Genomic DNA, 71,657 nt, shown 5'->3' with positions numbered 1-71,657 from the left:
AAACCTTCTTTTCCAGGTCAGTGTACACAAATAAAAAATGTATAGATTTAAACAACTAACTCTAGAATTTACATGGATTCTCACCCAAAGAGATCTATGTATGGGAAATGAGGTCATTGCTCCTTGTCAAGTCCACAAAGTCCAAACTCCAATTCAGAAGAATTCTCATGAAACCAGGCCTGGTTCAGATAAATGCTCTTTTATTGTGTGGTACATGCAGCTTGAAACAAAACATTGGTAAAGCTAAAGGCTAGGTAAACTTCCCTCTATTTATCCCACCTCCCCTTGTTGCCCTGGCAGCTCAATTCCTCTTCACCTGGTGGTGACCTCTTTCCTTCCTCCCACTGATACATAGCTCCTTTCTGGCCATCAGGCCCCCACTGGCCTTGCCTGCAATCCAGTCTGGCCTCATTGCCCATATAAGGTTAAGCTCCTCACCATCTCCCAGTACTACTCCAATTACAACCACTAACTACTACCCCCCTCCCTAGTCACAATTGGCAGAAGCAAATCAATCAAACTCCCATTGACTGCTATGCTTTGTAAATTAACAGTTGTTGGTTGATGCAGGTTCTGACATGCTGCCCCCTCAAAAGGCCCCTCTTCACCTCGACAGTCGGGAAGCCTAGAAAATAATAAATTGAGGCTCTTTAATTACTAATATATACATTACATTGTTCCAAGAATTTTACTTAGGTTTGTTTGGATATTTTTTATAAAATTCTAAGAGCAAGTCAGGTGCCTTAACATGTTTCTTTGAGACCCATTCAGCAAAAGATTTAGGGAAATGTTTCCAATGCACCAAATACTGAACGTCCCCTCTATGTTTTCTAGAGTCCAATATCTCCCGGACCTCAAAGTGTCATTCCCCTTCAATCATAATAGGTTCTGGATTGGGCACTGCTGGTCTCCACTTATCAGATTCCTTGTAGGGTTTCAACAGTTCACTGTGGAAAACAGGATTAATCTTCCTGGGGGTTTTGGGGAGCTTCAAGCACACAGAAACAGGGTTAATTACTTTTTCCACTATGAAAGGTCCTACATACTTGTATCCAAGTTTTTTACATGCTCGAGATGATTTCAGATTCTTAGTAGATAACCACACTTTGTCCCCCTCTTTCCAAGGTTCATGTGGGGCTCTCTTTTTATCTGCCTGTTTTTTATAACTTTCTCTTGCTTTTGCAATGGCTTGTTCTGTGATTGGCCACAATTGTCTTATTCTGTCCCCCCATTCGTCCACTGATTTAACACCTGTCTGTACATGAGGCAGTTCAGGTATAGGTACAGAGTCTTGTCCTGATACAATTTGAAAGGGGACAGACCTGTACTATCGTGGACAGCATTATTGTAAGCCACTTCAGCATAAGGTAATAAGTCCACCCAATTGTCCTGTTGATAGTTTATAACGCATCTCAAATATTGTTCCAACCTGCATGCCTTCTCTCTGTCACTCCGTCCGTCTGAGGATGAAAAGAAGAGCTCATAGCTTGCTTGGATCCCCAAAGGGTTAAAAATGCCCTCCAGAATTTAGAGGCAAACTGGATCCCCCTGTCGCTGATCACTCTTTCAGGACAACCGTGTAATTTGTATATATGTTGAATAAACAATTCAGCCAGTTCAGGTGCTGAGGGGATGGCTTTACAAGGGATGAAGTGAGTTTGCTTAGAGAAGAGATCAGTAACAGTCCAAATTAGTCTTTTTTCTGCTCTCTGGCAGATCCACAATAAAGTCCATTGCAATCTCCTTCCAGGGTCTGGAAGGGCTTGCTACTGGCTGTAACCATCCTCGTGGCTTCCCTCCCTGCCTTTTTGCCATAGCACAGACAGGACAGGTATTTACATATTCCGCTACGTCTTTTCTTATGGAGGGCCACCAAAATTGCCTTCGTAGTAGATGTAACGTTTTGACAAAGCCAAAATGTCCTGCTGTTTTATCATCATGGCCTCTTTGCAGTACCTGCTTATGAGCCTCCTGGGGTACGTAGAGTCTATCTGCTTTCCACCATGCTCCCTCCTTCTGGGTTAGTACCTCCTTATTTTTCTGGAACCATTCATCCTTTTCCAGGAATCAATTTAAGTCTGTTAATAACTCTGACTCAAGGAGAGGCTTGGTGGCTTTACTTCGTGATCCGGTGACCGCAGCTGTGATTACTGGCTCCCTCTGGGTGGGGATTACAGCTGATACCACCTTCTCCCACTGGCTATTGTGCTGAGGCAGTCTAGAAAGAGCATCTGCCAAAAAATTCCTTCCCCCTGGGATGTACTTTAAAGTGAAATTAAATCGGCTGAAGAATTGCGCCCATCTTATTTGTTTAGGAGACAATTTTCTGGGTGATTTTAAAGCCTCTAAGTTCTTATGGTCTGTCCAAACCTCAAAAGGCTTCTCTGCCCCTTCAAGCAAATGTCTTCAATTCACTAAAGCCCATTTCACAGCGAAAGCCTTCTTTTCCCACACTAGCCACCTTCTCCAGTTTCAGAGAACTTTCTGGATAAGTAAGCACAAGGTCTTAAAACTCCTTCCCCATCCTTTTGCAGGAGAACTGCCCCAATGGCCACATCTGAGGCATCTGCCTGAATTACAAAAGGCATTGCAGGATCCGGGTGCTTCAGAATGGGTTCAGCCGTGAATAACGCTTCGAGGCTTTCAAAAGCCTCCTGACATTCTATTGTCCACTTCAAAGAGGCACCTGGGGTTTTTTCTGCTACAGTGTTCTTGTCCTTAGTTTTTAATAAATCTGTTAAAGGTAGGACCACTTGTGCAAAATTAGGAATAAATTGTCTATAAAAGTTGGCAAAGCCAAGAAAACTTTGCAGTTGCCTCCTGGTTTTCGGGGCCTCCCAGGCTATGACATTCTGGACTTTACTGGGGTCTATTTCCCTCCCTTATTAGAGATTCTGTAGCCCAGATAGTCAATGCAATCTTTATGGAATTCACATTTGGACAGTTTTGCATACAGCTGTGCCTTTAGCAGTTTTTCCAACACTTTCCTGACTAATTCCACATATTCCTCCATTGTTTCGGTGTATATTAAAATATCATCCAAGTACACCAACACTCCTTGGTAGAGAAACTCGTGCAACACCTCATTAATCAGTTGCATAAATATCCTGGGTGTGCCTTTTAATCCGAATGGGAGAACTCGATACATGTAGCGGCCAAGCGGGCATCGGAGTGCTGTTTTGCATTCCTGCCCCGCTTTTATGCGCACACGAAAATATGCATCTCTCAAATCAAGTTTGGTAAAATTCTTTCTTTTTGCCAAATGAACTAACAAATCTTTCATTAATGACAGTGGGTACTTGTTCTCTGTACATATTGCATCTAACCCCCTATAGTCTGTGCATAACCGTAAAGTTCTGTCTTTTTTTCCTCTGAACAATACTGGCGCCGCTAAGAGGGATTTAGCGGGCACTCTGAAGCCCGGCTCAAGTTTTTGTCAATGAATTCCCGCAACGCCCCCATTTCCTTTTGAGTCATTTGTTAGGATTTTCTCATGGGAAGAAATGCAACTCGCTATCTCCAAACATTGTTTAGACTACAAAAGCAGGCCATCTGCATTTATTTTTGTTAGTTTGTACGTATACTGCTATTTACTGCCACCTCTTGACGTTTGTATGTTAGTTACTCAAGAGGAGGTTTTTTCTCAACAAACACCAGATATGATTTATACTTTCTGGCTGGATTTCTTTGGAGAACAAGATAAGGACATTGCATCCTTTAAATCTCTCTAACGCTGGTGTGTATTTTTGGCAAGAACTGTAGTTATAGCTGCACTCTGCATAACATCACTGAGTACATTTTTGGGGTTGGGTACTTCACTCCTGGGACCAGCTCAATCTCGCAGTCAGTGGGGCAGTGTGGCAGCAATTGGTCAGATTCAGCCTTGCTAAAAACTTTTGCCAAGTCTCTATACTGCTTTGGGATTTCATCAGCCCCTCCCGCGTGGGGTTTCCTCCCTTGCGCTGTTCATTCAGGGCTGCTAACCCCAATTCCCCTCGTTGGTTGGGCTCCATCTTTTCAACCTCATTCCCGGCATCCAGAAAGGTTAGAGTCTTTGCCCGCCAGTTGATGCATGGGTTCCACAACTCCAGCCAGGACATTCCCAAAATGAGGGGGTAATTAGCCAGCAGCACCACCAGGCATTTTAAAGTCTCCCAGTGCATCCCGACCTTTAGGTAAAAAGCCTCTGTATAGTAGCGGACCGCGCTTTTTATATGCTTTAAACTTGGTTTCTTTCCAAACCATAGTTCAAAAGGTATTTCACCTGTCACTTGGCTAGGAATTCTGTTATGTAAATAAGCTGCTGTAATTACTGCTTCGGCCCATAAAGAGTCAGGTAGTCCAGCTTGCATCAACATAGATCTAGACATCTCTTGCAACGTTCGATTCAGTTTCTCAGAACTTCCATTCTGTGGTGGAGAATAAGGTCTGGTTCCTTTATGTTCTGTGCCCTCCTGTTCCACAAACCTCTTAAAATCCGCATGACAATATTCTCCACCTCCATCAGTACGTAGCGTTAAGGCTACCTTCCCAAATCGATTCTTCATTGCGGCTACGTAGTCCTTAAACCTTTCAAGGGTCTCATCCTGGTTTTTAAGTACAGTGGTACCTCTACTTACAAACGCCCCTACTTACGAATTTTTCGAGATACAACCAGCTCCGGCCCCAAAAATTTACCTTGACTTGCGAACTCACCTTGACTTACGAACCGGATCCATGGCCATTTTCCACCTGTTCCACGTGGTCGGCGGCCATTTTTCCGCCCGTTCCACGTGGTCCGTGGCCATTTTTCCAACCTGCCGCATGGTCCGCAGCCATTTTCCGCCTCTGACACGTGGTCCACGGCAATTTTTCCGCCTGACACGTGGTCCGCGGCCATTTTTCCGCCCTGCCACATGGTCCGTGGCTGTTTTTCCACCCCTGCTGCGTGGTCCGCGGATCCCAGAATGGATTAACGGTAATTACATTGAACCTTATGGGAAAATTTGCCTCGTGTTGCGACCAATTTGAGTTGCAACCAGAGTCACGGAACGGATTAAATTCATAACTCGAGGTTCCACTGTATTATACATAACTATATTTGCTCTTAAATTCAGTAAAGGTAAGAAAATATCTGTTCTTACCTGCAGATAATGGCATAGGATCCACTAGATCTGAATGAACCTCTTCCAAAAAATCCTTATCTTGTACATTGGATTGTCCTGAATAACTAGGAGCCATTCCCCTTGCTTTTATACAGATTTTGCACCTTTCTTTGGCTTTCTCACATTTAACAGGATTAATTCCACTTCAAGTCAATCATTTTTCAATACTTTGCATGTTCCTATGAGCAAACTTCACAGGCCATGAATAAAGACAAGTTTTATGATCACAAATGTCTTGCCTAGTTTGACACATAGGCCTCCTCTAATTTGTTATATTATCATTAACATCAATGATAGAATGAAATCCATCTTTTTCATCAACTTTAAGCACCAGACCAATTCTGTCATTAATAATTTTTCCTTATTAGATTTAAGTATTACAGTGTAACCATTCTTCACGACCCTTTTAGTACCAAGCAAGTTATTTGAGGCTTCAGGAACAAAAGCAACATTTGTTAATGTCCGGTTCACTACCTCACCTGTAGAAGGAAAAACTCGTAAAGGTACAGTTCCAATTCCAAAAACATTTAGCCTTTGTTGATTTTCCGTATCAAGTTCACTGAAATTTTCTCTAAACCGACAAATATGGAAAAAACTACTACTATCAGGGAAAAAATGCTTTCTATCATTTACACCTTGATAATCAGATATTTGAAATGATTATCATTGCAAGCATTCATACCATTATTAAACCTTTGATTATATCTCTTATTTGGTCTACCATTTAATGGTTTCAAGTCTCTGTGGCTATTAAAATGTCCTTGTTTACTGAAAGACATTCTTTCTGTAGGAACATTTACTCCTCTGGACTTTTGACCTTCTACCCCTTTAAATCTACAATACTTAGCAATATGCCCAATCCTTGAGCACACATAACATCTCCTTTCCTTAAGATCAGGTCTTGTTCTTAATACTGACCTTTCCCCAGGTGTGGTATCCATTACCCTTTTAAGGCCAGAGTCTCTCAAATAAGCAATTGTATAATCTAAATCCACTTTTGCAATAGACTCAAGCATAGTCTTTTGGTTTGCAAAGGATTGGGGTAGACTAAGTAACATACAGGTGTGAAACTCAGAGTCAGATATCTCTGCTCCTGCAGACTGAAGCTCTGAAATAAGCTTTAACCTTTCCTCTCAGTGCTTATCAATACTAGTTCCTTCTTTCAGCCTCATACTATGCAATCTTTCTTTCATAAATATCACATTCTTATTTGATCTAATTGAAGGCCATTATTTTAGTACACAATTTTATATTCTATATATATTTTATAGAGATATATATATGTTTCACATAATGTATAACCATACCTGTAAGAGTGCACTCTATTTTAAAGGGTTAACTTACTTTATAAAGAGCACACCATTCCCCCACCTCATCTCCCTTAGAAGCAATTAGCCAGATGCCTGTTGTTGTTGTTGTTTAGTCGTTAAGTCGTGTCCGACTCTTCGTGACCCCATGAACCATATTGTGCCAGGCCTTCCTGTCCTTCACTGCCTCCCTGAGTTTGCTCAGTTTCATGCTCATTGCTTCAGTGATGCTATCTAACCATCTCATCCTCTGCCGTCCTCTTCTCCTTTTGCCTTCAATCTTTCCCAGCATCAGGGTCTTCTCCAAAGAGATCTCTCTTCGCACAGATGCCTGTAGCCATAAATTAATCCCGTACCAGGCTGGTGTTAGGCTGGTGTCCAGAGAAAGAAGTTTTGAATTCCAAAGAAGAGATAAGAAGAAGAAAAAAGTTAAACTTAGATTCACCTTTTTAGGGACCACCTTAACCCCTCCTTAGACCATCCCAAAAATTCCTTGTATGGATATAGGGGAATGTACCATCTGAATACATTTGTGAATGCCCATAAAACTCTGATGTTTGCTTTGTGAGGTGTGATTCCTTCAACATTCCTTTCTAACGGGTGTTGATTGGAGTCACCCAGCTGTGTCTTGATCAAAATACATCTGCTATTTTTAAGAAGTCTCATCTCAAGTTTTTGTTTGAAACTTGGGAAATAAAAGGTGCCATACATAATAAACAATTTTCCCTTAAGAGCATTATATAAACCTTTAGCTGTTCTTTATTTTCTGTGGACTTTCATGGTCTTCTATACAGGCATAAAATATCATTCAGACTTTTGCTTCTTTCATTTTATACTCCTTTTGCTCTCATTGGCTTTCAGGCATATCTTCAGCTATGATGTCCAAACAGTCCTGTACTTGAGGGGAAACTCTTAACCTTGCAGCCCACATTTGAAAGTTATTCCTATTCAACTTTGGAATTACAAATAGGCTGTTGTTATTACTTACCCCTGTTGGAAACCTTGAGTAGATGCAATACCTCCATCTCTTTACAGACATTTTAAAGCCACTCTATGCAAACTCCTCTGCTAAATTCTCCTTTAGTTTAAAAGATTTACTATCAATATTTCACTTACATAAATCACCTTATCTCTTCAAAAATTTCTTACCATTAAAAAGAAAGAAAAAAGAAAAAGCCCTCTTTGCTTTGCTGTCTGGATCAAAAGGAAAAACACTAAACTTAATAATCACTTTTAACGTCTTCTCTTAAAAAGGTTGATCAGCTTCTCAAGCCCAACCATCCTCTGCTACCCATTTGTTGGGAAATGAGATTAGGAGGAGACAAGGAATATAAAGGTCAACCTTTATCTCTATTAAATTATACAAAAGAGAAACCTTGAGCACAAAATAGATCTTCAACAATACAAAAGTGACAACAAAGAATATAAATAACATAATACAAATCTACCAAGACAGCAGGGAAGAAGCAGTGAGCCTAAAAAGGTAAAAGCAGTGAAGGGCATTATTTTGATACACAATTTTATATTTTTTATATATATATAAAACCAGTGCTCTTTACAAAACAAAAGCAAGTTAACCCTTTAGAAATAAAATAGAGTGTAACAGTGCACTCTATTTTATTTCTAAAGGGTTAACTTGCTTTTGTTTTGTAAAGAGCACTGGTTTCTTCCCCCCCCCCCATCTCTTTGTTGAATGCCCGATTGTCTTCGAATAAGCAATTAGCCGAGTACAAGCTCAATGTTGTACCAAGCTTTTTGCAACAGTTGTGAGGTCCTGCATTCTAGAGAAAGATAAGAAGAATCTGGTATGCCATTTCCTTGGTAACCAGAAGAAAAAGTTACAGTTAAGTTTACCTTCCTAAGAACCACCTTTCACTTGCTCAGACCATCCCAAAAATCCCTTGTATGGGTATGAGGGGATGTACTATCTGATTACAGATTTAAATGTCTATAAAGCCTCTGATGTTTGTTTTGTGAGGGGTGATTTCATCAACATCTCTTGTTAATGTGTTGATTGGGGTCACCCAGCTGTGTCTTGATCAAAATACATCTGCTATTCATCAGAAGTCTCATCTCAAGTCTTCTTATTGGCTTTTTATTGAAACTTGGGAAATAAAAGTGCCATACAGCAGAAAAGCAGAAGAACAAGTAAGAAGAAGAACTTCTCTTATGCAGAGTTTGCCACCTGATTCAATTATGTTCACAGCCAAAAACAATCTCTTGTTAACTCCATAATTAATACTGCTAAAGCTGTAGATCTTGCAAATATCCAACAGAACGTACCTTAAGAGGATCTCCTGGTTCACTCACCCTCCTAAGACATGTTGAACTGCAGAGGATCCAGCCCTATTTCAGCCTGATCAGCGCGTGGTGAGAATACAGGCACAATCTTGGGCACCTCCTTCCTTGCAGGGCTTTTCTTCTTTCCTGCTGGAGATTTGCAATGCAAACTCTCCCTCTCCCCTCCCACCCAACTTGGAGGGCATGGTGTTGCCCTCTCTTTGCAGAGGGAGCCCCTTGGCGGATGCTGTGTGCAACACGGGACCTCATGCAAAGAGGGGAGAAAGGGGGTCAGGAGGAAGGGGGCTGTGCTGTCCCCCTGATCAGGAAGCCTTCTCCATCCAGCTGCTTTGGACAACTGTAGAACATCTCCAAGCTTCCATTTTTAAGAAGGGTTCTGGAGAAAGTTGCATCCTCATTTAGAGGGAGCAGATGGAGCAAAGGAGCACACAGGAAATGGAATTCAGCACTTTTCTTACTTAAGAGAGAAAAAATAATCCTGTCTTACTTCTGTATCCTGTAAAAGAGGTCACTGGGAAACTCTGACAGACTTTCAAGATTCTGTTCTTGAGCCCAACAACATCACATAGCTCCTGTAGGTTTTGTGGTGTCCACTTCCTGACCTGGCTTGCCTGAAAGGGCTGACGCTCAGATTCTGGCCAGGATACAGGATAGGAATTGCATTGGTTGCACTTATGGATGACTTATGGAGAGGCTAGGATTGGGGGAGTGCAGTCCTACTGGGTCTCTCAGTGGCCTTCAGTACCGCTGACTGTGGCCTTCTTCTGCAACGTGTCTGAGGGAATGCCCAGCTTTGCAATGGTTCTCCTCCTTCCTGAAGTCCTGATGGTGGAAGTCTTCCCTCTCCTTAAATCAAGTGCCTGTGTGTTTATTCCCGGCTCAGAGGCGAACCTCATAAGCTTTCTTTCTAACAATTTGGCGAGGCAGCCAGGAGCCCGAGACTAACCGGGTCAGCGGACCGAGCCAGGGCAACTTCACCCGGCTGACACCAGACCATTAGCCGGTAGGGTGCTGCCCTGGACTCTGCCCACTTAGACTTTGGTAGTAAAAGGAGCTTTGGTTTTAAGCCAAACAGTTGCTTGAACCTGAGACTTCATCGTTGGTAGTTGCCCTTTTTTGTGTCTTGTGCCCAGTGAATGTGTGAGTGTGAGATCCCCTCTTTATGTTTTAATCTATGCTGTTGACCAGGGCTGTGGGTCTAAAAATTCAGCTCCAGCCACCCCCAGAGTCCTTCTTGGACAAGGACTGGGAGGTCCTAGAAAGCAAGGGGGCTGACAAGACTCATGTGCCTCAACAGGTACCGCAAGGTGTGCGCTGGACTCTATCTGGGCAAATACCGGCCTGCTTGCCTTGTTCTTCTCTTAGTCCAGAACCAGGGAGTGAGGAGGAGGGCCAGGAGTTCACTGGGAAGTCTCCGGGTGTAAAGGATACGCCTAACACCTTGGGGGTCACGCATGTCATCGGTTAGGGAAGATGGGGAATGAGCAGCCCAAGGTCTCCCATCTCCCCCCGGAAGGGATGCCCCTCGCCTGGGACGGGGGTTATTATTTATTTATTTATTTATTTATTTATTTATTACATTCGATTTATTGTCCGCCCATCTCCCCCCATTGGGGAACTCTGGGCGGCTCACAAAGTACATATCATACAATTACAATTATACAATTAATTACGTTATGTGACCGGCAGGGGTCGCTAGGGGGTCATCTGGGCTTTTTCCTCCTCTGTAGATCTTCCTCGCCGCTCATGCCAGCTGCATTCGGAGTTCGGCCAGCACCGGTATTTTGCTCCCCTGTGCAGCACTGCCAGTTCCTCCCATCTAAACGGGAGTACCCATTTATCTACTCACAGATGAAATAGCTTTCGAATAGCTCACCCTGTCCCGCAGAGCTGGGTTCAAACCGCTGGAGAGCCAATCATTTCTGACCGGCAACTCCCGCATCATTAAGCCCTTATGCCACCGCGCCCTGTTATTACCCGTACAGCCGGGGACGAGGAAGAATTGTGCCGGAGGTTTGTGTCTGGGATGGGCTCGGGTGACCGACACAGCTGGTAGACCAATTTGGCCTGCAATGGGGACCTTCGACTGCGCCATTTTAAAATCTCTGCGATCGAAACTAAGAGCTTCCCATCTGCCCTGTTGGTTCTGCTAGGCAGGACTTCCTAATCCCGAGTGTAACTTTTAATGCCTCCACTAATTGGGTAAGTTCTTGTGTGTGCCTCCTGCTCATTTCTACTCCCAACTTTTTATATGTGTGTGTGTGTGTGTGTGTGTGTGTGTGTGTGTTCCCCTTTCCCTCAGCTCTCTGTAAGTAGGGAAATGGGATTTCTTTTCAAGGGATGTCCTTAGACCTTGGGACCTTCCACCCCAACCCTGGATTTCCCTAAGTCTCAGCCCACATAGCGGTTAGAATGATTTCTTCCCAGTTCGTTTCTGAGCCGGGATCAAAGAGACAACAGGCAGTTGCACGAAATTCAGCTTTTTATTCTTCACCCAAAAGCCAGAGCAGTGACGGCAGGCTGATAGGTGGGCGGCAGGCTGATAGGTGGGCGGCTGCGCCTGACCCCCCCCCCTTGGCACAATGGAGGCTTTTCCTTCAGCCCCTGCTTCAGAATTCCTCCCCGTCCTCAGCCCCCCGTGTCCCACCTCAGCACCATTCCATACTAGGAACTTCCTTCCTTCCTTCCTTCCTTCCTTCCTTCCTTCCTTCCTTCCTTCCTTCCTTCCTTCCTTCCTTCCTTCCTTCCTTCCCCTGCCCCTCAACCCTTAACGAAGCACCTTTCCCCCAGGAAAATGGTCCTTGGAATGGAGACCTTACCTTGTCTCTATGGGGACAGATTCGGATGTCTCAAAGTTAGTGAAAAAGGCCTCCAAGCTTTCAGAATTAAGGGAGGAAACAGGATTCAGAAATCCTTAATGAAAGCCCAAATGCCTCAACACTAAATATAAGTTTATATACAGTATATGTATGTGTGTAAATACTAAATATGAAATATATGTGTATGCAATATATAAAAACTTCCATCATAGCTAATACTCTAGCTGAAAATGTAAGGCTGCTCTTCTCCTTAACTCTGCCTTTTTGATTTTTGTCTTCCTCTCTGCCCCTGGTTGCTCCACAAATTCCTACTGAACCAATGTAGGGAAAGAGAGGAGAGGAGGGGAGGGAAAAGTCACCACCAAGTATAGCAATGGGCAATAAAATCTGAATGATGACTGGAATTCTATACTTGGTGGTGTGCATTTCTGACATGCCACATTTTTAATCTTTTTCAAATTACTTTTGTAGAGACCTCTTGTACTTTGATTTCTGTGTATTTCTCTTTTGGAACAGACCTTTTCTCCTTTTCATTTCTCTTCTTGAGGCATGTGTGCTGGTGCACTGTTTCTAAAGTACATTATGTTGTAAGAGGGTGTGTGAGGGGTTAGTGTGTTGAGAACAGGGAAGATGAAGGTGGACGTCCGTTTACTGGCAACTCTGTCTGAGGGGCTGATATCAAGGTGGTGATAGCAGCAAAAGGGGAGTTAATTAATGAAATGGGAGTCAGACTGGGGTCATAAGCTATCAGGCTCGCACTCCCCACCAGAACATGTCAAGGATACACCATTAGACTCGCATTCCCTCACAGGACATGTCAAGGAGCTCTGGGATTAAGCATGCAGACTGCTTAAAGCAGGAAAAGGCAGAGATAAGCCCAGGCAAGACTGAACATAGCAAAGGCCCCAAGCCCCCCAGGCGTCCCAGATGCAGAAAACCACAGGTCATCATGGACACCGTCACATCTATGGGTTGAAAACGTGTAATGTTATTATGGGATGTTACTTATTAAGTGCGCATGCTCAACTGTGTAACCAATCTTCTAATCTCCGATATTGATCCTGTTTTTCAAAAGATATATTTTCCTTCCAGTCCATCAGACCTGAAGCTGGGGGGGGGGGGGGGAGCTTGCTTCCCCTCTAAGGTAAAAAAGGTGATTGCAGGAAATGGATGAAAGAAAAGTTTTTCTTTTTAGAATAAAGATCTGTGTTTCAAAGGTTTTCTTTTGCAAATTTATTTTCTTCCAGCAGCTACAGTTAGGAAATAGTGATCAGTTTTCTGAGGAAGACCTAGGCAACATCAGAGGAGCAACAGCTTAGAGAAGGGGGAGGGAGGTACATTTCTGCCCTATTTCTGAATTGCTGGGCTGCCCCAAGAACGCTTTGCATTTCCACTTTGATCAGCAATCTCCTTCTCTGGTTTGCAACAAGAATCCAGTACTGGCCCTCAAGGGGGTCTTCCTGTGTTTTCCCTTTAAACCAAAGGGGTGATGAGGAAACATTTACTAGGTTTCATCTTTGTCCCTCAATATGGATATTGTGGACAAAAGGGAAACAATGTTTAGGACAATATTTGGTAGAGCCTCCATGGACTGGTATGGTTTATCTGAAAACAAGAAAAATATTTTTTAACAAACTTTGGCTCTGCAGGCCATCCAGATACTCTATAAATTCTTGTGTCAATAGTTGGAGGTTGAGTCACGGCAACTGGACTTCTTTAGTTTTTGCTGAGAGAATAAGAAAAGAAGTCCAGTTGCCGGGACTCAACCTCCAGACAATTCCACCTGGATGCCTGAGAATCCTATGTCAATGTAGATTCCTTCTCTCCAGCTTCTCAACATCTCATTCTTGGAAATTATTAGGAATGAGAAGGTATTAAAGTCTTTAGCAGCTGAAGTATATAATGATCTTTTCATCGAAGTAGAAATGTGATAAGCAGGCCATGTTCTGCCTCAGGGCTGCTAGCATTCACCCACACCCGTTCACAGCAGGAGGGCCTGCAATCTGGGGGTGCATTTCTAGAGTTATGCTGACCTCCCATGATTTGTCCTCCCTGTGGCAGTAAGAGTCAGCCTAGCAGCTTCATCTTCCACTGCATGATCAGGGAAATAACCCTAACAAGGCTCAAGGATCCCTACGAAGGTGATCCACTGGATCTGGGACTTGGCCACTCTCTGGCCTGTGAGGCAAAGCCAATCTTTGGAGATCTCTTGGGATATTGGCACTGGGCTTTCACACGGAAGGCCTCCCAAAGCAGCCAGTCCACCTCCTCTCTGGCCACAAATGGTTGAAGGGGAGGAGACCACTATTGGACCAAGCCATCCTGAAGCTCCATCAACGCTTTGTTGACCCCCACCTAGTCTTGCCCAATACCAAAACCTCCCCCAGGAGAGAACCTTCACATGCTCAATGTGTGGACGTCAGACCCTGATGCTTCCGGCTGGTGGTTGCAATGAGGAAGGTGCAGGAGGACCCAGAGTGCCCAGCGGCATCAATGTCAATAAAAAATAAATAACTTGGTGCTACTGGGCATAGATGTAAGTGGGGCGGGGGGATGCAATAGACCCTGGGCACCAAGGAGTGCTTCTCTACCTAGGCCCAGGGAGACCTGAAGGGAGCCTCACAGCAGGAGAGAGAACAGTGCAACTGATCCTGCACAACATCCCCTCCCCTCCTGTGACAAAGGGAACCCCCTGCCCAGAGGGGAGGAAAGGAAAGTGGGAAAGACAAGTTTGGGCCACAGGAGCAAAAGTGTGGGTGAAGGGAGGCACCGGGCATTTGAAAGCAGGCAAAGTATTCTGCCCTGCAGGAAAAAATGCTTCACGTTTCCAAATAGAAGGAGACTCCCCTACAAGAGTGGCGAAGGATTGTTCTTTTCTTCAGTGGACTTCAGTAGGAACTCACGAGGAGGATTGAGGTCACCTCAGGAGGAGTCTTCCAAGCTCCTGACTTGGGGCGTGAATCTGCTTCAAGCAAAGGTGCCTGTGCTGGCTGAAAATGCCTGCCTCTTACCCTGACCGCTGCATTCACTGACATTTCAACTGCCAGACTGCCATCGCTGAACAGCAGTATAAATATTGGGTCTCCACGACTGGCAAGGGACATTCCCTGTCAATACAAAGCTACTGAATGACTAAGATTGGTGACTATTTTGAGTTTGCACGAGAGCGGATGCGAATTCAGCACTCTCTAATGATCAACCAAAACTCTAAATGTGCTTTTATTGTTGTCTAAAATACATACGATGGGCAGGTAAAGCCCCTCAAGTGAAACTCGGGGGATCCTGTGGAGGGCTGGGCGCGCAGACTGCAAGAGAGAGTTTGCAGGGGTGGACTGACCAATAGAAGAGAACATGTGTGGCTCAGGGTCGAATTGTGGAGTCCTTGGGGCGCTCTGAGCTTGGTTGTCTCCTTGCAAACGTTTCGTTACCTGGCTGGGTTACATCTTCAGTGCTAGCAAGAAACGTTTCCAAGAAAACAACCAAGCTCAGAGAGCCCCAAAGACACCACAGGGGTGGACCACCCTGCATTCAACTTTCCTTCTCCTTCCTGAAGGCATGTGCTGTTTTAATTTGGTTGATAATTCCAAATTGATACAGGGAAATATACAGGATTTAAAAACTTTGGTTGACAACATTGGCTACAGTCAGGGCTTCTCTGATTTCGCACGGCTTACCTCCTGGTTACCAAACGTTGCCTGGCTGAAGACAACATTCCTGGGAATTATGGGCTTGGTGGTAATAGGAATATTTGTTTGCCATTTTGTTCAGGGTTTACCCTCCTGCTTGGGGTGTTGTAGGGGATGCTCTTCTGTTCTCAGAGGAAGATCTACACCTTTCCCCAAGGCAGGGATCCCTAATCTTGATGCAGAATGGCCAAAAATACGAATCTGAGTCACAGGATGATGTAAAGCTACAAGGTTCCCTAACTGATTGTGCATAAAATATTCTGTTTTTGCACAAAAAGAAAAAGGAGGGATTGTGAGAAGGAAATCAAATCTCCCCCCGCCCCCCAGGTCAGCAGGAAGTCAAAGCTTCCTGATTGTCTCACCCCATCATCGTTTATCTGAACAGCAATCAAGGCATATGATCAAATTATAGTAAGAACAGGCTCACCTAAAAAGATTAAACATGTAGCAGGAAGAATTCAGAGTCCTCCACCCCAGCCCAGAATTAAATAACTAAAGACCTGGCTTGAAGGGCCAACATTCATTGAAGCCTTAATCAGATCATAAGATTTCTTCTCTGAAGGGATCTAGATGCCAATTAGACCATGCCAGGTAAGGGAACCACAGGAAACCCCAGCGCAGGAGGGCGCCTGACTTGAGAAGGCTCCCTTCTGAAGATCCTACCAATTTCACCTCTGTTGGAATCCGGGAATCACCTTTTCCAAGAATTCCTCGAGGGCCGGCATTCCTTCTCACCTTTCCAGGAACAAGAGGATCTTGTGATGGAATGGTTTGATGAAGGCCACGCTCAGAGAGATAAGCATTTCCTTAGCCCCCAGCAGGAGCGTGGGATGGTTAAGAAGATGAGACTGGCACCACCCTAAGAAATTCACGGTGTTTTGGCTTGCTGGCTTGGGAGGTTTAGATTCAGTCTGGAGAGATTCTGTCCTGGAGGTGGAAGCTAATAAGTGCAACTGTATCTGTACTGTCTCGTGGAGTTCTTTGGGCTGAACCTGACAGATCTGCCCTATAAAAGGAACTCCTGGAGAAACCGAGCATGGCTGCCCCACAGCTGATCCTCTTGTGTATCTGGCTCTCAGAAAATCAACTCTTCTCTCTCTGCCTGCTTGTTTATTCCTGGATAGGAGACAAACCATGCCTTCTGGCACTGGGTTAAACGTAAACTTAATAAAATATAAATTTCTCTTATTGGTGTGCAATAGCATTGGTCACCTAAAATAACAGTACGTTCAAAAATCCAGTTCATAATTAAAACGGCCCTTTTATTTTCAATGGTAAATTAATTTCTCTTGGGCTGCCGGTTGTGAGGGTCAGACTCAAAGAAATCTTCTTTTCCCAGGTGAGTGTACACAAATAGAAAATGTATAAACTAAATCTAGAATTTACATGGATTCTCACCGAAACAGATATGCTTATGTGAAATTAGGTCATTCCTCCTCCTGAGGCTCCTTCCATGCTCCACACATTTATATGATTTCTCCCCCATGTGGATCCCTTTATGGGAATTCAGATGACCTTTCTGAGTAAAACACTTTCCACACTCTGTGCAGTTATATGGTTCCTCCCCTGTGTGGAACCTTTTACGGGAAGTAAGATCTCTGCTAGTAGTAAAGCTCTTTCCACACTTCATGCATTTTTATGACTTTTCCCCTGTGTGGATCCTCTTATGGGAAGTAAGATTACTGTTTTGAGTAAAGCTCTTTGCACACTCCATGCATTTATATGATTTTTCCCGTGTGGGTCCTTTTATGAGAAATAAGAGAATAGTTTCTGGTGAAGCTCTTTCCACACTCCGTGCACTTATATGACTTCTCCCCTGTGTGGATCGGTCTATGGATAATAAGGTGACTGCTTCTTCTGAAGCTCTTTCCATACTCCAAGCATTCATGTGGTTTCTCCCCTGTATGGATCCTTTCATGGGAAGTACATTCACTCCTAGTACGAAAGCTCTTTTCACACTTCATGCATTTTAATGACTTTTCCCGTGTGGGTCCTCTTATGGGAACTAAGATTACTGCTAGTAGTAAAGCTCTTTCCACACTCCATGCATTTATATGGTTTTTCCCCTCTGTGGGTCCTTTTATGAGAAATAAGATGACTGCTTCTTCTGAAGCTCTTTCCACACTCTGTGCATTCATGTGGTTTCTCCCCTGTATGGATCCTTTCATGGGAAGTAAGTTGACTCTTCCGACTAAAGCTCTTTCCACACTCCAGGCACTTATATGGCTTCTCTCCTGTGTGGATTCTTTTATGCTGAATAAGCTGACTCCTCATTCTGAAGCTCTTTCCACACTCCATGCATTTATAGGGTTTCTCCCCTGTGTGGATCCTTTTATGCTGAATAAGCTTACTCCTCATTCTGAAGCTCTTTCCACACTCCATGCATTTATAGGGTTTCTCCCCTGTGTGGATCTTTTTATGCTGAATAAGCTTACTCCTCATTCTGAAGCTCTTTCCACACTCCAGGCACTTATATGGTTTTTCCCCTGTGTGGATCCTTTTATGATGGGAAGTAAGATTACCATTTTGACAAAAAGTCTTTCCACACTCCATGCATTTATATGGCTTCTCCCCTGTGTGGATCCTTTTATGGTTAATAAGGTTACTCCTCATTCTGAAGCACTTTCCACACTCCATGCATTTATACGGTTTCTCACCTGTGTGGATCCTTTTATGGGACGTAAGTTTACTCCTAGTACGAAAGCTCTTTTCACACTCCAGGCACTTATATGGCTTCTCCCCTGTGTGGATCCTTTTATGGGAAATAAGTTCACTCCTACTACGAAAGCTCTTTCCACACTCCATGCACTTATATGGTTTCTCCCCTGTGTGGATCCTTTTATGAGAAATAAGAGAACTGTTTGTGCTGAAGCTTTTTCCACATTCTATCTGAAAACAAGAAGAAAAATGTTTTTTAACAACCTTTGGCTCTGGAGGCCATCCAGATACTCTATCAATTCTTGTGTCAATGTCTGGAGGTTGAGTCACGGCAACTGGACTTCTTTAGTTTTTGTTGAGAGAATAAGAAAAGAAGTCCAGTTGCCCTGACTCAACCTCCAGACAATTCCACCTGGATGCCTGAGAATCCTATGTCAATGTAGATTCTTTCTCTCCAGCTTCTCAAGATCTCATTCTAGGAAATTATTAGGAATGAGAAGGTATTAAAGTCTTTAGCAGTTGAAGTATATAATGATCTTTTCATCAAAGAAGAAATGTCATGAGCAGTCCATGTTTTGTCTCAGGGCTGCTGGCATTCACCCACACCCGTTCACAGCAGGAGGGCCTGCAATCTGGGGGTGCATTTCTAGAGTTATGCTGACCTCCCATGATTTGTCTTCACTGTGGCAGTAAGAGTCAGCCTAGCAGCTTCATCTTCCAGTGCATGATCAGGGAATTAACCCTAACAAGGCTCAAGGATCCCTATGAAGGTGATCAACTGGATCTGGGACTTGGCCACTCTCTGCCCTGTGAGGGAAACCAATCTTTGGAGATCTCTTGGGATATTGGCACTGGGCTTTCACATGGAAGGCCTCCCAAAGCAGCCAGTCCACCTCCTCTCTGGCCACAAATGGTTGAAGGGGAGGAGACCACTATTGGACCAAGCCATCCTGAAGCTCCATCAACACTTTGTTGACCCCCACCTAGTCTTGTCCAATATCAAAACCTCCCCCAGGAGAGAAGCTTCGCATGCTCCATGTGAGGAAGTCCGACCCTGATGCTTCCTGCTGGTGGTTGCAATGAGGAAGGTGCAGGAGCACATGGAGAGTGCCCAGCGACATCAATGGCAATAAAAAATAAACAGACTTGGCAATACTGGGCATAGATGTAAGTGGTGGGGGGGGGAGGATGCAATAGACCCTGGGCACCAAGGAGTGCTTCTCCACCTAGGCCCAGAGAGACCTGAAGGGAGCCGCACAACAGGAGAGCGAGCGGCACAACTGATCCTCCACAACATTCCCACCCCTCCTGTGACAAAGGGAACCCCCTGCCCAGAAGGGAGGAAAGGAAAGTGGGAAAGACAATTCGGGGCCACAGGAGCAAAAGTGTGGGTGAAGGGAGGCACCGGGCATTTGAAAGCAGGCAATATATTCTGCCCTGCCAGAAAAAAATGCTTCGCATCTCGAAATAGAAGGAGATTCCCCAACACAAGAGTGGCGAAGGATGGTCCTTTTCTTCAGTGGACTTCAATAGGAACTCACAAGGAGGATTGCGGTCACCTCAGGAGGAGCTCCTGACTTGGGGCGAGAATCTGCCTAAAGCAAAGGTGCCTGTGCTGGCTGAAAACGCCTGCCTCTTACCCTGCCCGCTGCAATCACTGACATTTCAACTGCCAGACTGCCATTGCTGAACAGCAGTGTAAATATTCAGTCTCCACGTCTGTGCCTCATGACTGGCAAGGGACATTCCCTGTCGACATAAAGCTACTGAATGACTCTAAGATTGGTGACGATTTTGACTTTGTGAGAGAGCGGATGCGAACTCAGCACTCTCTAATAATCAACCACAACTCTAAATAGGCTTTTATTCTTCATAGGCCATGTGTCTACCCTACATACGATGGGCAGGTAAAGCCCCTCAAGTGAAACTCAAGGCATCCTGCGGAGGGCTGGGCGGGCTGATCATAAGAGAGCTCGCAGGGGTGGACTGCCCTGTATTCACCTGCCTGAGCCGTTTCCCTTCTCCCTCCTGGAGAAATTTTCTCTTTTAATTCGGTTGATAATTCCAAATTGATAGAGGGAAGCATACAGGATTTCTAAACTTTGCTTGACAACATTGGCTACAGTCAGGGCTGCTTTGATTTCTCACGGCTTACCTCCTGGTTACCAAACATTGCTGGCCTTTTATGATTTATAAGGCATGTATTATTAGAGAAACTCTTTCCACACTCCATGCATTCATATGGCTTCTCCCCTGTGTGGATCCTGTTATGGGAAGTAAGTTCACTCCTAGTAGTAAAGCTCTTTCCACACTCCAGGCACTTATATGGTTTCTCCCCTGTGTGGATTCTTTTATGATGGGAAGTAAGAGTACTCTTTTGACGAAAAGTCTTTCCACACTCCAGGCATTTATATGGTTTCTCCCCTGTGTGGATCCTTTTATGATTTATAAGGCATTTATTATTAGAGAAGCTCTTTCCACACTCCATGCATTCATATGGTTTCTCGCCTGTGTGGGTCCTTTTATGAGAAATAAGAGAACTGTTTGTGCTGAAGCTTTTTCCACACTCCATGCACTTATAAGGTTTCTCCCCTGTGTGGATCCTTTTATGGGAAGTAAGATGAACCTTCTGAGTAAAGGTCTTTCCACACTCCATACATTTATATGGTCTCTCCCCTGTGTGGATCCTGTTATGAGAAGTAATTTCACCCCTAGTACGAAAGCTCTTTCCACACTCTGTGCATTCATGTGGTTTCTCCCCTGTCTGGATCCTTTCATGTGAAGTAACTTGTCGGCTTCTTCTGAAAATCTTTCCAGATTCCAAATATTTATATGGTTTTTCCCCTGTGTGGATCCTTTTATGAGACATAAGGGACCCATTTTCACAGGAAAGAGTGAAGGTCCAATCGTGATTTTTTCTATTGTCTCTGCAGACAGAATCTTCTCCTTTGGTTTGGGTTGGAGAGTGTTCATTTACAACTAATTGGTCTTTTAATAGTCTTATACTTTTTCCAGTATACTTTTCCTTTATTTTTCCTTGTTGGGCAAAAAAGCCTTGCGTCTCAGCATCCATGGAGCTTTCCTGATTCCAACTATTTGACTGGCTTCTCTCATGACTTTCTAGTTGCATCTCCAGTTCCTTGTCCATCCCGCCTCCATGCCTGATCACTTCGAATTTTTCACTGGGATCTTTATGCTCATAGCCATGATCACCTTCAAAGGAAAAGAGAAATGAACATGATAGCAAGGGTGGGGGAAAAGATCAGACTGTAGGAGGTCATATGATCTTCCTTCTGAATTTTTGCCAAATTCCAATATATTGCACATTTGTATCCTTACAATCACATGATATAGAAATGATAATTTCTATAATCATGAGCCATAAAAGCTTTGAAAACATCTACAGCATCCGGTTTGTTTAGAAACATCCTTATATAGTCAAACCTTACCCAGAGTCAGCGTTGAGTTCAGGAAGAATCCATGGAAACATCCAAGGAGGCATTAGGAGAAAACCTAACATTTATCGGAGGGTGGTCAATAACAGGAAAGACCAGTGAGAACTAAATCAATTTTGAAATTTGTCCTTTTTTCCTACCCAAACTGCCTTCCATTTGCTCTTCATTTTTCTCTGGCCAAAATCAAATGGTTGCAGAGAAAACAATTCTAGAGCTCTTCTATTAACCCTAAACAGCATGTTTGCAATGGAAAAAGAGCACCATTTTGCCCTTAACCCCAAGGCTCAGGATAGAAATCAAAAGGAAGAAAAGTCATTAACCCAACAGCCTGAATAAATGAGAATCCTTCAGAGGAGAGACAGGGAAGCGTCTGGGCCCAAAAGGATGAAATCAGTGTGATGGACCTTAGCATTTCCTCAAGCCAAGGAGTGAGTTTCTCACTGATACCTTTAAAAAGAAATGGAAAAATCCACCAGATTAGAAATGGCAGGGGATGCATTTAAGCAGAGAGCCACTGATGTCCTTCCTTCCTTTGAGCAGGAGAAGGGCAGATCTTCTCCTTCCCCCCTCCAAAGACATGAGCTGATGGCATCTAACTAGAAAATGTCTTCCCAAACTCTCTGATGGGAGAGAAGCAAACCCTTACCCAGAGAGGCCACGTTCCTATAATTTTCCAGCATGACTTCCCAATGCAGCGCTTTTTGGTGAGGATCCAGCTGAGACCGCTCCTCCTCGGTGAAATACACAGCCACCTCCTCGAAGGACACAAGACCCTCCTGAACAAGGAAAAAAAAGAAAAGAACAGGCCCAGGAGGATTTGCCAGATCTCTCCTATTCTTCACAAATTCCCAAAGCAAAGCTTTGCACTAAGTTAAATGGCAACTCTTGGTCGGATTCCAAGGTTTAGGTGAGAAAATGGAAAGAGCCAAAAGCTTTTGACTGAAGAAATATTTCTGGCCAGCTTGATCAACTTGATTGCTTCTGCAGGCCTTTCAGTGCCATTCAATGAAAGCAACCTAATTTCCTTCTGGATCGATCCATCAAGCGATCCATACGCCCACCTTCAAAAGACTCTCAGCATCTTGAGAGGACCAACTGGCAGACGGGCTTCAGAAACTCCACCTATCAGTGTCTCCAATCCTTCCTGTGTTTGCAGAAGAAAATTGGGGGGCGGGGAGATTCTTTGTAGCATTTTAGCAAAGGGCTTACAGGGTCCCCAGAAAGACCAATCATGCCCATGGTCAACAACTTCATGAGGTGCTGGGAGAGCACAGCCCAGGGATTTGGGTGGGGGGCCATGAATATCCAGAGGCAGACAAGCCGGGTCCTTCCCTTCCTCAGATTGGAAGAAAGCTGCTAGTAGTCGGAGGCGTTGGCTGAATGGGAGACAAAAAAGTGGAAGCAATTTTCTGGGAAGGACATTTCTCAGCCTTTGCCAAGCTGGATTCTCTGGCCGCCAAATCCAGGTAGAAAACAGAGGATTAGAAATTACTTTGCAAGGTAAAAGGGCCTTGATTATATGCTTTTCAGAACAATTTCTACTTAAAATCTTTTCTATCCGGCCATTTTCATTGGATGTAATAGCCTGGCTCATGTCTTAATCTGATGTGGTTATATTTCTTATCACTGGTTGGAAACAAGGCTTTTTAAAAATGGCAATGTGCCAATCTGAGTATTTAGTTATTTTTGAAGAGGCTTGAACCATTCCAAGTCAAAGAATTAAAAAAAGAATGGCTCTGTGTTTAGCGGTTGCTATGGCTGTAATAATATTATTCCTATCATTTGAGGAACTTTTTTTAAAAAATCAGTAATTGTAAACAAATAGTAGGAAGAGTAACTGGCAGAAGGAGTTAAGTACTGGTCTTAAAAAAACAGATTTCCTAATAAGAATCTCAGGGGAGGAATTACAAACGATGGTATCCAAACCACAGACTTCAGAGGAGGCTAAGCTGACTGAGGGCAACTTGAATCTTCCATTCCCCATTCAATGTTGCTCAAGGACAAGAAAACACCCAGGCCCAAAAAAGTGGGGAAAATGCAAGGAGAGAGTCCTAGATACACCAGCTTGACTGCCTGAAGGAAAGGGAGAATACAAATTCAATAGATAAATTTCCTCCTCTTACTGGAGCTGGAGGTTCAGCCACTGTTTCAGCTCCACCAGAAAGAGCAGACAACTTCATTCGAATCTTCCCTGTGAGGGAGAGAGAATTTTAAAGTGCAGAATTAATAAAATAGGAGGAGGCATTCTATAGAAGAGAAGACATAGAGAAGATGAGACAGCTGGGATCTCTCTGGGGAATGGGAGGGCCTTCGCTTACCTCCTGAGCTGTCCTGACTTGGATCTTCCTGAGAGATGCTCCTGAAAAACAGCTCCTGAGGGGGACTGGATGGATTCCTCCTTCCCTCAGGATCTCTGATGTCCACAGCGAAGGACTTGAAGTAGTAGGCAGGAGAAAAGAAAAAGAATTAATAGACATCCCACAACATGAAGTGTATTGTAGTTCTCTGAACACAATTTTAAAGCCTCCAGTGTCCATCAGGGAGGCTGGAAAGTTAGAAAGGAACGGCTGTCCCAAATCTATCTTCTAGAATGGATAACGCAACAATGTCCTACAAGAATTAGTGAAACATCTCCACATATTACAAATGCCAGAAAACTCTCGTCAGGAGGGGTTAAGAATTCAAACACATTGTTTATTCCGTTCATACCCCTTCTGGGCTCCCAAAATGAAGGTCTCTCACCTGCAACTGGACCGGCTCCTTCTGCTCCTCTGCCTGGCTCAGGAGGAAGCCTTCTGCCAGGGCCACCGCCTGGGAGCTGGTCTCTGCTCCACACTCCCGCACCCAGCTCTCCATCTGCAGGGGCAGAAGGGCCAGGAACTGCTCCAGAACAACCAGGTCCAGCACCTGCGCCTTTGTGTGCTTTTCTGGTCTCAACCATCGACGACAAAAGTAGTGGAGACGGCTGCAAAGTCCACGGGGACCCTCAGCCTCCTGGTACTGGACACTCCTGAAGTTCTGGGGCTGAACGTCTGGACGGGTGGTTTCCTCCTCCAGGACCTTCTGCCCAGTTCTTGCCCAGATCTCCCCACAGCTCCCGGGCTGGACAGCAGAAGGCTCTTCTCCAGTTCCCTCACTTGCTAAGGGTTGTGTCGCCATTCTTTCCCTGTCCTGTAATGCAACTCCAAAGGGGTCCAAGGAATGTTGTGGCTCTCCAAATGCCTTTTCATTCATAGGACTCTTCCTGTAGCTGCAGGAATGACCACAGCAGGCCATTCAGCCCTCTTTGCCCAAGGGAGAATTTTGTCTTTACGCGAGGACCTACAAAAGGCTTCCAGGTTGTGTGTCTGAGATGGGAAAGAAAAGAAATTCCAGGAATTAGAAAGTGATGGATTTCACCATTGAACAACACTCATCCCCATGGAGGGCACCACTTTCCTGAGCTGGTAGAGGACTGGGGTGGCATTGAGCAGATAGGAACTGAGGGCCGGGCAGCTGATTGGCATACCTGAATCTTACCTCTTCAGGGTGTTTATTTGTGTGTTTCTCTGTGTGCGTTGCAAAATAGGGGATTGACTTCCGTCAAGCACTTGGAATACCCAGTAAATGCATCTTGGAGCATTTTCCTTTTCTTTTTCTCAGAAGGAAAGGCTGGCTTTTTAAAAACCCATATCTATATTTCCCTACAAGCGGGTTTCACACAACATGCTAAACCCCAAACAGGTTAACAAACCGCCAAAGTCCAGTTCAGATAAATGCAATGCCATTGAAATGAGCCTGGCTTGGGATGTTCTAGTTCCCTTTCTTCAGGGTTTGCTTTTAAGAGCCAAATCACACCAGAACACCCAGGCGGGTTCAGACAGGATGCCCGAACCCCAAACAGATCCCCCAACCGCAGGGGCCGAGTCCACACAAAGCACAGGGCTTGAAGGAACGCAGCTTAAGAGGATCTCCTGGTTCACTCACCCTCCTAAGATTGTTGAACTGCAGAGGATCCAGCCCTATTTCCGCCTGATCAGCACGTGGTGAGAATGCAGGCGCAATCTCTGGCACCTCCTTCCTTGCAGGGCTTTTCTTCTTCCCTGCTGGAGATTTGCAATGCAAACTCTCCTTCCTCCCCCAGGGCCTCCTCTGGGTCTCTTCCCTGCAAGACTTTCCTGCAGCCTTTTACCTCCTGTGAAGCTCAAAGGGTTAAAGAGAGGGAGCGGAGCTTCCTAGAGAGGCAAGAGGTAGTGATGTCACTCCTATTCCCACCCTCCCCTGAAAAGCCACCTGTGGCCATCGCCCTCCAGTGGCCCAACGCTGAAGCGCATGGTTTCCCCTCTCTTTGCAGAAGGAGCCCCCTGGTGGATGCTGTGTGCAACGCAGCACCTCATGCAAAGAGGGGAGAAAGGGGGTTATTTCCATGGCATCAGGAGGAAGGGGGCTGTGGTGTCCCCCTGATCAGGAAGCCTTCTCCATACAGCTGCTTTCGACAGCTGTGGAACATCTCCATTTTAAGAGAGGTTCTGGAGAAAGTTGCATCCTCATTTAGAGGGAGCAGTTGTTGCAAAGGAGCAGACAGGAAATGGAATTCAGCATTTTTCTTACTTAAGAGAGAAAAAATAATCCTGTCTTACTTCTGTATCCTGTAAAAGAGGTCACTGGGAAACTCTGACAGGCTTTCAAGATTCTGTTCTTGTGCCCCAGAACAACATTGCAGAGCTCCCAGAGGCTCTGTGGTGTCCACTTCCTGACCTGGCTCGCCTGAAAGGGCTGACGCTCAGTTTCCGGCCGGGATACAGGATGGGAATTGCATTGGTTGCACTTCTGGATGACTTATGGAGAGACCAGGATTGGGGGAGTGCAGTCCTCCTAGGTCTCTCAGTGGCCTTCAGTACCGCTGACCATGGCCTTCTTCTGCAACGTGTCTGAGGGAATGAACTGCTTTGCAGTGGTTCTCCTCCTTTTTGAGGTCCTGATGGTGGAAGTCTTCCCTCTACTTCAAGCAACCGCCTGCGTGTTTATTCCTGGCTCAGAGGCGAACCTCCAAAGCTTTCTTTCTAACAATTTGGCGAGGCAGCCAGGAGCCTGAGACTAACCGGGTCAATGGACCGAGCCCGGGAAACTTCACCCGGCTGGCACCGGATCATTTCTCCAGATGATACTGTCCCCGACTCTGCCCGCTTTGACACTGGTAGTAAAAGGAGTTTTGGTTTTGAGCCCAACAGCTGCTTGAACCTGAGACTTCATAGTTGGTAATGTCGTGCAGGGTGCAGCAAAACCTCCAGGAAAAGCTGGCCAGGAAAGATACACATCAGCATGGCAGCTGTGCAAAATGCAATGTCCATTTCTTGTTTCCCAAAGAAATCCAGTCAGAAAATATATACTAACTGGTGTTTATTGATAAAATAAATATGCAAAAATTCCATAAAATGCAAATATCATACAAAATACAAGGAAAAAACACATCTTCTCATGTATTGTAGCATCCAAGACTTATTAACAACAGAAGCTTAACAAAATCTCTAGCTACAAACTCTCAGAGAAGAGGAACACTACTTGGTTATTAGTTACAACTACATAACCCATAAAAACGACTACATGGTACTATACTGAGCTAAAACTAAACACACACTAAACTGAGAGGCTGAGCATTTGATCCTCCCATTATCTTATAGCTCCATGCCACCCCCACTGGGTAACTAGCATACACACAAATCATGAGACTTCTCATGAAAAGATGTAAAGCTCCAAAGCTTTCTTTCTAACAATTTGGCGAGGCAGCCAGGAGCCCGAGACTAACCGGGTCAGCAGACCGAGCCCGGGCAACTTCACACGGATGGCACCGGATCATTTCTCCGGAGGGTGCTGTCCCTGACTCTGCCCACTTTGAAACTGATAGTAGAAGGAGTTTTGTTTTTGAGCCCAACAGTTGCTTGAACCTGAGAGTTCATAGTTGGTAATTCCCCTTTTTTGCGTTTTGCGCCCAGTGAATGTGTGAGTGTGAGATTCTCTCTTTATGTTTCAATCCAGACTGTTGACCAGGGCTGTGGGTCTAAAAATTCAGCTCCAGCTACCCCCAGAGTCCTTCTTGGCAATGACTGGGAGGTCCTAGAAAGCAAGGGGGCTGACAAGACTCATGTGCTTCAACAGGTAGTGCAAGGCCGTGCGCTGGACTGTATCTGGGCAAATAGCGGCCTGCTTGTCTTGTCCCTCTCTCAGTCCAGAACCAGGGAGTGAGGAGGAGGGCCAGGAGTTCACTGGGAAGTCTCCGGGTGTAAAGGATACGCCTAACACCTTGGGGGACACGTGTGTCATCGGTTGGGGAAGATGGGGAATGAGCACCCCAAGGTCTCTCGACCTCCCTCCGGAAAGGATGCCCATTGCCTGGGACGGGGGTTATTACCCGTACAGGCGGGGACGAGGAAGAGTTGTGCACAAGGTTTGTGTCTGGGATGGGCTCGGATGACCCACACAGCTGGTAGTTTTTTATCTGATTACCATTTATTCATCATGCGGCCATATCACGCTGTCCCTTCTTGCTTGATCACAGCCCCTTCTGAAACCCCCCATTCTCCCTGCCTTCAATAGGGATGTCCTCCTGATTGCCAGGTCTCCCCTACAATCCTGGGATCTCTTAGTGACCTCCAATCTAAGGACTAACCAGGCTTGATCCTGACTGGCTTTTCAGGTTCAGCCAAGGTTGGCCAGCTGCAGAAAAAATATCCTAATTTGCAGCGAGGAGCCATTGTGTAAGGAGTAGAAATTACCTTTTAACAAAACGTCCTAGTAACAAGGCTTTCTGATACTTAATGGTTAACGTGGTTACGCTTGGAATTTGAATGTGTTTACAAAAAAGGAAGGAGTCACACCAAGGGGAGACCTGGGAATGAAAGGTAATGAAACAAGTGTTGCCTTTTGTTGGTAAGAATGTGTGAATCAGGGAAGGAAGGAAGATAACAACACAAAAGACAGTGATTTAGTGGAGACAGGATGGTCCTGGGCCTTGACACTTATCTCAAGAAAATTAGAAACTGTGAACAAGAAAAGGGGGTCTGGGAATAATGTATTCGTTTTAGGAATCTTGGATAGGTTGTGAACTCAGATTTCCCCACCCCAGGGCAAAAACGAGGCAGGACCAACGAGACGCATGAAGGGATGCATAAAAACCTTGCTGAAATTTCTAATGGTGCGCTTCTTGCAGCCTGCGAGCTGAGAAGCGTCGGCCTTTGCAAACGCTTGGAAATAAACTTTGCCTTTCCAAATCCAAGAAGGATTATTTGTGCAGCTTTGTTTCTCACAACTGGGGGCTCGTCCGGGGTCCTGAAGCGGCGTTCGGTAAGTCCGGGGCTGCAAGCCCTCTCTTGGGGGGCGCCCTACTGATTTCAGTAGCCTAAGGGGAGCTGTAACTTTTGGATCCCATCACCCATTAAAGGACCGAATTGGAAATAGTGGTTCGGAAGGGCAAGCTGACTAGAGTGAATTCCTGACCGGCATTTTTCCCACCAAAAACGGCCGAGACCTGAAAATCGTGCACGAAACCAGGTAAGAAATGCAGGCTTTCGCAAAGCATTACCTGGGAGGTCTGGTAGGAGTGGTGTGTGTGTGAGACTTGAATGACGGAGCGGTGCGAGACGCATTAGGGGACACAGGTCCCTGAAAGGTCAAAGTGAGAGCAGAGTCCCGATTTGTGGGTCCAGTTCTCCGCGAGGAGCCTGGCCAGAGACGGAGGAAGCGATTGGTTTGGTTAAACGTATGTGATTGAAAGTCTCAGTAAAGCCTTTAAATATTCAGTCGGGATGGGAAATAACACTAGCAAAAAAAGTCAGAAGGAACTACTAAGTGTGAGGTTCCAGAGATCCCTGCAGAAAGCCCGTTAGGCAGGATGTTAAGTGGACGGGATGTCCCACCACTGAGAAAGTATACCCTGGACCTAGATGCCTAAGTACTTAAAACTAGCCACTTGCTCTATTTTGTGCTCCCGGATGTTCCACGGAATACTTTTCGGTCTTTCTGAGCAAACCATTATCTTGGTTTTCTGATAATTTATTTTGAGCTTTTCACTATCACAATAGTGAACCAAGGATGTCAAACCTCTTTTAAGTCCTATTGGAGTTCTAGACAGAACTGCGTCATCAGCATAGAGTAGCATAGCGATTCTGCGTTCTCCTACTTTGGGGAGATGAAATTCCGGCTTATCTAGACAGTTCACCAGATTATTGATATAGAAATTGAAGAGTAGGGGAGCCAAAATACACCCCTGTTTCACCCCCTTTTGAACTCTTATCGGCTCTGAGAGAGCCCCTTGTCTATTGCACCTGACCCTGAGGGTTGTGTTGGTATATAGGGCACGAATCATATGGAGAAGCCTGTGATCAATCGATGCCGCTTCCAGCTTCTCCCAGAATCTATCTCTGGATATTGAGTCAAAGGCTGCCTTCAAATCTATGAAGGCGGCATACAGTGCTTTTACTTTATTTGAGGAATATTTTTCGATTAAATGCTGTAGGATCACAAATTGTTCAATGGTGCCTCTACCCTCTCTGAACCCGGCCTGTTCGTCAGCTATCAGGTTTCCCTGATCCATCCAGACCTTCAGTTTTTCATACAGGTGCTTAGCGTAGAGCTTGCTGATTATGCTTAATAGGCTTATTGGCCTATAGTTTGTGGGGTCTTCTCTCTTGCCCTTCTTAAAGATTGGGACTATAATTGCCACGCCCCAATCCTCAGATATCTATCCGGTGGAATCAATGAAGGTAAAGAGTGATGCTAAGATTGGTGTCCACCACTCTAAATTGTTCTTTAGTAGTTCTGGGGGTATAAGATCAGCTCCCGGGGCTTTCCTCATTCTGAGTTGACCTATGAGCATCTTAATTTCATGCACTGTTACTGGGGGCCAATCAGGTAGATCTTCCTCCATTTGCAATGCCGGTTGATTAAATGGATCATTGTACATCCTCTGGAAATGAAGTTCCCAGACTTCTGGGGGTATATAGAAGCCTATTAAGGTGGGGGTCCTATACATCTGGTTAGAGATTATCTGCCAAAAGAGAGACGAGTTCCTTAACTTGGCAGCATCAATTAGACGTTTCCAAGTAGCTATTATGTCTCTTTTTTTCTTCTCAGCCACTAATTGTTTGTACTGCTTCTTAAGGGTGAGGAGAGATTTGAGTGTCTCCATATCTTTATCCTTATCTCCTACCTGCGATTTATACAGGTGGTAAGCAGAAGTAAGAGCTTTCTTGGCCTCCACACATTCTTTGTCAAACCAAGGCTTTGATGCATTTATACACCTTTTAGATAGAGGTGCATAGTCATAAGCCAATAAAGAGTGTAAATTTTGTGTTAGCGTTTTATATAAGTTCAGAGGGTCTTGGGTGAACTTAGCTGTTATAAAAGCTGCTTGGCAAGTCTGCATATTCTCCTCTGCAAGCATCTTTTTCAGCTTTTGGTCAAGTTGTAGAGTCCATTTGGCCCGGCATCTTGCTTGGCCAGCTAGAGTAATATCAGGGGTACACTGGGTTTCAAGATGTGTCCCCTGACTGGGAGAGTTCAGGTTTAGACAAAGTGGCAGGTGATCACTGTCAAAATAGGGCAGGACTTTTAAATTCTCCACCAGAGGTAATAGCGTTCTGTTGAGTGACAAATAATCTGTGGTACTTGTTTTTGTACCTACCACGAATGTGAATTCACCGGGATGGTCCCCTTGAGTGGATCCATTAAATGTGAATAAATTAAATTTATTCAACATTTTTGTGAGGCATAAACCTGCATAATTAGGCTTATTGACTTTAGATAGCCGCACGAAGTGAGTACAGGTTGAATTGTTTTCTTGTGCTGGTGGGTATCGGTGGAATTTTGTATATAATGTAAGATCATCTGGACCCAGCCTAGCATTAAAGTCGCCTCCCAGTATTTTTTTATTTTATTTTTTTTATTTATTTGACTTGTCCCCGCCCATCTCCCCACAACGGGGGACTCTGGGCAGCTTACAACAGACTAAAAACAGAAATACAATTAAAAGTTATAAAAACCCGACATTACAAAAATAAAAAAGCTAAAAAATCCAAGAGGCCAATAGGGGCCACACTAGGCCACTAAGGGGCCAGCCAACCCCATTTCTGACATCCTCCCTCCCCACCCCAGGCCAGATGGCAGAGCCATGTCTTCAAATCCCTCCGAAAGGCCTGGAGTGAGGGGGCCTGTCTCACCTCCAGGGGCAAGATGTTCCAAAGGGTGGGGGCCACAGCAGAGAAGGCCCACCTTCTGGACCCCACTAATCGAAGTTCTTTTACCGCAGGGATCCGGAGCATGCCCTCTCTGTGAGATCAGGTGGGAAGGGTTGAGATCGTGGGGGCGAGGCAGTCCTTCAGGTAACCTGGCCCCATGCCATGTAGGGCTTTAAAGGTGATAACCAACACCTTGAATTGGACCCGGAAGCAAACCGGTACCCAATACACCTCACGGAGCAGAAGTGTTATATGGGTCCTTCTTCGGGCCCCAAAAATTGCTCACGCGGCCGCATTCTGGACCAGCTGAAGCTTCCGGATACTCTTCAAGGGTAGCCCCATGTAGAGCGCATTGCATTAGTCTATCTGGGAGATAACAAGGGCATGAGTGACTGTTCGCAGGGCATCCCGATCCAGGAAAGGGCGTAACTGGCACACAACCCGAAGCTGTGCAAAAGCCCTCCTGGCCACGGCTGCCACTTGCTCTTCAAGCAGGAGCCGTGAGTCCAGGAGGACCCCCAAATTACACACTGGGTCTGTCTGGGGCAGTGCCACTCCATCCAGCACCAAGGATGACAAAATCCCGGATACAGAGGAGCCATTAACCCACAGCCACTCCGTCTTACCAGGGTTCAGTCAAAGCTTGTTGCTCCCCATCCAGACCCTCACAGCCTCCAGGCATCGCGAGAGGGTGGACACGGCATCACTTACCTCACCAGGGATGGAGATGTATAGTTGAGTATCATCAGCATACTGATGATACCTCATCCCATGATGATGGATGATCTCACCCAGCGGTTTCATATAGATGTTGAAGAGGAGCGGAGAGAGAACCAAACCCTGCGGCACCCCACAAAGGAGGGGCCAAGGATGGGTGGGACCTCTCGTTTCCTATCACCACCAATTGGGATCGGCCCTGGAGAAAGGAGGTGAACCAGCACAAAACTGTGCTGCCCATCCCCAAAGCCACCACTTTCTCAACCACCTTCCCCAAGAAGGGAAGGTGGGAGACTGGACGAAAGTTGTCCAGTACAGTAGGATCCAGGGAGGGCTTCTTGAGGAGGGGGTGCACCAACGCCTCTTTAAAGGGCGCTGGAAACACCCCCTCCTGCAAGGATGCCTTAACCATCGCCTGGATCCAACCACATGTCACCTCCCGAGCTCCTTTCACCAGCCAGGAGGGGCATGGGTCCAGATGACAAGTGGTGGCTCTCACAGTCCAGAGGATCCTGTCCACTTCCTCAGGAACAACAGGATCAAACCGTTTCCAGCTAACTAGGCAAGAACAATCCCCTGGTATCTCCCTAGACCCTGCACCACGCTCGGAGTCCAACTTGGAGTGAATCCGAGCTATTTTATCCTGCAGGTGCTCTGCAAATTCCTTCGTGCACCCCTGCAAATGAACCACCACATCCCCCTTACCAAGGAGGGACCTGGTGATCCCAAACAGGACCGCCGGGCGGCACTCTGCAGATGCAATAAGGGCGGAGAAGTATTGACGCTTCGCCGCCCTTATCGCCACAATGTAGGCCTTAATAGCGGCTCTAACATATGTTCAGTTGGATTCAGTCCGTGTCTTCCTCAGCGGCGCTCTAGACGTCTCTTAACCCTCTTCAGCACCCTCAACTCCTCCGTAAACCACGGGGAGTATCGGGGCCGACGTGGCAAGAGAGGTCGCAAAGTGCGATTGTCAGAATCCTCGCAAGATTTTATAATAGATTATTAGATGGCTAGTTTAAAAAAAAATGGTTTTTTACATGCTGCGGTTCTGCCATTGTAAAAGGGGGGTGGGGGAGTAGGAATGAGAAACCGTTAAAAAGCAGATGGCTCCTTATCACAAGCTCTGGCAGGCTCAAGGTCATACCAGCAAGAGAATCAGAGGACCAAGAACTAAGGGCGATGTAGGGGGGGGAAGTAAGAAAAACAGCTTTTGGCACGCTTTTGATCAGTCTTAGCAATGCTTTGGATCTGTACACTTATTCTCAATAAATGAACTTTCTTTTGAATCAGTATTGGTTGCAAGGAAAGTTACTGGATTTGGGATCAACAGGTGACAGCTCGTTACATTTTGCTAAGACTCCCAGTGTAGACTTCCACCAGGGAGATTGCCCTGCGGGGAGTCCAAAGCCTCACGTCGACCGGGACCAACTGAGCAGCGGGATGGCTGACAATGTAATTGAGGAAGAAGAAGAGAGATCGGTCCCCCCTCCATTGGAAGTGAAGGTGTTAACCCAGGAGGAGCCGGTGCAATCATCACGCCAAGCCCGAGCGGGGGCGAAGGCAATGGTGACAAGGGGACAAGGCCCTTTGATGAAAGATCGCATGGGGAAATTGGAAGGGCAGATGGGGTCCATATCCAATGATGTGCGAGTGCTAAAAGCAGCGGTGGATCAACTGCTTAGAGGGGGATTTACGCCTCCCATGCGAGAGTCAGCATCCACACCTGGAGGTACGGAGGCGGCAGAGCAGTCGGCCATAGGTGAGACCTCCAGTGAGGAGGAGGAGGATCTCACACCTAGCAGAACCAAGAACCCGATGCAGCAGCGGGGCATCTCCATGAAATTTGGGGGAGATGCTGGGCAGCTTGCTTGCTTTATCACCCAGGTGCGGATCTACATGGAAGGCTATGGGGGTCTGTTCCGAGTTGTTGCAGCGCGTGGTGTGCCGGGGTTTCCCCAAAACCTTTAATGGATGGGTCGCTATGGCCGGCGAAGTGGAGGAGCAATGGCGCACCACAGAAGCAAGAACCCGACTTCCGCCATTAGCCGGCACAAAGAAGGCAGCGGCCAAGGCGAAGACCAGCGCGCCGGGAAGTAGCAGGAGCCGGCGTGTCTGTTTCAACTGCGGGGAGCCGGGGCACTTTGCCACTGCGTGCCCTAAAGCAAAGATGGAGCAAGGAGGAAAGAAGACGGAGCAGAAGGGGCCGAAGTCTTCGGAGCCCGGCAAGAAGGAGTCAGCGGCGGTAGGCAGCGAGACGGGAGCTAGGGCGGCAACACGCGGCAGCAGAAAAACCCGGAAGTTGTTAGCTCCGCTCTCTCTCCGACAGGCGGCTGCTCTTCCAGAGAAAGAAAGCTGCTCACGAGAGGACTCAGAAGAGATGGGGGTGAGTCCCATTAAAATTTGGGTGGAACTAAATGACAACCGGTACCCACTCCCTTTGATGAAAGATCTGTTGGCCCATTTATCCAAAGGGAAAATTTTCACAAAACTGGATTTAAGGGAGGCGTACTTCAGGGTGCGAATCTGGGAAGGAGATCAATGGAAATCTCCCTTTAACACACCCCTGGGGTGTTTCCGTTATGAAATAATGCCGTTCGGATTAAAAGGAGTGGCGGGGGTGTTTATGCAACTTATAAATGAGGTGTTAGAAGACCATTTATACCAGGGGGTGTTGGTTTATCTAGACGATATCCTGATTTACACTGAGACCATGGAGCAACATGTACGATTGATCAGGAAGGTACTAAAAAAGCTACTGGAGGCTCAATTGTATGCCAAGCTCTCCAAATGTGAATTTCATAAACAGCAAATTGACTATTTGGGGTATAGAATTTCGCATCAGGGAATTGAAATGGACCCGGTCAAGGTGAGGGACATCACAGGTTGGGAGGCTCCCAAAACCAGGCGTCAGCTTCAAAGTTTCCTGGGCTTTGCTAACTTCTATCGGCAATTCATACCCAACTTTGCCCAAGTAGCACTCCCACTCACCGATTTGTTGAAAACCAAGGGCAAGGACAAAGCGAAGGCATCAAAACCTGGAGCCCCCCTGGCCTGGACTAAGGAGTGCCAGGAAGCTTTTCAAAGTTTAAAGCGTCTGTTTACAGCTGAACCGATCTTAAAGCACCCTGATCCAGAACAGCCATTTGTCATACGGGCAGACGCTTCGGATGTGGCAGTGGGAGCTGTGTTGTTACAGAAGGGGGCAGGGGGAGAGCTGTTTCCATGTACATACATATCCTGGAAATTTTCAGAAACTGAGAGATGCTGGTTGGTGTGGGAAAAGGAAGCGTTCGCAGTGCACTGGGTGTTAGTTTGCTAGAGACACTTGTTAGAGGGATCACCCCATCCCTTTGAAATTTGGACTGATCACAAGAATTTAGAAGCTTTGACTGCACCGAGGAAGCTGTCACCCAAGCAAATGAGATGGGCACAATATTTCCATCAATTTAACTTCTCCCTGAAGTACATTCCTGGGGGAAAATATTTTCTGGTAGATGCCCTGTCTCGATTGCCTCAACACAAAAGGAAGCGAGAGGAAGTAGTCACTCCTGTAATTCCATGTACCCAAACAGCCCTAAGGGTGGTCACTAGAGCTCAGAAAAAGAGGGGTGAAGAACAGCCAGAAGGAGAATTGTTGAAAAAATTAAATGCCCAGATTGCTCAGGATGATTGGTTTAAAAGCAACAGCCAATTACTAGTGAACAAACAAGGGGCATGGTGGTGGCAAGATAAGCTGTATGTCCCTGCAGACGCTAGAAAGTGGGTCTTGCAAAGAAGTCACGACAGCAGAACAGCTGGGCACTTTGGTTTTGTGAAGACATTACATCTACTCAGGCGACAATTTTGGTGGCCAACAATGAGAAAAGATGTAGGGGAATATGTAGCTACATGCCCCACGTGTGCAATGGCAAAAAAAAAAAAAAAGAGGGGGCAAACCAATGGGGCTTCTACAGACAGTAGCAAATCCAGGGGCCCCTTGGAAGCAAGTTTCCATGGACTTTATTGTAGACCTGCCTGAAAGCAACAAAAAGACAGTTCTTTGGGTAGTTACAGACCTTTTTTCCAAACAACCACATTTTGTGGCATGCCAATCCCTTCCATCAGCACGCAAACTGGCTAAGTTATTTATACAACACGTCTACCAAGCTCATGGTGTCCCAGAACGAATAATTTCGGATCGCGGGGTCCAGTTTACTGCCAAGTTCTGGAGGGCATTCCTAAAACTACTGGGGGCATCACAAGGCTTGAGTTCAGGGTACCACCCCCAGACGGCGGGATCATGTGAACGTCTGAACTCAGTGTTAGAATAATATTTGAGATGTTTCATTAACTACCAACAAGACAATTGGGGTGAGCTGTTACCATTTGCTGAAGTAGCTTATAATAATGCAGTGCACCAAAGCACTGGCCTCACCCCTTTTAAAATAGCTACAGGACAGGACTTTGTACCAATCCCAGAACTACCTAACCAATCCACTCAAGTCACTTCAGTTGATGAATGGGTCCAACAAATGACACAAGTGTGGCCTCAGATTGCTGCATCGTTGAAGGAGGCCAGAGCAACGTACAAGAAATTTGCAGATGCTAAGAGAACCCCAGAAAAAGAATGGAAAGTGGGAGATAAGGTTCTTTTATCTACCAAGCATCTTAAATCATTACAACCTTCCAGAAAGCTCGCTCCAAAGTTTGTGGGGCCTTTTATTATAGATAAAGTAATTAATCCAGTTTCCCTATGATTACAGATGCCTACTACCTTTAAAAGAATCCATCCAGTGTTCCACTGCGACCTGCTTAAACCCTATAAAGAGTCATCTCAATGGCATCCCTCCCCAGCACCGCCTAAACCGATGATGGTTGAAGGAGAACAACATTTTGAAGTTAAAGAGATACTGGACAGTAGAAAGCGGGGGGGGGGGGCGTTCAATTTTTAATTCAGTGGAAACATTTTCCCAAATCAATGGCTGAATGGGTTGACAAGAAACATGTAAAGGCTCCACATTTAGTTAAAAAAATTTATGATGTTTTTTTTTAAAAAAAATATTTTTTTATTTTTACAACAAACACAAAACATACATGAACAAACAAAAACATAAAAAGGCATAAAAAAAGCATCTTCCATTTTATACCGTGTGTCAACCAGTTACCAACTTGTTGGTGCCCCTTTCATAATCTTAAATTCTCATATCATCTTTTCAAAATATACTTGTATACTTATCAATTAACAATTATTAATCATTCATAGCTAATCTATAGAATCATTTATTACAAGAAATTTTAACTTTCAATAGGATTAGTAATACATTTTCATCTATCGATTATATGTGTATATATATAATAATTAATATCAAATTTCTATTATAAAATTTCCTAATCCATTACATTACTATATTTTCTCAGTGTCATATAAAATTACTTATCTTCTTACTCTAATTTCAAATCTCAATTTAACTCATCTCTGCACATTCCATAATTTTCAATAACTTCCTCCTGCATAAGTACTTTTTAATTTTTCCAATTCTTAAAAGTTACAGTTCTAACCAGTATCAGTTACAATATCAGTTACAGTTCTAACCGGGTTACAGTTCTAACCAGATTCTTCACTACATGTTTCAACAAAAATGTCTCTAGTTTAAAATCTATATGTTACTATATTCAACCATGTATAAATTTTAGTCTAATCTCTTGAAACATTTACAATCAAATACAATTTTTAACTATATATCTCGGATTTATACTTTATTCCAGCGCTTGCATAATTTTGAGTTCACCCTTTTCATTCAATATCCCAAAATATCTAGCTGTTTATTCCTTTTTCTATATTATTGGATAAAAGAAAGCAATAATAAATGTCCTTTCAAACATTCTGCTTTTTGAAGCTTCTGTCAGTTCCATCATTATTGTATTCCCCTCGTTTTTTCTTTAAACATCTGAAGTAGTTTCTTTCAATATTGTTTTACTTCTTCTTTTTGTGCATTCTCTTAGTACGATTTTCCATTATAATCTTGTATAATCTTTTTCTCACCCTCAGTGCCAAGAACAAGTCTGTCCCTCTTCATTTATCAATTGATTAACCCTTTTAATTCTCAGTTTATAGGCCTCACAATAATTCTGTTTAATGTTTCTGATTTCTTGTACTATTTCTTCCTTTTCCATTGATCCCGTTTTATGTTTAATTAAGTCCATTTTAGCTTTAATATCTTTTTTTCTTTTTTTTTGCGGGAATTTCTGCAGCTCTTCTTCCAGTTTTTTATAGTCATCCTCAATAGTTTAAAGATCTTTTTCTGCATTGTGTTTCTCGTATAATTTATTATCTTGATAAACCTTCATTGAGTCAAAGGATTCTTTATCTTTGTTCTTGCCAAAAATAAGAAGAAAGAAAAAAAAAAAGCAAGAGGAGAGAAAAAAAAAAAAGAAGAGGAGGGAAAAGACTAAGTCTCTTTAAAAAAAATCCAACTGAGGGGGGAATGGAGAGCAAAGCAGAGCTTCTAGCAGAAAGAAGAGCTACTGCCACTAATCAGGGCTCTTGTGACTAGCTCAAACTTTCCATCTTGATATTTTCAAAATCGCTTTCAACTCCACTTTCTTGTTTATAGTTACGGATGGCACCTGTATAAACATGCACACCCCACTATCTTTTTAGAAAGCACAGGGTCTTTGAGCATGCGTCACAATAGAAGAAAAAAAGCACTATGTCGAGCCTCTAGATGGCAGTGCAACTTTCTTTCATTTACTTTCTCTTAACTCCACTTTCCCCATTTCAAAATCAAAAAGTATAAATTTCTTATAACAATAAAGAAATCTTAGTCAAAAAAAAAGGCTTAAGATAAAGAGTTATTGAGTATTAAAAAGAAAAAGCCAATCCAGTTAAAAATATATTTTTTTAAGAGAAAAACATCTTGCCAATTCCACTAAAAAGGGAAAGTTGAAAAGAAAAAAAATTTCCCCCCCTTTTTTTATAAGGCTCAATCTCGCCGCTTAATCCACTTTTCTTCACTTTTAAAAATCTCTTTAAGTTACTTAAGGTGTTCTCTAAGAATAGTTGAATAGTAAAAGTCCATCTCACCCAGTTGACACCCCTCTCTTCCTTCTTCCTTTGGAGCTGTCCCGGCTTTCGCAGCCATTTTGGCTGGCTCTCCTCCGCCGGCTTCAAGAGCTTCTCCCGGGATCAATCTGGGACTTGCGGCGTCCCTGAGATCCGCGGGACGCGCCCTTTGCGATCGCCATCTCTACGGGACGGCTTAGGTCCATCGGGACCGTCCGGGGGAGGAGATATCGGCTGCGATCCTGGGAGCCCAGGATCGCCCACCGTATCGCCGCGACGCCAGCTCCGCCCTCCCAAAAAAAAAAAAAAAAAAGATCCACTCCAATCCACTCAAGTCACTTCAGTTGATGAATGGGTCCAACAAATGACACAAGTGTGGCCTCAGATTGCTGCATCGTTGAAGGAGGCCAGAGCAACATACAAGAAATTTGAAGATGCTAAGAGAACCCCAGAAAAAGAATGGAAAGTGGGAGATAAGGTTCTTTTATCTACCAAGCATCTTAAATCATTACAACCTTCCAGAAAGCTCGCTCCAAAGTTTGTGGGGCCTTTTATTATAGATAAAGTAATTAATCCAGTTTCCCTATGATTACAGATGCCTACTACCTTTAAAAGAATCCATCCAGTGTTCCACTGCGACCTGCTTAAACCCTATAAAGAGTCATCTCAATGGCATCCCTCCCCAGCACCGCCTAAACCGATGATGGTTGAAGGAGAACAACATTTTGAAGTTAAAGAGATACTGGACAGTAGAAAGCGGGGGGGGGGGGCGTTCAATTTTTAATTCAGTGGAAACATTTTCCCAAATCAATGGCTGAATGGGTTGACAAGAAACATGTAAAGGCTCCACATTTAGTTAAAAAAAATTATGATGTTTATCCTACAAAGCCTTAACAATTAGAAGGGTTATTGTATTATGTTTTTCTTTGCTTTTTCTTTTTTAGAGTGAAGAAGAGGAATCATCCGACTGACATCCTCTTTTGTGGAGGGGCAGTATGTCAGAATCCTCGCAAGATTTTATAATAGATTATTAGATGGCTAGTTTAAAAAGAAAAAAAATGGTTTTTTACATGCTGCGGTTCTGCCATTGTAAAAGGGGGGGGGGAGTAGGGATGAGAAACCGTTAAAAAGCAGATGGCTCCTTATCACAAGCTCTGGCAGGCTCAAGGTCATACCAGCAAGAGAATCAGAGGACCAAGAACTAAGGGCGATGTAGGGAGGGGAAGTAAGAAAAACAGCTTTTGGCGCGCTTTTGATCAGTCTTAGCAATGCTTTGGATCTGTACACTTATTCTCAATAAATGAACTTTCTTTTGAATCAATACTGGTTGCAAGGAAAGTTACTGGATTTGGGATCAACAGGTGGCAGCTCGTTACAGCGATCCTGTCCAAGGCCCCAACTGCTTCTCTATTCCAGGCAGCAGCCAGGGCCTCCGCTGGACCGTGCAGCAGGTCCACGGGAATATCCCCCAGCTCCCTCTGAAACCCTGACGGGTCCATCAGGCACCGGGGGCGGACCAATCACATGGGTCCTGCCTCCCTGCAGAGGGGGGTGGCATAGGAGAAACTCATTACCATTGCATTGGGGTGCATTAGTAGGAGATCCTCTGTATTTTGTCCAGATCACACTGGTCTCATCTCTTCTTCGTGTTGGGGCCAGGTAAGCATTAATAAGTAACAGAGGGGCTGCTTCCAAATCTAGTAAAATGGTCAGGGCCAATTGGTCCAGTGTAGATATAAGCTTAGGTTCTGCTTTTCAGGAAGTAGAAATAAGGGTGCCCAATCCTCCCTTCTGTCTTCCTGGGCCTCTTCCCGGGGTTGCTCCCAGTTGAAAGGAATAATAGCCATCAAGTAGAAGATCATCAGCTGTCCAAGTTTCCTATAACATCAATATGTCTTTGCCATATAGGGGACTATAGGGCAAAGACACCCACTCTCACAAAATCAAAATAGTCACAGATTTTAGAGTCATCAGTGGCTTTGTGTAGACAGGGAATGTGCCTTGCCAGTCATGAGGCACAGACGTGGAGACCCAATATTTATACTGCTATTCAGCGATGGCAGTCTGGCACTTGAAATGTCAGTGAATGCAGCGGGCAGGGGAAGAGGCAGGCATTTTTACCCAGCACAGGGACCTTTGCTTGAAACAGATCCACGCCCAACTCAAGAGCTTGGAAGACTCCTCCTGAGGTGACCGGAATCCTGGTGAGTTCCTGTTGAGGTCCACTGAAGAAAAGGACAATCCTTCGCCACTCTTGTAGGGGAATCTTCTTCTATTGGGAGATGTGAAGCAGGTTTTTTTTCCTGCAGGGCAGAATACTTTGCCTGCTTTCAAATCCCCGGTGCCTCCCTTCACCCACACTCTTGCCCCTGTGGCCTCAAACTGTCTTTCCCCCTTTCCTTTTGTTTGCCGCAAAGTGCGGGACCCCTTTCCCCCGGGTTCTGCCCAATAAGACCCCAAAGATGGTAATTGGCTGTTCCTCTTTTTATTGAAGCACTTCAAGAAAAAGGACTCCGTCTCGCTAAAGGGAGAGGAGCCCCAAGCAAACTTTTACATCTATTTTTATACTTTTGAAAAAAAAGGGTGAATAAACATAATTGGCTACGTTGAGATAAAAAAATAGGTATAATTGGTTACAATGTTGCACAGATGCACCTGATTCCATGTTACATATGAACATCCCATAATAAGCTTAGCATGGTCTATGTTTTCTAAAATTCCCACCTTGGGTATGTGTGTTTTGCTATGCTAATTAGGCGACGGTCGCCTCTTGGTCAAGCCTCCAGTTTCCTACATCTCTTGCTGCTGTAAATTCTTCCTTCTCTGATTTTCTGCAGCAGTGGCATCTATCCGGACTGGATCAAGCTGTGCATAGTTTTGCTCCCGGAGACTGTGTCTTGGTGAAATATGAGAGCAACAATAAGACCTCATGGTCAGAAGATGAGATGGGGATTTACAGCATGGGGATGAGTGTTGTTCAATGGTGAAATCCATCACTTTCTAATTCTTGGAATGTCGTTTCTTTTCCATCTCAGACACAGAAACCGGAAGCCTTTTGTAGGTCCTCACGTACAGATAAAATTCTCTCTTGGGCAATGAGGGCTGAATGGCCTGCTGTGGTCATTCCTGCAGCTACAGGAACAGTCCTATGAATGAAAAGGCATTTGGAGAGCCACAAGATTCCTTGGACCCCTTTGGAGTTGCGTTACAGGACAGAGAAAGAATGGAGACACAACCCTTAGCAAGTGAGGGAAGTGGAGAAGGCCCTTCTGCTGTTCAGCCTGGGAGCTGTGGGGAGATCTGGGCAAGAACTGGGCAAAAGGTCCTGGAGGAGGAAACCACCCATTCAGACGTTCAGCCCCAGAACTTCCGGAGCATCCAATACCAGGAGGCTGAGGGCCCCAAGGGCTTTGCAGCCATCTCCACTACTTTTGTAGTCAGTGGTTGAGACCCGAAAAGCACACAAAGGCGCAGATGGTGGACCTGGTTGTTCTGGAGCACTTCCTGGCCCTTCTGCCCTTGCAGATGCAGAGCTGGGTACGGGAGTGCGGAGCAGAGACCAGCTCCCAGGTGGTGGCCCTGGAGGAAGGCTTCCTCCTGAGTCAGGCAGAGGAGCAGAAGGAGCAGGTCGAGTTGCAGGTGGGAGACCTTTATTTTGGGAGCCCAGAAGGGATCTGAATGGTATAAACAATGCATTTGAATTCTTAACCCCTCCCCACCAGAGTTCTCTAGCATTCCTAATATGTGGATATGTTTCAATGATTCTTGTAGGACATTCTTCTGTTATCCATTCTAGAAGATAGATTTGGGGCAGCCGTTCCTTTCTCACTTTCCAGCCTCCCTGATGGACACTGGGGGCTTTGAAGTTGTGTTCAGAGAACAAGAATCCACTTCATGTTATGTCACATCTGTTAATTCTTCTTCTTTTCTCGTGCCTCCTATTTCAAGTCCTACACTGTGGGCATCAGAGATCCTGAGGGAAGGAGGAATCCATCCAGTCCCAGTCAGGAGCTGTTTTTCAGGAGGATCTCTCAGGAAGAGCCAAGTCAGGACACCTCAGGAGGTAATCGAAGGCTCTCCCATTCCCCAGAGAGTCTCATCTTCTTCTTTATGTCTTCTCTTCTGTAGAATGCCTCCTCCTATTTTATTAATTCTGCACTTTAAAATTCTCTCTCCCTCACAGGGAAGACTCAAATGAAGTTGTCTGCTCTTTCTGTTGGAGCCGAAACAGTGGCTGAGAGCAGGAAATTTATCTATTAGATTTCTATTCTCCCTTTCCTTCAGGCAGTCAAGCTGGTATACATAGGACTCTCTCCTTCCATTTTCCCCCCTTTTGTGGGCCTGGGTGCTTTCTTGTCCTTGAGCAACATGGAATTGGGAATGGAAGATTCAAGTTGCCCTCAGTCAGCTTAGCCTCCCCTGAAGTCTTTGGTTGGGATACAAATTGGTTTGTACTTTCTCCCTGAAATTCTAATTAGGATATCTTTTTTTTTTTGAAGACCAGTACATAACTCTCCTTTTGCTACTTACTCTTCCTACTATTAGTTCGTAATAATTAATTTATTCAAACTTTCTCAAGAGATAGGAATAATATTATTAGGAACTGCTAAACAGAGACCCATTTGTTTTTTCATTCTTTGAGTTCGAATTGTGAAAGGCTGCTTAAAAATAAATACCCAGACTGGCACAGTGCCATTTTTAAAAAGACTTGTTTCCAACCAGTGATAAGAAATATCAGCACATCAAAGACATAAGACAGGCTATTAAAATGCAATGAAAGTGGCCAGAGAGAAGTCTATAAGTAAAAATGTTCTGAAAAAGCATATAATCAAGGCCCTTTTGACTTGCAAAGTAATTTCTAATCCTCTGATTTGTGCCTTGATTTGGAGGCAAAGGAATCCAGCTTGGCAAAGGCTGCGAAATGTCCTTCCCAGAAAATTGCCTCCGCTTTCTGGTCTCCCATTCAGCCAATGGCTCAGACTACTAGCACCTTCCTTCCAGTCTGAGAAGAACCCGGCTTGTGTGCCTCTGGATATTCATGGCCACCCACCCAAATCCCTGGCTATGCTCTCCCAGCACTTTCACGAAGTTGTTGAGCATGGGCATGATTGGTCCTTCTGGGGACACCATAAGCCATTTGCTGAAATGCTAGAAAGAATCCCCCCCCCCCATTTCATTCTGCAAATATAGGAAGGATTGGAGACACTGATACGTGGGATTGCTGAAGCCCATCTTCCAGTTCCTTCTCTCAAGAAGGTGAGAATCTTTTGAAGATGGGTGATGGATCAACTGATGGATCGAGCCAGAAGGAAATAGGGGTTGCTATCACTGAATGGCACTGAACAGCCTGTAGAAGCAATTGAGTTGAACATTTCTTCAGTCAAAAGTTTTGGCTCTTTCCATTTTCTCACCTAAACCTTGGAATCCCGCCAAGCACAGCCATTTAACTTAGTGCATACAGTATCTTTGCCTTGGGAATTTGTGAAGAATGGGACAGATCTTGTAAATCCTCCTGGCCTGTTCTGTTATTTTTCTTTTTTTCCTTGTTCAGGAGGGTCTTGTGTCCTTCGAGGAGGTGACTGTGTATTTCTCTGAGGAGGAGCGGTCTCAGCTGGATCCTCACCAAAAAGTGCTGCATTGGGAAGTCATCCTGGAAAATTATAGGTACGTGGCCTCTCTGGATAAGGGTTTGCTTCTCTCCCATCAGAGAGTTCGGGAAGACACTTTGTAGTTAGATGCCATCAGCTATATCTTATTTTAAAAATCTCCAAGCATATGTCATCTCTTGGGAGGGAGAAGGAAACTCACTCCTTGGCTTGAGGAGATGCTCAACTCCATCACACTGATTTCAGCTTTTTGGGCCCAGATGCTTCCCTATCTGTCCTATGAAGGATTCTCATTTATTCAGGCTGTTGGGTTAATGACTTGTCTTCCTTTTGATTTCCATCCTGAGCCTTGGGGTTAAGGACAAAATGGTGCTGTTTTTCCATTGCAAACATGCTGTTTAGGGTTAATAGAAGAACTCTAGAATTTTTATCTCTGCAACCATGTGATTTTGGCAAGAGAAAAATGAATAGCAAATAGAACATATTTTGGGAAGGAAGAAAAGGATGAATTTCAAAATAGATTTAGTTCTCATTGGTTCTTCCTGTTATTGACCCCCCTCCAATAAATGTTAGGTTTTCTCCTAATGCCTCCTTGGATGTTTCTCCTGATTCTTCCTGAACTCAACACTGACTCCAGGAAAGGTTTGACTATAGAAGGATAATTCTAAACAAACCAGATGCTGTAGATGCTTTCAAAGCTATTATGGCTCATGAACATAGAAATTTTCATTTCTATACCATGCCAAAGTAAAGATGCAAACATGCAAATCCTTGTTAGGATTTTCTCATGGGAAGGATTCATCTCGTTATCTTCAAAACAGTATTGTTATGGCTAAGTGGATCATGTGAAAAAGTGTTATTATAATTGTGCACGTATACTGCTATTTACTGCCACCTATTGGCGTGTGTATGCTAGTTACTCAAGGGGTGGCAATATAACGGAAGGATTATATGCCCAGCCTCTCAGTAGAGTTTTAGCCACCATGTAGTCAATGTTATGGGTTATGTAGTTGTAACTAATAACCAAGTAATGTACCTCTTCTCTGAGAGTTTTTGGCTAGAGACTTTGTTAAGCTTGTGTAGTAGATAAGTCTTGAATGCTAAATTTATGAGAAGAAGTGTTTTTTCCTATATTTTGTATGCAACTTGTATTTTATGGAGTTTTGCATTTTTATCAATAAACACCAGATAGTATATATTTTCTGGCTGGATTTCTTTGGAGAATGAAATATGGACATTGCATTCTGTAAATCTATCATGCTGATGTGTATTTTTTGCCTGGGCAATTTTCTGGGAGTATTGCTGCACTCTGCACAACAGGTTATGGGCCCAGGACTGGTCCCAGGAGTGTGAGCCCCAGGACTGAGGCCAGGAGGGATGTTCCAGGAGTGCTGTCCCAGGACTGCGATTCCTGAGTGAAGGGAGATTTATGCCTGGATTTATTACCCTGCTTGTGAACGTCTGGTACAAACTTCTCGTTTGAGGTTTGGATTTTTTCTCTGTGTTTGTGTGCCTGTTAAAAGTGAAACATGGCAGCGACACCGACGGCAGTGAGCCTTCCCTTTGAGAGATTAAATTCGAAGAATTACCAGACATGGAGTATAAAGATGAAATCTTTTTTCATGAAGGAGGGTCTTTGGCGTTTTGTCAACAATCCACTGCCAGGAGCACCTATGGATGCAGAGCAAGTCATGCTGGACTGTGCTTATGGTAACTTGATCTTGGGACTTGAGTCTTCAGAATTAGTGCAGGTTTGTAATTTGGAGACTGCTAACGCATGCTGGGTGGCTTTGCGTGATATCTATGCGAGACAAACCTCAGCTGCTATCGTAAGTTTGTCAAAACAGTTATATAATCTTAAATTGGATCAAGGAGCTAATGTAACTGAGCATTTACATAAGATGAAAACTTTGCTGAACTGGCAGATCGTAATATGGCACTTCCAGAGCAACAGAAAGCATGTATAATTCTTTCGAGTCTGGATGATTCTTTTGACATGCTGGTTGAAGCGGTTCAATCTTTACCCCCTGCCAATCTGACCGTCGATTATCTTACCAATCGCTTACAGGAAATTCAGTGTTCCCATGATTTACAGATAAGTTCAAAGAAAAGGCTTGATAACGTGAAGCAGCGACCTTCTGCTGGCATAGAGACTGCGTGCATGGTGAGAAAATGCTTTCGCTGTAATTCTACCAAGCATCTTCTAAAAGACTGTCCTATGAAAAATCAGCCAACTGAGAGTTCCAGAAGGTTCATCCGTCATGGGAAGGCACCTATCAAACAGTAAGCAAGTACTAGATTGGTATCTGCTTTGATTTCTAACAGAGACAAACGTTCTTCTGATACATGGTTACTGGACTCTGCTTGTAGTGAAATCATTGTAAATAATGAGCAGTTATTACTGACTAAATGCAAGCCTAGAATTCAACAAGTTAACTTGGCTGATGGTTCTATAGCTAAAGTAACTACGCAAGGTAAAGTCTTCATCCCTTGTTTGGGAGAAGTGGTTTCTGATGTACTCCGTGTTCCTACACTTGATTTTTGCCTTCTCAGCGTTCCTGCATTAACTAGAACTGGGTATACTGTTATGTTCCAAGGTTCTGAATGTTATGTTAGTAAAGAGGGGGCTGAGTGTGCTAGAGGGGAATTGGTTAATCAGTTGTATGAAATGCTTCCTAAACGAGATGTGTTGATTGGAAGTTGTGCTGATAATGTGCCTTTACATGATGATTGTATTCATTATTATCACAGAGTGCTTGGTCATCCTGGATGGAAATGTTTGTCACAAATAGCCAAGGTGTATCCAGAACTGAGATTTAAAAAGTGTGTAAAGTTTCTTGATTGTACTGTGTGTAAGCAATCTAAGATAAAGTCTGCCCCTATCGCTAGGAAAAGTGTAAGAGTCTCCACCAGACCATTTGCACTTGTACATGCTGATTTATCTGGCCCTTTTACTCCAAGTGAAGGTGGAGCAAGATTTATGTTTGTTTTAGTAGATGATAAGACACGTTTTACATTTTGTTATTTGCTTAAACAGAAGTCTGAAGCTTTCTCTCGTTTCAAAGAGTTTGTTGCTTTTGTTGAGAGAAAACATGGATATAAAGTGGGCAGTTTGCAAACGGATAGAGGGGGCGGGTTTCTGAGCAATGAGTTTCAGAATTGGCTACGTAAAAAAGGCATTTTCCACAGATTAACAAATGTGGGTGTATCTGCAGAAAATGGCGTGGCTGAGCACAAAACTGGTGTTCTGAAAGTGTTAAAAGATAGTTCACTGCAGGATGCTCAAGTACCATCTCATTTTTGGGATGAGGCAATGTTAACAGCAGTATTTCTCACTAATAGACACTGGAATTCAGCTGTGAATGAAATTCCTTATTTTTTGCTGTATAACAGATATCCTTCCTTAGAGCACTTGCGTACGTTTGGAACTTTTGCTTATGTACAAATTCCTAAGTCTCGAAGAAGGAAGAACCAACCAAAGGCACAGCGTTTAAGATTTGTTGGTTATTCAGCTGAATCTAAAGCCTATCGGTTTTCGTTGGGTCATGGTCAGGTTGTAATCTCTAGAAATGCTAATTTTGAAGAGCCTTCTGACTGGAAAAGGCTGCACGCAAATTCAGGTTGTTTTCCATTCAAGCACAGAATTAGCTAGAGAACAAACACCACATTTTGCACCTGCATCTCCACAAGTTCTCAGAGCACCTGAGCAGATAAAACAGGAAGAAAGTTCAAAACAAGGCCAAGTGGAAGATTTACCGGCTTTAGAACAGAAAGAGGAAAAAGAGGAAAGTTTTGAAATCCCTTGTAGATCAGACCATACAACAAAAGGAGTTCCACCTGAGAGATTTGTTATTCAACAAGTAAGGGTGTGTCAAATTACTTGTGAGCCGCAAAGTTTTAAAGAAATATTAAGTTTGCCTATAGATGAACAAGAGAAATGGAATGTTGCTATGGATAATGAATTTGAGGCATTAGTAAAACAAAATACGTTTGAAATTGTTGATTTACCTTCATCACAAAAAGCCATAGGTTCCAGATGGGTGTTTAGAAAGAAGCTTTTACCTGATGATACTGTTCAGTATAAAGCTAGATTGGTGGCACAAGGTTATTCACAAGAGCAATTTGTGAATTACAACCTCACATATGCACCTACAGTTAGGCCTGAGTCATTGCGTGTAATGTTGGCCTTAGCTGCACAAAGAAGCATGGTTGTTCATCATTCTGATGTGGATACAGCTTATATGAATGCTGAGCTTCCTGAAATTGTGTACATGAAACAAGCACCAGGTTACACATGTGGTGATTCCCAGAAAGTCTACAGATTGCGTAAAGCACTGTATGGATTAAAACAAGCTGGGAGATGTTGGCATCAATGTTTAGATAAAGCTTTGTTGGAAATTGGATTCAAGAAATCATTAGCTGACCCATGTGTGTATATTAGAGGAACAGGGGAAGATTATACAGTACTTCTCACTTATGTTGATGATTTTTGTCTTGCTACTGGTTCTTTAAACTTGGTAAAAGAATTTGCCAAGCAAATGGAGCAATATTTTAAACTGAAGGATCTAGGTATATTAAGATACTACCTTGGTAGTGAAGTGCACAGAGCTGAAAATGGAGAAATCTATCTAAGTCAAAAGAAAAAGATAGAACAGTTGTTAACCCAAATGGGAATGTCAGAAGCTAAACCTGTAAAAACACCAATGATTTGTGATTTTCTGAAAAATGAAACATGTGAAAAGTTGTGTGAAAAACCTGAAGTGTACCATTCTGTGGTAGGTTCTGTCCTTCACCTAGCGCAATGGACACGTCCTGATTTATCCCATGCTGTTGGAATCTTGAGTCGTAAAGTGGCTAAACCAACAGAGCATGATTGGCAAGGATTAAAAAGATTAATGAGATATTTAAAAGGTACAATAGACCTTTATCTTAAAATGTCAACTATTGGTCCTGGAAAGCCTGTAATTTTTGTTGACAGCTCATTTGCAGAAGAAGGTGACAGAAAGTCCATAACTGGGTTTATTTGTAAATTTGGTGAATCTACAATTGCATGGAAAGCAAAGAAACAAAGTGTCAGAGTCTGCACACTCATTCCCAAAGTTCAGTAAATCCGCTGGAGACTAAACAGTTCCATGTAAGATTTCTTTATTAGGAGAAGTGCACAGCATCATAGATTGTTGAGTCTAATTCTACAAGCAAAACTGTTCCCTTTTTAAGCCCCAAGTCCCCCCCTTGCTCCTTTCTTTTCCCGCTTGAAATTCTTCGCGCCTTGCTCCAGTTCTCACAATGCTTGGCCTTGGAGATGCCTGTATAGAGATAAAGAAAACAGCACCTGCCCTCCTCTCCCCTCTTCAATGGCAGGTCAAGCAAGCGGCCTGAAACTAACATTCTTTCTATTAACTCTTTACTAGGCATAATAAGACTAAATGAAAAGCAATCAAAGGTTATAGCTTGCGTAGATCCTGACATGCCGCCCTCCAGCAGAACGAATGTTCTCACATTCGAAAGATAATCTGAAAGACAGAAAATATATATACAGATAGTAAATTACAAAAGTTTTCATTTAGGTTTATCAGGGTATTTTGAATGGAACAAAGAAATGAGTTTAGGAGCCTTAACATTCGAGCTGTCAACCCATTCATGGTGTGTTTTAGGAAAATGTTTCCATTGAACCAGATATTGTAGTTTGTTTTTATATCTTCTAGAGTCCAATATGTCTTTAACTTCAAAATGACTTTGTCCTTCAATCATGATGGGAGGTGGAGGTTCAAATGTTGGATGCCACGTACTTGATTGTTTGAAAGATTTCAATAAATTGACATGGAAAACAGGATGTATGTTTCTATAATGTTTTGGTAAAGTCAATTTAAAAGCAACAGGATTAATAGTCTTCTCAATGGGGAAAGGCCCAACGAATTTTGGGGCGAGCTTTTTGCAAGGTTGGGAAGATTTCAGGTTCTTGGTAGAGACCCAAAGGTTTTCCTCCCCTCTTTTTTGACATGGCACATACAGGACATGTAGATACATATTCAGAAATGTCTTTTCTCATGGTAGGCCACCAAAATTGTTGACGTAATAAATGCAAGGTTTTTATAAATCCAAAATGACCAGAGGTTTTATCAACGTGGCCCCTTTCCAAAATCTGTTTACATAGTGAAGCTGGAACATACAATTTGTCTGCCATCCACTAGGCTTGCTGTTCATGGGTTAAAGTATTTTTATTGTTTTGAAACCATTCATCAGAGTCCATTGCAGCATTTAACTTCTGAAGCAATTCATTAGTAGGAGGTTGCTTAGAAATCTTGGCTCGAGCTCTGGTAACTGCTACAGAGCCGGGTTGTGATTCAGGGATAACTGGAGCTATTACCTGCTCTCGCTGACTGTTGTGCTGAGACAATCTTGATAATGGATCAGCCAAGAAATTTTTTTCCCCAGGGATAAACTTTAATGTGAATTTAAAGCAGCTAAAAAATTGAGCCCAATGGAACTGTTTAGGAGATAACTTTCTAGGTGTCGTAAGGGCCTCTAAATTTTTATGATCTGTCCAAACTTCAAATGGATGTGATGAACCTTCCAGGAGGTGCCTCCAGGTCATCAGGGCCCAACGTACAGCAAAAGCCTCTTTTTCCCAAATTAGCCATCTTCTTTCTGTGTCATTAAATTTGTGAGAAATATAAGCACAGGGCCTGAGCGATCCCCATTCATCCTTCTGGAGTAAAACCCCTCCAATTGCCACATCAGAGGCATCAGCTTGAATTACAAACAGCTGACTAGGGTCCGGGTGCTTCAAGATTGGTTCTGCAGTAAATAACGCTTTTAAAGCTTCAAAGGCGTTTTGGCACTCCTCAGTCCAAATTAATGGGGCTCCAGGCCTTTGAGCTTTTGCCAGTCCTTTGCCCTTGGTTTTTAACAAGTCAGTTAAAGGCAACGCCACTTGGGCAAAGTTTGGAATGAACTGGCGATAGAAATTAGCAAACCCCAAAAAACTTTGTAATTGCCTTCTGGTTTTGGGAGCCTCCCAACCCAAAACATCTTTTACTTTGGAGGGGTCCATTTCAATTCCTGCATGCGATATGCGATATCCCAAATAGTCCACTTGTTGTTTATGAAATTCACATTTTGACAATTTGGCATACAACTGGGCGTCCAGTAGTTTTTTTAACACTTCACGGACTAACTTTACATGATCCTTCAAGTTATCAGAGTAATTGAGGATGTCATCCAAATAAACCAATACTCCCCGATATAAATGTTCATGAAGCACCTCATTAATTAGCTGCATAAACACCCCCAGGGCCCCAGAAAGCCCGAAGGGGAGGACCTTGTACTCATAGCAGCCAAAGGAGTGGAGAATGCGGTCATCCATTCGTCCCCTTCTCGAATTCGCACCCGGAAATATGCGTCCCTTAAATCCAGTTTGGTAAATATTTTCCCCTTGGACAATTGAGCTAACAAGTCTTTCATCAAGGGGAGGGGATATTTATTTTCTTTACAAATAGCATTGAGGCCCCTATAGTCAGTACAAAGCCTCAAACTTCCATCCTTTTTCTCCCGAAATAGTACCGGTGCAGCCATCTGTGATTTAGCAGGCTTTATAAACCCTCTGGCCAGGTTGGTGTCTATAAAGGAGCTGCCAGTTCCTTTTGGGTCATAGAATATGTTTTTTTCTTTGGGAATTTAACCCCTGGTTCAATTTCAATAGCACAGTCAGTGTCTCTATGGGGAGGCAGTGTGTCCGCTTCCTTTTTACTGAAAACAGCTTTCAAATCTCTGTAAGGTTTAGGAATGTTCTCAATGGACTCCGGGTCCAGGTTTTGAGGCTGACTCCTAGTGCTTGCGATTGCAGCCGTTGCCCTCTTCCCTTTTTCTGGCTCAGATCCCAGATAGATTCCGTCTGCGAACTGCATTCGCCCTGTCTTCCAAAAGACTTGAGGGTCCCACCTTCTTATCCAGTTCGCTCCCAGAACTAGGGTGTAATTACCCAAAGGAGCCACTAAACATTTAAGAGTCTCTCGGTGGGTCCCTATTTGCAGTTCAAAAGGTTCAGTGCGGTACAGCACAGTCCCTCCCCCTGCTTGGGATCCATCCAGCTGGGTGAATATTATGGGAGTCTTATTTTTTTCACCCATAGCTCTAACGCGTTGACCAGAATTGGACTGATCAAGCAACATGAGCAGCCTGTATCTATTAACGCAGTTAGTGTACCTTTGCAGTCTGTTCTGGGCGCTGAAATAGTCACTTTTATGGTGGTAACACTCACCCCCTCGTCATCATTGGAATCGCTGTCCTCGTCATCCTTCGTCACTGCCATGTTGTCGGGATTGGGATCGCCTGTAGTTCTCTGCTCCTTCCCCACCGAGCCTTCCTCATAAATGACGAGATCTGGAAACAGCGACTCCGTCCCCGCAGCCGCGGTTCCCTTTTTGCCTTTACTGCCACTGGGTTTCTGAGTGGCTCTGGTGGTTTTCCGCGCCTCCCCTATGTAGTCGGCGGTTTGGTGCAAGCGGGTGCGAAATGTCCCTGCTCTCCGCAGTGAAAACAGACGCGTTGGGTTGCTGCTGTGGGAAATTTCTCTTCTCCTCCTCTCGTTGGTAGTTTCCAGGGCGCCTGCGCAGAATTGCTGGACTTCTGGTCAAATTCTGGATCCACGGCTCTCCATTCGGCTTCAACTTCGCCGGCATGCTCGATCCATCCGTCAAGGGTACGTGGGCTCCCTCGCACGAAAGTTAATTTCCATAGGTCGCACCGCATACCTTCCTGGAAGCAGGCGATTTTAAACTGCTCTGGCCAATCGGGCAGCTTCTCCGTGATGCTCCGAAATTCTAACCCATACTCGCCAATGCTGCGAGAGCCCTGCCGCACTTTAACTAGTTGTGAGTGGGCTCTCATAACTTCTCCTGGGTCCTCAAATCTTCTACGTAGGGCTGTTGGCGCAAGGTGGAGCAATTCCGGCGCTCGGGCCCCACGCAGTTGAATCAGCCACTCCCCTGCCTTTCTGGTAAGCGCCCTGCAAATGTAGAGCACGCGCTCTCGGTTGGAGGTGGATAGATGGCCCGTTTGCTCCATGCACATGGTAACTTGAGCCATGAAATTAGGCAATTCACTCGGGTCTCCGCTAAATTTCTCAGTTAAACCCCAGCGCTTTAGGAGGGCTTCTTGGTTGGCCTGGGCTGGGGCGACCCGTTGCTGAGCCCCCAGGATGGGCACGGGCGGCACAGCTGGAGCGGGCGGAAGCCCCTGTGCCGCCGGGGCGACCGGAGTTGCTGTCACGGGAGTGGAAGGGAGGGCCAATAGTGCCTCTCCCAACTTCTCTTCTCCGCACTCTCCCTCTTCCTCGGAGCCCTGGTACATACCTGAACGCCGTATGAGATTACTCATTCCGACCAGCTCCCTCCGCATCCAGCTGTTCTCAGCTTGAAGCATGCTCACGCACTTCTCTAGAGCTCCCATGAGGGTGGATTCAACTCTCCCCATAGTCACAGCCCAGCACTGCTCAGGATCTATGTCCATAAACGACATTCCCCCCGCCAGCTCGTCCATGCTCCATAACTTGGTTAAGCACCGATTGGGTTTGCAGGGTGGAGGGAGGCGGGCGTAGGTTGCTGTTAGGGGTTCTTCCTCCTCTTCGATCCCCTCTACTGCCCTGAGTACAGGGCATTCTTCTTCCATCTCCGCAGCCGCGGGAGGGTTTTTGGGAGGGGTATCATGGTGGAATTATTCCCCGGGTAACCCCTCGTTAGAAATAATAAGACTCAACAAAATGTCAGAGTCTGCACACTCATTCCCAAAGTTCAGTAAATCCACTGGAGACTAAACAGTTCCATTAAAGATTTCTTTATTAGGAGAAGTGCACAGCATCATAGATTGTTGAGTCTAATTCTACAAGCAAAACTGTTCCCTTTTTAAGCCCCAAGTCCCCCCCTTGCTCCTTTCTTTTCCCGCTTGAAATTCTTCGCGCCTTGCTCCGGTTCTCACAACGCTTGGCCTTGGAGATACCTGTGTATAGATAAAGATAACAGCACCTGCCCTCCTCTCCCCCCTTCAATGGCAGGTCAAGCAAGAGGCCTGAAGCTAACATTCTTTCTATTAACTCTTTACTAGGCATAATAAGACTAAATGAAAAGCAATCAAAGGGTATAGCTTGCATAGATCCTGACACCTCAATTGCTTTGTCAACCGCAGAAGCTGAATTCGCAGCTTTGTCAGAAACAGCCTGTGAGTTAAGATGGTTTCATTAATTATTCACTAACTTAGACATACATGTGTCATTGCCTTATACAGTGTATGAAGATTCTCAAGCCTATATAGGGTTAGCTAAAACAGAAAACCTAAGGGCTCGTACAAAGTATGTAGATGTAAAGTACAAAAATGTAAAACAAGCTATGTTAGAAGATTTCATTTATCTTGTGTATTGTGTATCTGAATCAAATCTCACAGATATATTTACTAAACCATTACCTATTGTAGAACATGAAGCAATGTTAACTCGACTTGGAATTGAACAAATGTAATTGTTCCTGTATTGTTGTAACCATTTGCCTGTACTACCCTGTAACATGTATTGTTGTTTTTTCGAAAATGAGCTGAGAGGGGTGTTAGGATTTTCTCATGGGAAGGATTCATCTCGTTATCTTCAAAACAGTATTGTTATGGCTAAGTGGATCATGTGAAAAAATGTTATTGTAATTGTCCACGTATACTGCTGTTTACTGCCACCTATTGGCGTGTGTATGCTAGTTACTCAAGAGGTGGTAATATAATGGGAGGATTACATGCCCAGCCTCTCAATAGAGTTTTAGCCACCATGTAGTCGATTTTATGGGTTATGTAGTTGTAACTAATAACCAAGTACTGTGCCTCTTCTGAGAGTTTTTGGCTAGAGACTTTGTTAAGCTTGTTGTCAAGTCCACGATGTCCAACTCTCAGTTCTGAAGCATTCTCAGGCAACCAGGCTTGGGTCAGATAAATACTTCTTTATTAAGAGGTACATGTAGCTTATAAACAGAACATTGCTAAAACTAACGCCTTGGGTAAACTTCCCTCTATTTATCCCCCCTCCCCTTATTGTCTGGCGTCGTGACTCCTCTTCACCTGTTGTTGACCTCTCTCCTTCCTCCCCGAGCTTCTTCCGGGCTCTTTGGGCCCCAGCTGCCTTGCCGGCAATCAAGCCAGTCTAAATTGCCCATGTATGGTTAAGCTGCTTCCCAACTCCCATTACAACCATTAACAGCCACCACCACCCCCCAAGGTACAAGTGGCAGAAACAAATCAATCCAACTCCCAACGAATACAATACAATGGAAAACAACAACAGTTGGGTGATGCAGGTTCTGACATATTGCCCCCCCCCCCAAAAAACCCTCTTCACCACGATGGCCAGGAGCCCTAGAAATAAGAAAAAGAGGAACTGGAATTATGAAGACATACATCCCATAGAGTTCAACACGTTCACCTGGGTTTGTTAGGATAATTCTTATAAAAGTCCAAAATTAAGTCAGGAGCTCTAACATGTCTTTTGGAGACCCATTCAGCCAGTGATTTAGGGAAATGTTTCCAGTGTACCAAATACTGAATGTCTCCTTTGAATTTTCTAGAGTCCAATATTTCCCTGATCTCAAAGTATTGTTCCCCCTCGATCATAATAGGTTCAGGAGGGGCCACTACCAGCCTCCATTTATCAAATTCCTTGTAGGGTTTCAATAGTTCACTGTGGAAGACAGGATTAATCTTCCTGAGGGTTTTGGGGAGTTTCAAGCGTACAGACACAGGGTTAATTATCCACCATGAAAGGTCCTATGTATTTGTTATCAAGCTTTCTACATGCCCTGGAAGATTTCAGATTCTTGGTAGATAACCACACTTTGTCCCCCACTTTCCACGGTTCATATGGTGCTCTCTTCTTATCTGCTTGTGCTTTATAACTTTCTCTAGCTTTTGCAACGCTTTTTCAGCAATAGGCCACAATCTCCTTATCCTGTCCCCCCATTCATCTACTGTTTTAACCCCTGTTTTAGCATGAGGAAGTTCAGGTATAGGTACAAAGTCTTGCCCTGATACAATTTGGAAAGGTGACAGTCCAGTACTATTGTGGACAGCATTATTGTAAGCCACTTCAGCATAAGGTAATAATTCCACCCAATTGTCCTGATGATGGTTTATGAAACATTGCAAATATTGTTCCAACCCCACATGCCTCCTCTCTGTCGCTTCGTCCGTCTGAGGATGAAAGGAAGAGCTCATTGCTTGCTTAGACTCCAAAAGGGTTAAAAATGCCTTCCAGAATTTAGAGGAGAACTGGATCCCCCAGTCGCTGATCACTCTTTCAGGACAACCGTGTAATCTGTATATGTGTTGGATAAACAAGGCAGCTAGTTCAGGTGCTGCGGGGATGGCTTTGCATGGGATGAAGTGAGTTTGTTTAGAGAAGAGATCAGTAACAGTCCAAATTACAGTCATTCTCCTGCTCTGGCAGGCCTACAATAAAATCTATGCTTATTTCTTTCCATGGTTTTTCGGGGCAGGCCACAGTTTGTAATAACCCACAGGGTTTCCCTCCTTGCCTTTTGGCCATAGCGCATACAGGACAGGTAGTTACATATTCTGCCACATCTCTCCTGAGCGAAGGCCACCAAAATTGCCTGCGGAGTAGATGTAAAGTTTTGACAAAGCCAAAGTGTCCTGCTGTTTTATCATCATGGCACCTTTGTAGTACCATTTTGCGAGCCTCCTGGGGCACATACAGTCTATCTGCTTTCCACCATGCCCCCTCTCTCTGGGTTAGTTCCTCCTTATTCTCCTGGAACCACTCATCCTGTTCCAGGAATCTATTTAAGTCCGTTAATAACTCTGACTTGAGGAGGGCTTTGGTGGCAGTACTTTGTGATCTAGTGACTGCAGCAACCATTTCTGGCCCCTGCCGGTTGGGATTACAGCTGACACCACCTTCTCCCTTTGGCTATTGTGCTGGGGCAGCCTGGAGAGAGCATCAGCCAAGAAATTCCGCCCTCCCGGGAAGTATTTTAAAGTGAAATTAAATCTGCTGAAAAATTGTGCCCATCTTATTTGTTTAGGAGACAACTTTCTGGGCGATGTCAAAGCCTCCACGTTTTTATGATCCGTCCAAACCTCAAAAACTTCTTCCGCTCCCTCCAGCAAATGTTTCCAATTCGTTAAAGCCCATTTCACTGCAAAAGCTTCCTTTTCCCATACTTGCCACCTCCACTCAGGTTCAGTGAACTTGCGAGATAAGTAAGCACATGGTTTTAACACACCTTCCTCGTCCCTTTGTAGGAGGACTGCTCCAGTTGCTATGTCTGAGGCATCTGCCTGAATAACAAAAGGCTTTGTTGGGTCTGGGTGTTTTAGGATGGGTTCAGCAGTGAACAATTTCTTGAGATTTTCAAAAGCCTACTGACTTTCTGCTGTCCATTTTAAAGAGGCACTGGGGGCTTTTGCAGCTGCCAAGGGTTTGTCCTTCATTTTTAAAAGATCAGTCAGAGGGAGGGCTACTTGTGCAAAATTAGGAATAAACTGTCTGTAAAAGTTGGCAAAGCCAAGGAAACTTTGCAGTTGTCTCCTGGTTTTGGGGGCCTCCCAAGCTAGAACATCCCGCACCTTATTGGGATCCATTTCCACTCCTTTATTAGATATTCTGTAGCCCAGATAGTCAATCCAATCCTTATGGAACTCACACTTGGATAATTTTGCATACAACTGGGCATTTAGCAGTTTCTCCAGCACTTTCCTGACCAATTTCATGTGTTCCTCCATTGTTTCGGTGTAGATTAAAATGTCATCCAAGTACACCAACACTCCTCTGTAGAGGAACTCGTGCAAGACCTCATTAATCAGCTGCATGAATACCCTGGGTGCGCCTTTTAATCCGAATGGGAGGACTCGATACATATAGTGTCCCAGTGCGCAGCGGAATGCGGTCCTCCATTCGTGCCCAGCTTTTATACGCACCCTGAAATATGCCTCTCTCAAATCTAGTTTAGTAAAAATTTTTCCTTTTGCCAAATGGGCTAACAAATCTTTTATTAATGGGAGAGGGTATTTGTTCTCTGTCCATATTGCATTTAACCCCCTATAGTCCGTGCATAAGCATAAAGTCCCATCTTTCTTTTCTCTGAAAAGTATTGGCGCTGCCAGGGGGGATTTGGCGGGCACTATGAAGCCTCTGCTCAAGTTTTTGTCAATGAATTCCCTCAACGCCCCCATTTCCTTTTGGGTCATTGAGTACATCTTTGGTGTTGGGTACTTTGCTCCTGGCACCATCTCAATTTCGCAGTCTGTGGGGTGATGTGGTGGTAGCTGGTCGGATTCCTCTTCGCTAAAGACTTTCGCCAAGTCCCTATATTGCCAGGGGATTTCCTCCCCTCCCCCCGCGTGGGGCTTCCCCCCTTGGTGCTGCTCCTTCAGGGCTGCTGCCCCCAGCTCCCCTCGAGGATAGGGCTCCGCCTGCGCAGTCCCACGCCCGCCATCTGGAAAGTCCAGAGTCTTCTCCCACCAGCTGATGCGGGGGTCCCACCGTTCCAGCCAGGACATTCCCAGAATGAGGGGGTAACTAGCCAGCGGCGCGACCAGGCACTTTAACGCCTCCCGGTGCGTTCCGACTCTTAACTCAAAAGCCTCCGTGTAGTAGCGGACCGCACCTCCCCCCACCGCTGTTCCATCCACTTGCCTGAAGATTATGGGCGTCTTCAGCCGGTGCACTTTCAAATTTAATCCGGTGACGAGCACGGGGCTGATCAAACTCCGGGACCAACCTGAATCAAGCAATGCTGTGAGCCAGGCCCGACGAGTCGATCGCGGAGCACGGATCACTACCTCATACTTCATGGGACTCACCCGGATGTCCTCGGGATCGGCTGGTCGCGCCTTGGGCTCTCCTCCCTTCCGCCGGAGCTCTCCCGTCCGTCCTCGCTGTCTGAGAGGTAGGCCATTCTCAGCGTCTCTTCTTCGCCTCTCGCCGCTGTGCTTTTCGTGGGGCTTTCATCGCTCTTGCAGGTTTCTCGGCTTTTTTCCCTTTCGGCACAGTTTGTAGCCTGGGGTTCTGGGGGCAGGCCGCCACGAAGTGCCTATTCTCGCCGCACATGAAGCAGGCTTTCCCCGTGGCCTGCGGCCTTGCCGAGGGGGTTAACTCCTTCCTTGCCGCTTTCCTCCCCGTTTGCCGTGCTGCGCTAGGGGGCCGCCATCTCGCCTCCGCGCCGTGCGGTTTGACTCTGGCCAGTTGCGCCTCCAACACGGAGACGTGGGTGATCCATCCCACCAAGGTCTCCGGGCACCCTCGCACCACGGCCCTCTCGAAGAGCCATGGGTCCAGCCCCTCCTGGAACAGCCGCACGAGGAACGCTTCTGGCCAGTCGGGCAGCTTCGCCACCAAGCGCTTGAACTCCAGCGCGTACTCTGTCACCAAGCGCGGCCCCTGCTTCAGCTCCCGGATTGCCTCCGCTGCATGCGAGAGGGCACATTGGTCCTCGAACCAGTCCCGTAGGGCGGTGATGAAGCGGTCGAAGTCCCCCAGTTGTGGGGCCTCTGCTTCATTCAAGTCGTTCACCCACTCAGCTGCCACGCCCACCAGGAAGCGGGACACATACAGCACCCTCCAGGCATCGCTGGCAAACAGGCGCCCGCTCGTGCCCATGCAGATTCTCACCTGGTTCAGGAAGGCGGGCAGTTGGGCAGCGTCTCCGTCGTCCTTCTCTACCAGCCCCCATCTTCACAACAGGTCCCCTTCCGCCTGTTGAGGTCGTTGGGCGGCTTGCTCCTGGTCCGCTCCCCCGCCGCGTCCTGCGGGGGTTTGGACCGGGGCCCGATGAGGGGGAAGGGTCGGTGGTTCCAGCGGAGCCATTGGGGAGGGCTGGTTGAGTGGCGCTGGCCCCTGTAGGGGGTTGGGCGGTTGCACGGAAGGTTGCGCCAGAATCTTCAGCTTGTCTAATTCCTTCCTCAGTGTGCGCACTTCACCTTCCAGCTCCCTTACCTGTTGTCCCTCATCCCATGGCATTGCCACTTTGGTCGCGGTCCCCATGGCCCTCGACCATCGAGGGCAGGCTGGCACCTCAGGGGTGAACCCTCCAGCGTCTTCCCAGATGCTCCGGTCTCTCGGTGGGTCCCAGCGGTGGGCCAGTCGCCTCGTTGGGATCTTCGGTCTGGCGCCCGCTAGAGCTTCAGTGAGGGGGATTTGCCTTTCCTCCTCTTCTGCTGGTGCCTCTGGTGAACTTTTCTGCAGTTCCTCAGAGGCCATGCTAAGTTGCTGGAAATTCCTCATAGAGTTTCCTCTCGGGTGAAATCCAGTATCAGGGAGTTTTAGCAAAATGTCAAGTCCATGATGTCCAACTCTCAGTTCTGAAGCATCCTCACACAACTAGGCTTGGGTCAGATAAATACTTCTTTATTAAGAGGTACATGTAGCTTGTAAACAGAACATTGCTAAAACTAACGCCTTGGGTAAACCTCCCTCTATTTATCCTCCCTCCCCTTATTGTCTGGCATTGTGACTCACCTGTTGTTGACCTCTCTCCTTCCTCCCCAAGCTTCTTCCGGGCTCTTTGGGCCCCAGCTGCCTGGCAGGCAATCAAGCCAGCCTAAATTGCCCCTATATGGTTAAGCTGCTTCCCAAGTCCCATTACAACCATTAACAGCCACACCCCCCCCAAGGTACAAGTGGCAGAAACAAATCAATCCAACTCCCAACGAATGCAATACAATACAATGGAAAACAACAACAGTTGGGTGATGCAGGTTCTGACACTTGTGTAGTAGCTAAGTCTTGAATGCTAAATTTATGAGAAAAAATGTTTTTTCCTATATTTTGAATGCAACTTGTATTTTATGGAGTTTTGCATTTTTATCAATAAACACCAGATAGTATATATTTTCTGGCTGGATTTCTTTGGAAAACAAAATATGGACATTGCATTCTGTAAATCTATCATGCTGATGTGTATTTTTTGCCTGGGCAATTTTCTGGGAGTATTGCTGCACTCTGCACAACAATCCTACAGTTTGATCTTTTCCCCAACCTTGCTATCATGTTCATTTCTCTTTTCCTTTGAAGGTGGTCATCGCTGTGAGAATAAAGATCCCAGTGAAAAATTCCAAAAGATCAGGCATGGAGGCGGAATGGACAAGGAACTGGAGATTCACCTAGAAAGTCATGAGAGAAGCCAGTCAAATAGTTGGAATCAGGAAAGCTCATCATCCATGGATGCTGAGACACAAGGCTTTCTTGCCCAACAAGGAAAAATAAAGAAAACGTATATGGGGAAAAGTGTAAGACTATTAAAAGACCAATTAGGTGTAAATGAACAATCTCCAACCCAAAGCAAACGAGAAGATTGTATCTGCAGAGACAATGGAAACAATCACAATTGGACTTTCACTCTTTCCTGTGAAAATGAGTCCCTTACATCTCATAAAAGGATCCACACAGGGGGAAAGCCATATAAATGTTTGGAATCTGGAAAGATTTTCAGAACAAGTTGTCAAGTTACTTCACATAAAATGATCCACGCAGGGGAGAAACAACATGAATGCATGGAGTGTGGAAAGAGCTTATGTAAAAATACATCCCTTATGAGACATAAAAGGATCCACACAGGGGAGAAGCCATATAAATGCATGGATTGTGGAAAGAGCTTTACTCGGAAGGTTTATCTGAATTCCAACAACAAGATCCACACAGGGGACAAACCACATAAATGCATGGATTGTGGAAAGACCTTTCGTACTAGAAGCGATCTTACTTCCCATAAAAGGATCCATACAGGGGAGAAACCACATAAACGTGTGGAGCATGGAAAGAGCTTCAGGAGGAGGAATGACCTAATTTCCCAAACACATTTCTCTTTGGGTGAAAATCCATGTAAATTCTAGATTTAGTTTTTTAAATCTGTACATTTTCTATTTGTGCACACTGAACTGAGAAAAGATTTGTTTGAATCTGACCCTTACAACTGGCAGCCCAAGAAAAATTAATTTACCAATGAAAATAACAGGGTTGTTTTAATTATGAACTGTATTTTTGAACGTACTGTTATTTTAGGTGGCCAATGCTATTGCATATCAATAAGAGAATTTTTTTTTTATTATTTATCATATATAAAGTATATAGCCACCCATCTCACACAAGGTAACTCTGGGCGGCGTACAGCAATTAAAAAAATACAGACATAAAAGCAATTACACATAAAAAGTGTAAAAACAAAATAGAGTGGCTAAAATTAATAAGCGAGCCATGATAAAATCTCCCCGGCCCCCTGGCAGCCCCAGGCCTGATCACATAGCCAGGTCTTGAGGGACTTGGAGAATGTTAAGAGGGATGGAGCTAATCTCACTTCTGGGGGGAGAAGATTCCACAAGGCGGGCGCCACAGCAGAGGAGGCCCTCCTGGGAACCGCCACATGTAATTCTCTAGCAGACAGGATCAATAGCATGCCTTCTGTGCCAGATCTGATGGGGTGTGCAGGTGTAATTAGGGAGAGGCGGTGCTTCAGGTAACCCACTCTCATGCCGTGAAGGGCTTTAAAGGTCAAAACCAGCAGCTTGAATTGCACCCAGAACCAAACTGGTAACCAGTGCAGCTTGCGAAGCAGTGGTGTAATGTGTACAGCCCTGGGGGGGCACATAACTGCCCGTGCCGCTGCACTTTGCACCAGCTGAAGCTTCTGGATACTCTTCAAGGGCAGCCCCATGTAGAGTGCATTACCGAAATCCAAACGGGAGGTGACCAGGGCATGAGTGACAGTGATAGGTCCCTCTGATCTAGGAATGGGTGCTACTGGCACACAACGTGAAGCTGTGCAAAGGCCCTCCTGGCCACGACTGCCACCTGCTCTTCTAGCAGGAGTCGTGAGTCCAGGAGGACCCCCAGATTGCGCACTGGGTCTGTCTGGGGCAGCGCAACCCCATTCAGTACCAAAGGTGGCATAGCTCCAGCACCAGAAGTCCCCAGAACCCATAGCCTCTCAGTCTTGCCAGGGTTCAGATGAAGCCTGTTGTTCCCCATCCAGACCCTCACAGCCTCCAGGCACTGGGATAGGACGTTCGCAGCATCGCTTAATTCACCAGGGGCAGAGATCTATAATTGGGTATCATCAGCATACTGATGATACCTCACCCCATGGCAATGGATGAGCTCAGCCAGGGGCCTCATATAGGTGTCTAATACGAGGGGAGAGAGCACTGAAGTCTGTGGCACCCCACATAATGGGCTGAGGGTGGGATTTCTCCTCCCCAAACACCACCTATTGGAATCAGCCCTGGAGGAAGGAGGTGAACCATCACAACACCATGGGGCCCACCCCCAATCCCCTGAGCTGATCCAGAAGGATACTACGGTCGATGGTATTGACAGCCACTGAGAGGTCAAGTAGGGCAAGGATGGATGCACAACCCCCATCCCTCCCTCGCCAGAGATCATCCAAACACACGACCAATGCTGCTTCTGTCCCATGCCCAGGCCTGAATCCCAACTGAAAGGGACCCAGATGATCCGCTTCATCCAAGGCTGACACTGAGGAGCTGGAAGATGAAACCGGCAGCAAAGGAGGGTCCCACGGTCCCCGGAAATGGCCGTCTCCCCGTCTCCCACCACATCTCCCTGTGCCTGTCACCACCATAATATTTTGGCTTGCCCCATCCCCCCAACAGCAGCCCCATCCCTATACTGCAGCCCACAGGGGAGGGGGTTCTACAGCTGTCTGCCACTCCACTGCCACCCCCCCCCCGCCTAGCCTCCACCCACACTGCCAGAGTCCAGCATCCAGATGACGGGCCAATGATAGCCAGATGGTGAAAGGCTACAGCGCCCCAGAGCTCCAAGAGACAGTTGGGGCAGCTCCTCAATCCACTTTCCAAAGAAACAGCTTGGGCAGTTCTCCAAAGCAGTACAAAGAAGTCAGCAGCAGACTCCTCCAGCCAAGCCAGTCCAAGAACGCTGCTCCCAAGTTCAAAAAAGCTGCCCAGGTCGCAAATGTGGCCAATGCTGCAAACGAAGCAACTCCGGCAGCACCAGCTGAGCCAGTCCCGACAAACGCCGCCCCCGAATTCCAAGGAGCCACCAAGTTGGCGAATGCGGCGAATGCAGCTGGGGCGGCAGGCACGGCCGGCCGGCGCTGCAAACACCGAGCACTGCCGTCGCGTGTGATCCTCCAGACGAAGAAGTCCAAACAGATCAGAGCTGTGCAGCTTCCATACAGGTGAGTGCCAGTCCAGAGCGTCCCTCCACGCAACAAGCACGTACACAGCGGACACATACAAAAAGCATAAAATTTTAATAACATTTTATTAAGTTTATGTTTCTCCCAGTGTTAGAAAGAAACCTGACAAGGTTCGTCTCCCAGCCGGGAACAAACATGCAGGCGGTTGCTTGAAGGAGAGAGGAGAGTTCATTTGGTCTCAGGGTTTCCCCAGGAGCTCCTTTATAGGGAAGATGCTGTTGTTCCTTGAGAGGTGTGAAGTAATGCCCGTCCTTGAGGAATTCTTGGGAAAGGTGATTAGCCGGGATTCCAAGAGAGGTGAAATTGGTTGGATCTTTCGAAGGGAGCTTCCGAGGCCAGGCGCCTTCTGCGCAGGGGTTTCCTGTGGTTCCCTTACCTGGTGTGGTCTAATTGGCAGGTAGATCCCTTTGGGAAAAAATCTTTGTATGATTTGATTAAGGCTTCTAGGAATGTTGGCCCTTCCTGCCAGGTCTTCTAGTTTCTGTATTGGGTTCCACAGTTCAACCCTGATCTACACATATTCACCTCTTTTGGAAGATGACTCTGTCTGAGGGGCTGATCTCAAGGTGGGAAGGCAGTTGATCTAAATGCAGAGTTGCAAAACGCAGCTATAAGCTCTTTGAACGGCCCACCGGAAACGCTACCAAGAATTGTCCCAGGAAGAAGTGAAGGAGTGCATGCTCCTCTGTTTCCCTTCTTTTTCTTCCTGGCGCAGGAGAACATCTGGCCAGAAGTGAGGGTAGGAGTAAAAGTCTGAAGGCTCAAATACTACTGTAATGGCAGACATCTTTGCAACACACTCCAGTATTTTGTAGTTTACACGTGCCATTACAAAATAACCCCAGCTCCACGCATATATTTTATTTGAGAAACATCAGGGGGGATACCCCAGCCCGATGTTTTTCAGGAGAATGTTATGAAAAGTCTCCTACCCTTCCTATGGCTTTGGAGTGAAGGGATCAATATCTAAAGTGGCAATGTTAACTTCATAGCTTTAGAGCATGCGCAGAGTTCTCTATAGCCAAGCTTCAATACTAACAGCACTTAGCGAAATTGCAAGAGGAAGCAACTGACCACAGATGAGCTAGCTCAGATAACAGGGAAAACTCCTCCCGAAGAGACTAAGTCTGAGGCCTGATAAGCAGGGAGGACCCAGAACAAGGGTCTGCAGGGACTGACAAGGTATAAGAGTTAGGGGGGACTCCTTTCAATCAATGTAAGCAAACAAGGGTGGGGAATAATGTATTCTGTTTCAGTTTCTTTGAGTGGCTGTAAAACCCATCTTCATTATAATGGTAATAAGTTCTGCCTTTTTAAAAATACTATAAAAGGCTGTGGTTTTGTCCCCAAGGGGTGCCACCCTGCTCTCTCTTGGTGCATGGTGTGGGCACCCAGACTTTTGCTTGGCCAAATAAAACGCTGCTTAGAAAAGTCCCTGCTTGAAGTCTCTTGTTTTGTGCTGCTGATTGATTTCAAGTTTTCTGAGTAGCCATGAACCTTACATTTTGGCGCCCAATGTGGGGCTGACGAAGGCAACGTTCCTTTGCGGCAGCCTGATCATCAGGCTCCCACCTCAGAGCCCCATTGAGGTTCTGCCTTCAGTGACGACTCACAGGGGAAACCGACCTGGACCGGTGACGAGATCATGAGTGCTCCTGGACCCTTTTGTTTCCAGCGACCTCGCCCCGGGTGGGGCCGGCAGACCCTGATTCGAGTCTGAACCTGAATGTTAAGGGACTTCTTGATCTTCATTGGACAGGCTGTGAGAATCCCTTCACTGACGCAGTAGAGGTTTTGGCATCCACACTGTAAGTATTTTGGGGAGCTGGTTAATACTTCAGAGGGAAGTATTGGGGAATGCTGAGTGAGTGCGTGTGTCTGAGACACGGGAAACTTCCACTAGGGATCTGCCTGCGACGTGAATGTGGAGGTTTGATCCGTGGTTTCACTGTTGGACCCAAGTGAGGCTAACATGGCCGGAGATGACCAAAGCGAGAGAGATTTGAGTGACTGGTGAGGAACCAAAGCTCCATGTGGATCCCCATATAGGAGAGGACCTGGCCAGTCCCGAGTCCATCAGATTGGTTGGAGAAATCCTCCCCGCGGGTTGTGGTTACCCAGAAGACAGCCTTTAAAGTTGCCAGCGCCTGCTGGGAGGCTGTCCAGGGATCGGGTCTTTAAAGTGGCCAGCGCTTGCTGGGAGACTCCAGCCCCCTTTTTGGCTGTCAGAAACCGCAGGTGGGAGGGCGTTGGTGCCTCGAGTGGGGGAAAAGGCCCTGGCCCGAGAAATCCCTGGAAAGGGAGGGCATTTGAATGCCTCGAACGCAGCTGATGTGACGCGTAGAAATCTCCTGGGGATCATGAGGACTCTTGGCCTGAGAGAGGGGGAGGTTTTTGACTCAGTCTGGATCTTGCCAGTCTTCAAACAGCCAGTGCCTGCTGGTAGACTGGGGTATTTTAATTCCTGGAGTGGTGCCTTTAAATGACCAGCATCTGCTGGCAGGCTGTCACAGCTGAGGAAGAGACCAGATCTGGGTGAAAGATGACTCCTCTCCCAGTGGCCAATAGTAACAGTCATGATGGGAAATAAAATTACCTGCCTGTCCAAAAGTTAGGGCCCAAGTGTAGGAATTAAGAATTTATGTACCCCCTTAGATTATGTCTTGTCTCACTGGGATATCCTAAAATCTCAAGTAGCTGTTACAATCACTTTTCAGAAAGACAAATTGAAGACCTTTTATAACTCCCTTTGGCCAACATACTTCTTGGGATTCAGGCAACTTCCCTAGCCAGTTGGAAGGACCCTGAATCCGGAAATTTTAACTAATTTGTCCAATTATTGGCCACGGAGGGGAAGACAGAAGAGGAACTTTACACTGCTTTTTTTTTTTTTCTTCAACCTCCTTTTGAGAACTTGCCCCCCCCCCCCAGCCATCTCAGCCATTGAGGGATATAGTTGAACGTGCCAGTCCATCTACCCTGCTGACCACCCTCTCCCATCGCCAGCAGTGGTATTCAGTAGTTGACTTGAAAGATATTCCCCTTGTTTTTGAAAGCCAAGCCTACTTTGCCTTTGAGTGGGAAGTCCCCGATTCTGGCCAAAAATGCCAACTCACGTGGACCAGGCTTCCCCAAGGCTATAAGAACAGTCCTACTGTTTTTGCTGCCGCCTTTTTTGCAAACTTTTTTTTTTTTTTTTATAATGTTTTTTTTATTTTTACAACAAACACAAAACAAACATGAACAAACAAAAACATAAAAAGGCATAAAAAAGCATCTTCCATTTTATACCGTGTGTCAACCAGTTAAACTCGTTGGTGCCCCTTTCATAATCTTAAATTCTCATATCATCTATTCAAAAATATACTTGTATACTTATCAATTAACAATTATTAATCATTCATAGCTAATCTATAAAATCATATATTACAAAAAATTTTAACTTTCAATAGGATTAGTAATACATCTCCATCTATCTATTATATGTGTATATATATAATAATTAATATCAAATTTCTATTATAAAATTTCCTAATCTATTACATTACTATATTTTCTCATCTAATCATTAATAAAAACAAATCCCGTGTCATATAAAATTGCTTATCTTCTTACTCTAATTTCAAATCTCAATTTAACTCATCTCTGCACATTCCATAATTTTGAATAACTTCCTCCTGCATAAGTACTTTTTAATTTTTCCAATTCTTAAGAGTTACAATTCTAACCAATATCAGTTACAGTATCAATTACAATTCTAACCAAGTTACAGTTCTAACCAGATTTCACTACATGTTATACAATTTTTAACTATATATCTCAGATTTATACTTTATTCCAGCGCTTGCATAATTTTGAGTTCACCCTTTTCATTCAATGTCCCAAAATATCTGGCTGTTCATTCCTTTTTCTATATTATTGGATAAGAGAAAGCAATAATAAGTGTCCTTTTGAACATTCTGCTTTTGGAAGCTTCTGTCAGTTCCATCATTGTTGTATTCCCCTGATTTTCTCTTTAAACATCTGCAATAGTTTCTTTCAATATTGTTTTACTTCTTCTTTTGTACATTCTCTTAGTACGATTTTCCATTATAATCTTGTATAATCTTTTCTCACCCTCAGTGCCAAGAACAAATCTGTCTCTCTTCATTTATCAGTTGATTAACCCTTTTAATTCTCAGTTTATAGGCCTCACAATAATTCCGTTTAATGTTTCTGATTTCTTGTACTATTTCTTCCTTTTCCAATGATCCCGTTTTATGTTTAATTAAGTCCATTTTAGCTTTAATATCTTTTTTTTTTTTTTTGAGAATTTCTGCAGCTCTTCTTCCAATTTTTATAGTCATCCTCAATAGTTTAAAGATCTTTTTCTGCATTGTGTTTCTCGTATAGTCTATTATCTTGATAAACCTTCATTGAGTCAAAGGATTCTTTATCTTTGTTCTTGCCAAAAATAAGAGAAAAAAAGAAGCAAAAGGAGAGAAAAAAAAAGAAGGAAAAATAAAAAGAAAAGGAAAAGAAGGAAAAGGCTAAGCCTCTTTAAAAAAAAAAATCCATCTGGGGGGAATAGAAAGCAAAGCAGAGCTTCTAGCAGAAAAAAGAGCTACTGCCACTAATCAAGGCTCTTGTGACTGGCTCAAACTTTCCATCTTAATGTTTTCAAAGTCGCTTTCAACTCCACTTTCTTGTTTATAGTTACGGATGGCACCTGTATAAACATGCACATCCCACTATCTTTTTAGAAAGCACAGGGTCTTTGAGCGTGCGTCACAATGAAAAAAAAAAGCACTAATTCGCGCCTCTAAATGGCAGTGCAACTTTCTTTCATTTACTTTCTCTTAACTCCACTTTCCCCATTTCAAAGTCAAAAAGATATAAATTTCTTATAACAATAAAAAAATCTTAGTAAAAAAAAAGGCTTAAAATAAAAAGTTATTGAGTATTAAAAAGAGAAAGCCAATCCAGTTAAAAATATATTTTTTTAAAAGAAAAACATCTTGTCAATTCCACTAAAAAGGGAAAGTTGAAAAGAAAAATTTTCTCCCCCTTCTTTTTTTTAATAGGGTTCAATCTCGCCGCTTAATCCACTTTTCTTCACTTTTAAAAATCTCTTTAAGTTACTTAAGGTGTTCTCTAAGAATAGTTGAATAGTAAAAGTCCATCTCACCCAGTTGACACCCTTCTCTTCCATCTTCCTTTGGAGCTGTCCCGGCTTTCGCAGCCATTTTTGGCTGCCTCTCCTCCACCGGCTTCAAGAGCTTCTCCCCGGATCGATCTGGGACTTGCGGCGTCCCTGAGATCCGCGGGACGCGCCCTTTGCGTTCGCCATCTCTACGGGACGGCTTAGGTCCATCGGGACCGTCCGGGCGAGGAGATATCGGCTGCCATCCTGGGAGCCCAGGATCGCCCGCCGTATCACCGCGACGCCAGCTCCGCCCTCTTTTTTGCAAACTTGAGGAGTTTTGACACAAACAACACGACTCTTCTACAATATGTGGATGATCTATTGTTAGCAGCAGAAACTGAGGAAGAATTGACTGAAACCTCTGTGCAATTGTTAAACCACCTAGCTCATAGAGGGTACAAAGTGTCTCAAAGGAAAGTGCAATGGGTTCAGCCAGCGGTCCAGTATTTGGGATATGTCCTGGACAAGGGATGAAGATTGCTGCATTCGAGCAGAATTGAAGCCATCTCCTCCCTGCCCATCCCATGTAACCAGAAACAACTCAGAACTTTCTTAGGGATAACAGGTTATTCCAGACTGTGGATCCCAATGTATTTGCTGATTGCCAAACCGCTGTATCAGCTGACTCAAAAAGATGTGGCCTGGGATTGGACAGGAGAACATTTCAACGCTTGGAAAACTTTCAACGACTCCCTGGTGAAAGCCACCAGCCTTGCCTTGCCAGATCAGAGCCAGGGTTTTGAATTGTTTGTTACAGAGCAAAGAGGCTGTGCTCTTGCTGTGCTACTTCAGAAGATAAGCCCTGAGAGGGTTCCTGTTGCATATCTTTCTAGGACAGGACAATGTTCAACTCCACCGATGTGAACGGCTACATCCTGCCCCGCCCGGACCTAAAATCCGAGCCCTTTCACGATGCAGAATTCCAACTTTGGACTGATGGTTCCTCCTTTTTGAAAGAGGGGCGCCGCTGTACTGGGTTGGCTGTTGTTACCGAGGCAGGCCCCCTCTATATGGAGAGAAAAAAAAAACCTCCCTAGCCACTATTTGGCCCAAGCTGCAGAACCTCTGGCCCTCATTGAGGCCTGTTATATTGCAAAGGGGACACTGGCCCTGTCCCCCTTTGAAATGACGTATGGAAGACCCTTTGTGTCCCAAGACCTCAAGAATAGTGACACAGGAGAGAGAGAAACATCACTCAGTATTTGCTTAATCTGGCGCAGGTGTTGTCTTCTATTTTAAAAGGCTGCATCACCTCCTGTTACCAAACAGCCACTGCTTGCCAAACCAGGAGAATGGGTCCT

At 45.0% G+C, this 71,657-nt stretch overlaps 1 protein-coding gene and 1 pseudogene across 1 annotated transcript; one reads left to right on the top strand and one right to left on the bottom strand.

Moving 5' to 3' along the window:
- Positions 1–17,067: 17,067 nt before the first annotated feature.
- Positions 17,068–25,546, bottom strand: LOC148214049 (uncharacterized). Its single transcript, XM_088128903.1, has 7 exons — positions 25,337–25,546; positions 24,113–24,717; positions 23,689–23,803; positions 23,494–23,561; positions 22,017–22,146; positions 20,071–21,128; positions 17,068–18,146 (listed from the first exon to the last, which is right to left on the bottom strand). The coding sequence occupies exons 2-7, from the start codon at positions 24,644–24,646 to the stop codon at positions 17,211–17,213; spliced, it is 2,841 nt and encodes a 946-aa protein (XP_087985029.1). The 5' UTR covers positions 24,647–24,717; positions 25,337–25,546; the 3' UTR covers positions 17,068–17,210.
- Positions 25,547–34,282: 8,736 nt separating this feature from the next.
- Positions 34,283–43,471, top strand: LOC148214048 (uncharacterized; annotated as a pseudogene).
- The last annotated feature ends 28,186 nt before the right edge of the window (positions 43,472–71,657 follow it).

This window comes from Python bivittatus, unplaced genomic scaffold (genome assembly GCF_059951505.1).
Source record: "Python bivittatus isolate LINGU-HERP-01145 unplaced genomic scaffold, Pbiv_v1 ctg000820_np1212, whole genome shotgun sequence".
NCBI lineage: Eukaryota > Metazoa > Chordata > Lepidosauria > Squamata > Pythonidae > Python > Python bivittatus.
The sequence above is the reverse complement of the archived record's forward strand: the minus strand, read 5'-3'. Positions and strand labels throughout refer to the sequence as shown.

What these genes read in the sequence shown, in the direction of transcription:
- LOC148214049 (XM_088128903.1), bottom strand. Translation starts at nt 24,646, where the DNA reads ATGGCCTGCTGTGGTCATTCCTGCAGCTACAGGAAGAGTCCTATGAAT. An exon ending in TGGCTGAACCTCCAGCTCCA is followed by an intron (nt 22,147 to 23,493) that starts GTAAGAGGAGGA and finishes TTCCTTGTTCAG; the next exon opens with GAGGGTCTTGTGTCCTTCGA. An exon ending in TAGGAACGTGGCCTCTCTGG is followed by an intron (nt 21,129 to 22,016) that starts GTAAGGGTTTGC and finishes TTTCCTTTGAAG; the next exon opens with GTGATCATGGCTATGAGCAT.